The sequence below is a fragment of the Rhinolophus hipposideros genome (genome assembly GCF_964194185.1).
Source record: "Rhinolophus hipposideros genome assembly, chromosome: 24".
In the NCBI taxonomy this organism is placed as follows: domain Eukaryota; kingdom Metazoa; phylum Chordata; class Mammalia; order Chiroptera; family Rhinolophidae; genus Rhinolophus; species Rhinolophus hipposideros.
The window spans coordinates 33,952,194-34,009,612 of NC_138070.1; the positions used below are offsets into that span (position 1 = coordinate 33,952,194).

At 44.2% G+C, this 57,419-nt stretch overlaps 1 protein-coding gene and 1 pseudogene across 2 annotated transcripts; one reads left to right on the top strand and one right to left on the bottom strand.

Annotated features, from left to right (window-relative positions):
* Positions 1–3,606: 3,606 nt before the first annotated feature.
* GLB1L2 (galactosidase beta 1 like 2) lies at positions 3,607–56,041 on the top strand (the record flags this gene model as incomplete). The annotated part of the gene is made up of 19 exons (XM_081037172.1): positions 3,607–3,692; positions 16,679–16,876; positions 18,508–18,576; positions 19,238–19,333; positions 21,240–21,348; positions 30,803–30,895; positions 34,162–34,243; positions 42,345–42,415; positions 47,019–47,103; positions 48,416–48,553; positions 49,140–49,220; positions 49,634–49,740; positions 50,287–50,427; positions 50,731–50,802; positions 51,078–51,156; positions 53,269–53,356; positions 53,671–53,782; positions 54,242–54,358; positions 54,613–56,041. 19 exons carry the CDS (start codon positions 3,607–3,609, stop codon positions 54,697–54,699), a joined length of 1,911 nt encoding a protein of 636 aa, XP_080893298.1. The 3' UTR covers positions 54,700–56,041.
* LOC308492310 (F-box only protein 16-like) lies at positions 26,961–29,254 on the bottom strand (annotated as a pseudogene). Its single transcript has 2 exons — positions 28,101–29,254; positions 26,961–27,995 (listed from the first exon to the last, which is right to left on the bottom strand). The product of its transcript is annotated as an F-box only protein 16-like (transcript).
* Positions 56,042–57,419: the final 1,378 nt, after the last annotated feature.

Consider the following 57,419-nt stretch of genomic DNA (forward strand, 5'->3'; position numbering starts at 1 on the left):
CTACAATAATCAAAACAGCATGGTATTGGCGGAAAAACAGACACGTAGACCAATGGAATAGAATTGAGAACCCAGAAATAAAACCACATAAATATGGACAGATAATTTTTGACAAAGAAGCTAAAAACATACAATGGAGGAATGACAGCCTCTTCAATAAATGGTGCTGGCAAAATTGGATAGCCACGTGCAAAAGAATGAAACTGGACTGCTATCTGTCACCATGTACCAAAATTAATTCAAAATGGATCAAAGACTTAAGCATAAGACCTGACACAATAAACTGCATTCAAGAAAACATAGGTACTAAACTTATGGACCTTGGGTTCAAAGAGCATTTTATGAATTTGACTCCAAAGGCAATGGAAGTAAAAGATAAAATAAACAAATGGGACTATATGAAACTTAAAAGTTTCTGCACAGCAAAAGAAACCATCGACAAAATAAAGAGGCTACCGACTGAATGGGAGAAGATTTTTGCAAATAGTTCCTCCGATAAGGGTCTAATATCCAAAATATACAAGGAACTCATGAAACTCAACAACAAAAAAACGAACAACCCAATTGAAAAATGGGCAGAGGACCTAAAGAGACATTTCTCTAAAGAGGACTTACAAATGGCAAATAAACATATGAAAAAATGCTCAACATCACTAATCATCAGAGAAATGCAAATAAAAACCACAATGAGATATCACCTCACCCCAGTCAGAATGGCTATCATCAACAAGACAAATAGCAACAAGTGTTGGAGAGGCTGTGGAGAAAAAGGAACCCTCATACACTGTTGGTGGGAATGCAGACTGGTGCAGCCGCTATGGAAGGCAGTGTGGAGGTTCCTCAAGAAATTACGAATAGAATTACCATATGACCCAGCAATCGCTCTCCTGGGTATCTACCCCAAAAATATAAAAGCATTTCTCTATAGAGACACGTGTACTCCAATGTTCATTGCAGCTTTGTTTACGGTGGCCAAGACATGGAAACAACCAAAATGTCCTTCGATAGATGAATGGACAAAGAAGTTGTGGTACATATACACAATGGAATACTATTCAGCGTTAAGGAAAGATGATATAGGAACATTTCTGACAACATGGATGGATCTTGAGAATATAATGCTAAGCGAAATAAGTCAGACAGAAAAAGCAGAGAACCCTATGATTTCACTGATATGTGGTATATAAACCAAAAACAAGACAAACAAATGAGAAACAAGAACTCATAGACACAGACATAGTTTAGTGGTTACCAGAGGGTAAGGGGGGTGGGGGGAGGGAGATGAGGGTAAGGGGGATCAAATATATGGTGATGGAAGGAGAACTGACTCTGGGTGGTGAACACACAATGGGATTTATTGATGATGTAATACGGAATTGTACACCTGAAATTATGTAATTTCATTAACAATTGTCACCCCAATAAATAAATTAAAAAAAAAAAAAAAAAAAAAAAAAAAAAAAAAACACTTAAATATGGACAGATAATTTTTGCAAAGAAGCCAAATACAATGTAGAAAAGACAGCCTCTTTAATAAATGGTGCTGGGAGAATTGGAAAGCCATGTGCAAAAGGATGAAAGTAGATTGCTGTCTGTCATCATGTACCAAAATTAATTCAAAATGAATCAAAGACATAAATATAAGACCTGAAACAATTTACTGCATAGAAGAAAACATAGGTACTAAACTTATGGACCTTGGGTTCAAAGAGCATTTTATGAATTTGACTCCAAAGGCAAGGGAAGCAAAAGCTAAAATAAATGAATGGGACTATATCAAACTTAAAAGCTTCTGTACAGCAAAAGAAACCATCGACAAAAGAAAGAGGCAAAGAATGGGAAAAGATTTTTGCAACGAATACCTCCAATAAGGGGCTAATATCCAAAACATACAAGGAAGTTATACAACTGAACAACAAAAAAGAAAACAACCCAATTGAAAAATGGGCAGAGGACCTGAAGAGACATTTCTCCAAAGAGGACTTACAAATGGCCAATAGACATGAAAAATGCTCAACATCACTAATCATCAGAGAAATGCAAGTAAAAACCACAATGAGATATCACCTCACACCAGTTAGAATGGCCATCATCAACAGGACAAATAGTAACAAGTGTTGGAGAGGCTGTGGAGAAAAAGGAACCCTCATACACTGTTGGTGGGAATGCAGACTCTTGCAGCTGTTATGGAAGGCAGTGTGGAGGTTCCTCAAAAAATTAACAATGAATTACCATATGACCCAGCAATCCCTCTCCTGGGTATCTACCCCCAAAATCTGAAAACATTTATACATAAAGACATATGTGCTTCAATGTTCATTGCAGCCTTATTTACAGTGGCCAAGACATGCAAACAACCAAAGTGTCCTTCAATAGATGAATGGATAAAGAAGTTGTCATATATATATATATATATATATATATATATATACACATATACATATACATATATATATATATATATATATATATATATATATATACACACACACAAGGGAATACTATTTGGTCATGAGAAAAGATGAAATAGGACCATTTGTGACACCATGGATGGATCTCGAGATAATAATGCTAAGAGAAATAAGTCAGACAGAAAAAGCAGAGAACCATACGATTTCACTGATATGTGGTATATAAACCAAAATCAACAAAAGAATAAAACAAACAAATGAGAAACAAAAAGTCATAGACGCAGATAATTGTTTAGGGGTTATCAAAGGGTTGGGGGGAAGGCAGTGGTAGATGAAGGTAAAGGGGATCAAATATAAGGTGATGGAAGGAGAACTGACTCTGGGTGTTGAACACACAATGGGATTTATAAATGATGTAATACAGAATTGTACACCTGAAATCTATGTAACTTTACTAACAATGTCACCCCAATAAACTTTAAAAAAAAAAAAAAAACAAGAACAAAAAGAAAACAAAACCAAAAAGAAGGCAATCTTTCTGTCTTATCCTAAAACGTGAGAATTTTATGTGGAGTTTTTCCACAGAAAGTATTTTGGTGCTTCCCCCTGAGCAATCCCTCTCCCTCAACGATATTCAAACGTGAATCACATTAAACCATAATGTATGTCTAAAAGAAATTCTCCAGTGTTCTGTTTTTTCACAGGATAAGTCATTACTTCAGAAGTTTTCTCTTCACAATGGGGTTTTAAAAGATTGTGTTGGCTTTGCAGGGGGCTTTAGAAGATCCCTGATGGAGCACGGTGCACTTTCCACCAGTGTGCCAAGACTGGGCAACACGTGCGCAGTATTTCTGAACCTGTTTGCACGTCACGTCTAAGAAAGTAGCTTCTGAAACCTTCGCGCACCATTCGAGATTGGCAGGAGGAAGGCTGGGGGACCGAGACATCCCCAGCGGGGCTGAGCACACTCGGGAGCCACCAGCCTGGCTCAGGCGAGCGTCCGCCTCTGCTCCCCGAGTCCCCGCAGAGCCGCAGCCAATGAGCACGGGGTGCGGGGCGGGCGGGGCCTGGTTGCCCCGGCGACTAGTCACGGCCCCGCCCCCCGAGCCGAGGCTCCCCGGAGCCGAGGCTCCCCCGGGCGGCTGAGTGCGCGCTGGGCTTGGAGCAGGGTCCCTGCGAGCGGCGCTAACGCGCGATGACCAAGTGGAAGATCCCGCGGAGGCCCTGCCGCGCGTTCGGACTCCTGCTGCTGGTGCTCCTCAGTGTGCTCGTGCTCCGCAGGTGAGAGAGCCCTCCCGGCGCCTGTCTGCCTGCAGACGCCCCGCGCGCCGCGTCCCCAGTTCTCTCCGCAGTCCTCGCAGCAGGGAGGCAGACTCCCGAGTCTGCGCGCCGCGACCCGCGAATCCCGACTTCCCCTGGGGATCAGCCCACCAGCCTCTTCTTTGTGTTGTAGCTCCCCGATACCACGGCGTCCCTCTGCGCCTCCAGGAACTTTGTCCTGCCTGGAGATCCAGGCCTCCGGGTGACACTGGGCGCTGCCCTCCCAGTCCCTGGGCGTCTATGCCCTAAGGCTTCCCCGCTCCGCGCCCAGGACGCCGGGCTCTGCTTTTCTCTTGGATCCTCCCAGCCCTCTGGGAAGGTCAGCAGAACTAGCCTTCAGATGCCTCTCAGATGTCCCTGGTCACTGCTCCGCCTTCGGTCCTCGTCGGAGAACCCCTACTGCTGTTCTCCCAGATCTCCACGTTTCCTACCAAACCTGCTGGGAGGCTTCTCTATTCAGCAGAGGCCAGAGCTCCAGTGCTCACCGCTCTGGTGGATTTCGCCTGCCCAGCACAGTCATGAGAACGCTTCCCATGGGTCCTCCAAGATCTTGGGCCCTGGATTTATTTGCTCCTTTCTAGGATTGATAAGTCTTCTCTCACCCCTTTCCCACCATTCTCCAGTCACCAGCTCCCCTTACAAAATATCTGTGGCAAGTGGTTGCTTTTAGTGATAGAATGCTTTACTGATGGCCTATGTGGGTGCCCTAACCCAGAAGTTTCCTAAACTGTATCTATTTATAGGTTTCTACAGCCCTGACACTATCTTTCAGGTCTATGCGGGCACTTTCCATATTCAAAACTTCCAGTGTTGCTGGGAAAGTAGGCCAGCAGTAACATGCTTTGGCCCTGAAAGTTAGTGTTGAAGAGGCTGGAGGCTGAGACATTGGAATTTGGGGCAGGTACACCAGCCCTCAGCTCCATCTTGTCTTCTTCTCTATCCCTCTTCTTAGTTTCTCTGAACTTCCTCTGGGAGATAGGGAAGTTTTTGGTGGAGGTAAATATCTGAACATATTTTGCTGCCCAAGAACACATTCAGAAACTCTTTCAATTTATAGTCTTGCAAAACTTCACATGTCTTCTATGTTTCCTCTCTTTGTTTCAGTGGTAGTGAGGATGTCATGATACTTTTTGGGGAGAAGGAAATGTTGCTCTTCACACTCTGGGGCCCAGAAAACTGAAGAAGCATTTTGTTTGCCCAGTTGTTCCTGAGACTTTTTTTCTCATCTTTTCTATGATTTCTAACCCTTTTATCTTCGAAGACAGGTCCTGGCTCTTGTAGGATGCTTAGCTTTCCTCCTGGTGCAAGGCTGATGCAAACCCCAGAAGAATTACTCAAAGCAGAGGCAGAAGGAGCCTCTGGCATACAGCAGGGTGTCAAGAAACCCACACCCCAGAGAAAAATGCCAGAGGTGTTCAAGTAGCATGTGGTTTGCCCGTTGTTGGTGGTCAAGGATGCAGTACATGCAGGGGACCCAGGCAGGTCATTATGAGGGCTGGCACTGAGGGGCTAGAAATGTGCCAGGTAAGTACACCCTAACAGTCCACAGGAAAAGGGGCAGGAAGGAGGCTGGGTGTTTGTTGGACAGAAGATGAGATGTCAGACAGCTGTCTGGCTGTGAAGAAGCCTGAGCTTCTCACAGGTGAGTTACCTGTGTTCCCACCTGGGTGGGGTGACTGCAGTAGTAGTCAGTTTTGGGGGCGGGGTGGTGGCTTATTGAGTTGCCTGGGAATGACAATGGAGAATGAATAGCTGTGACAATAGTTTGAAGTGTTTAGGACACTATTGTTTTTCTTGCTATCTCTTCTTTCTCAGCAGGTAAGACTGAGGCCAGAGAAGCTGTGAACCAAGTTCAGAGCTATCTCTGAAGTTGTCTTTTAGAATATGTGCCTTTTGGCCAACTTTTTGATTCATGGGCACTTTCTGCCCAATTCTTTCTGTCCAGCCTGAGCTGGACATGACAGATTATCTCTGGAGGCCAGAGTAGATCATACTAATTGTCGCATCCTCTTCCTGCCTTGCTCTAGCTTTGACTGGGTCATTAGCTGAGTGAGATGTCTTATTTCTCCCAGCTGTTGTTGGCAATGAGAATGAGGCCAGTGGAATATAGTCACATGGGAATTGGTTATTCAGCGGGTAGCTCTGTGGAGCTGAGCTGTCAGGATCAGCTTTTTCCGTACTTCAGAAGGCAGATATTTGAGTGGGAGGAGGGGTCTGCTTGACTTCAGCTTTTGTTTTCCCCCACAAATTTTACCTTGTTCCGGTTGATGGTCAACCATAGCTCTTTGATTATATCATATCCAAGAAATGGGACCAAGATGACTTTTGAGGAAGATTTCAACCTTTGTTTTTTTAGCTTGAACAATGGTCTTTCTTAAAAATTACCTTTCTTGCAATGTAGCTGTCATGTGATAAACTGCACATGTTTACCATGTACATTTTGATAAGTTTTGACATATATATCCACCTGTGAAACTACCACCACAATTAACAGTGAAAGTATCCAGCAGCCCCAGATATTTTCTTGTGCCCCTTTGCAGCCTCCTGTGTCTCTCTGCTCCAAGCACACTCCCATCTCCAAGCACACTGATCTCTTGCTTTCTGCCACCATATATTAGTTTGCATTTTCTAGTGTTTTATAGAAAGGTAATCCTAAAGTACGTGCTCTGTTTTGGGTAAGCTTTTTTTCACTTAGCATATTACTTGGTGGTCTGTGATAAGTGTATAAAAGTGAACCGTGTATTTGAGCCAGTTACCTCTCATTCTCTTTCCTCCTCCCACTCCAGCATAAGAATGCCTGCTTGATAGTATCAAGGCATGGTTCCCACTCATGATTTTTTTCCTTATTATAAATGCATCACTGAACAAAATTCAATTAACTCTGCATATCTCATACTTGACATTTTAACTGGCAAAAGTCAGGAGAGAGGAAAGCTGCCACATAGGCAGCCTGCATAATACCTTCTAAAAAGTAAGTTCCTCTCTTCACTCAGCTGTGTCTTCACTGGCTTCTTGCTAGCATTACCTGGATTCCAGGAGGGGAACCTGTTGCACTTCTCCTGAGTGAAGGGGGATACCTTAGCAACGTGACCAGGTCACTTTCTTTGATCAAGATCATGGCCAGTCCTGTTTTCCGAGGCTGTGTGGACAAATTGTGCCTCGCTTCCTGGGCTTCTGTGAGGTCATTGATTTTATGAGCTTCGCCTGTTCTAGGACTGTACTAGGCTTGAGGCCTGAGTCATATTCCCTGGAATGTTTAAACTCTTTGAACACTGTCGCTTTCATCTTCCAGCAGTGAAGTTTTCATCATCTGGGAAGTGTATCTTTCAGCAGGTAGTCACCTCTCTGACATAAATGGGGAAACACGGCTAGTTAGGCAGCGTCTCAGTCAGGGAGAGGTGCTGGGGACAGAGAGTTGGCTCTGGGAGTCCTACATTGCTAAGCTAGCCAGCAACTGAAGGGGACCAGGGTGTCTTAAAGCAAGGGCATGGATATTATCGCTGTATTTGTGATTAAGGGACTGGGATACCCAGGAGATTGGGGGCAAAGACCTACATTGCCTTGACACAAGAAGTATCAGAAAGTTGGCCAAAGAGTACTCTCCACCTGAGGTCAAGGAAGTAGCAAGTGAAATAAACCCTGAACCTTTGATGAAATGACTCAGAATTCCATTATATTGCTTTGAATGGTCTTCTGATGAGGATTCAGGAGATGCTGGAGCTTAGCGAGATCTTTTTAGAACATTTAGTACCTGAAAAGGACTCGAGTCCAGGCCTTCTCCCCCCCTTTACCCCTCCTTCACCCACAGAGTTCTTTTGGTGGGGGGATATTTGCTGCTTCCTCTCCACTCAGTTTTATCTTTTGCTTAAATCTGTTGCTCTGGATGTTAAAGGCCATATTGAAAAAGTTTCCATTGTGTGGGACTTATTCTAGGATAGAAGTGCAGGGATATTTTTAATGTTAGTTGATACTCATTGCCTCTGTATCCTCTGTACTCAGCAAGATAGAGAGGTTTCTTTCAATAACACATGTGTTTTTCCTACAAAGTTGATTTTATGAGTAGCTAATATATGAAAAAAATGAATTATTTAAATAATACACAGGGGAAAATAATGCCCCTACTCCTGGCCCCCTAGGCACCCTCTCCCCTCACCTGATGTTATTATTGATAATGGTTTCTCTCAGGGGAATTCTGTGCATATACAAGAAGACAGCTATATATGTGACCCCATTTGTCCATTTGGTACATAATTTATTTAAACATTCCCTTATTGATAAGCATCAATTGTTAGCCACCTTTTACTGCTGCAAAGTTGCAATGAATATCTGTTGGATATATTTCTATATGTAGAATTGCTGACCGTATGAGATACTCATTTTAAATCTCAATAGACATTTAAAGTAAGTAAGTAAAATAGCACATTCTATTTCTATTGGATCAGTATGAAGGAGGTTCTGAGCTCCCTGAGTCTGAGGGGAAAATTCTGTCTAATTTGTGTGTGTATAGATTCTTTGTGTCTCATAAGCACTAACCCCTTTCTCATATATCTATGTAGATAAGTTCCATGTGGTAGGTTTAAATTTTTAAAAACATATTTATATTGTCCCCGCTCTCATGACATCATTTCATTCCGATTCTACACGCTTCTCTAAGATCAGTCTTGTTATCAGTACAGCCCTTTGGGTTATCTCTCAGACTTTCACTTCTCTTTAGGTCAAGATACAACACCTTTTCCATTTATGATGCTATCAATGGAAAACGTTTCCCAAACTGAAAATACAGTGTCACAGAACATCAGGACACTTTTCATTGTTGTTAATTGGTCCATTTTAATGAGGATTTTGTATTTTTTTTACAATTGGGTCTCAAGGTTTTGGTCTAGTAAACGCTTATTCACATACAAACTTCCTACAGTATTTAGAAAATTTTGCCCTCTGATCTACCAGCATGTCCCTGGGTCATGTAGGCAGCCACTTGGCCTGACTTGCGAAAGCCTAAGTGCTAGGTGAGTTCCTGGCTTACCTAGAAATCTTTTCAGAGGGAAGGATGGAGCTATTAAGATTGCAGAGTCCTGCACAATGACTTGCATCTCTACAAAATGACTGTATTATACTTGCTTTTAGAACAGAGGGCCCAAACCCTTTGGAAATATTTAATGTCTCTCCCAGCAAAGCAGGAGCCCAAAGCATTGGGCCCAAGCCAAGGAGCACATCCAGGAAGCTGGGCCAGACACAGGGACGGAGTTTTATTTCCCTGGGGCTGAAATTCTTGGGTTCAAGGATTGATCCAAGAGGCACCTTTCTGGAGTAGAGGCATTGAGGGTACCTGCCTGAGGAGTTAGGCCCTCAAACTCCCCTGCTGAGGGAGGAGTATACAGACTGTTAAGACTGAAATATCCCCAAATGGACACTTCAGGGGAATGGATGTCCAAGGAAACTGGGCCTCGTGGGAGCCTATAGTCCCATCAGAGTCCTGAGACTGATGAATAGAAATTTGTATTTCAGACCCGAGTGAGGAAATGTTTTATGTGTAATGATGTCTTTTAGGCAGTTTAACATATCTGCTATCTCATGGTCTCTGGCATAACCACTTGGATACATGAGTGTTTTCTTGATCAGCATCTTTAATGTGATGCTCTGGACCCAGCTTTAGTTGAACGTTTGTTTAGGGTGGCCCTAGTACGGTCACAGTGTACCTGGAAATTGCGTTTGTAAATTATCATCTCAGATTAACAAGTACGTACTCATTATGTATAATGCCAAAATAACTGACCCTCAGCACCAGCAAGGACCTATCTTCTATGTGAGCGTTGTCTGGTCGCTGCTGGAGGCCAACATATTCCAGCAGTGGATGATGCTATCTCTGCCATGTTAGGTTGTGTGGATATTGGCCTTTCTGAATCTGGTCAGACTGTGTGTGGTAGGACAGAAGACTGAAGGAGACAGCTATGACTCCCATGTACGGCTTCCCAGTCCCATCACTACCCCAGTTACTGATCAATATTTGCAGGATTTACAGGTGACATAGGGATGCCCTCTGGCATGCCCTCAGACCTGTCCTGATTAGCACACCTCATTCAAGGAGATCATTTAAATAGGTGACTGGATATGGCTCTTCTCCAACCCCAGCTACCCTGGAAGAGCCTCTCTGAAAGCTGAGAATCAATTCATGGGCCCATTCCACATGATAGAGATTGTAAGCTTGTTACCTGCTTATCTGCCCTTTTCCACTCAAACACATCCATCCAGCACTTTGGACCATGTTTGGTAATCTGCAGCCTGCGCTGCATACTTTGTCCTCGTCATCCAGTACAATGATGAATATAAAGTGTAAGACGACTTCATCCCTCTACCCTTTCTCCCTCACCAGTCACCACTAGATGACAATTCCTCACTGTAGGGAACTCAGGACCCAAGTCCTGTGCTTAATGTTTTCTTTACAACCTATTGTGTCTCTAACTTGCACAACCTGTAATACTTGTCCAAAGGGATGGTAGCGATAGGAATGGTGACGTCTTGCTATATTTTGTGAGGCCCCTTTACAAATCCTGACATGTGTGCCTTCTTCCAGGAACCTCACTGTAGACTGGACAGAGTATGGTTCTGCAGAGCAAACCTGAGGACAGTTCCCATCAGTGACCAGGTCCTGCTGTTCAGTTTATTTTAGGACTGGAAAGTTACTTATCCTACTATGAATCAAAGATACAAAGGCAACAGAAATTCTAGAGGAAAGTGTTAATAATAAGCTCCAGCTAGAAAGAAGGCAGATACCTCTGGTCTCATCAAGAAAATTTTCATCATGAATGAATTGCTCACTAGAAAAGCAACAGTAACAAGAGCTTCCTCTGGATCTGGTTAGCTCCTTGGTAGCAAACTAATTGGCAAGGAAAGTCTCCCAGACTTGATTTAACCACACACTTTATATTTCCTTTAGTTTATTATTACTGAGTTAATTACTCAGGAAACTGTGGAGGCTATTATTAATATTATGAGCGCTAGTACCAATGGTCATTCTCAGTATTACTACCCCTTTGAGTGGTACTTTATTGTTTATGAAGCTCTGACATATATCTTCTCATTTTCTCACAGTGAATTCCTTGGAGCAATCCAGCATTATCAACCTCAGTTGAATTCTCAGTGAATTCATCCCTTTTATTAATGTATTAAAAACTCATCTAGTAACCTATCAGAAAATTTCCAGAAAGGAAACAGTTGAATTCTCCAGAACTTGGACATTGATAACAGCTAGCTTTTGTTTGCAGTGTTAATTTCATGCTGCTTAATAAACACTGCGAGGAAATCGTTTTTAAAAAATCTAGAAAATGATAGGATATAAAGACACTGCAAAGAGAAGCTCTATCCAGAAAGAGACTATATATACATATGTCAAAGGAGGAGATACAGACTGGTGCTTCTCAGATTTGAACCTTGGGGTTAAAAATGCAGATTCTCAGTCAGTAGGTCTCAGGGGAGGCCTGAGTTTCTAACAAGCTCCAGACGAAGACTCTCTGCAGGTACAGATCACATCTGGAGGTGGAAACCTGGATGGAAGTTTCCTGATGATTAGTTATTCACCAGGGGACAGATTAAGGACTGTGTGTTGCTAGCAGGGATTGTGTTTTAATGAGGGAGCCAGAGAGAGTCTTCTTCAACCCTGTTGACACTTTACACTTAGCGGGTGGGGAGGGGGAAGCGCTCCTAGCATTTGTCAACAAAAGTTAGGTTCAGTGATGTGAGCTTGGTGAAGAATTGAAGATTGTGTTTTGAAGTTCTGGCCAGACAAATAAGGATTGCTACCGGGTGGAGTGATTGCTCAACTGTATTCTTACTGTCTTTAAAAACAATGGGGTAGGGAGTGGGGGGTGGGGGAGAGAGAGAGAATGTGTAAGTATGTATTTTCACCACCACCAGACTGTCAGTATGTCCTTGTTTTTAAGAAAAGAATCTGCCATCCAATTCTTCCTCATTCTAGCCTGGGGTAAGCGAGGATAGTAGGGTGCCTGAGAGGAGAGCCTGGGAGCGGGAGGTGGGTGGTCAGGTGAGTCTGAAGCATGAAGGTGGAGTGCATTCTTTGGAGCAGACATGTCCAAAACCAAGGGAGACAAGCTCTCCTGTGTGTGAGGTATGCGACAGCCAGAATAGTCAGGAGACTGTAGCCAAAGGAAAGAGTCAGGTGGGAAGAGCCGGAACAAAGGGGTGGCTAGAAGTAGGCCCAGGTAGTGGCTAAGGTGGGAGAAACGAGGCCTCCTTTTAGTATCTGGGGCCTCATCCTTTATGGCAGGGTTTCCTGTAAAGGGCCAGATACCCGTATTTCCCCGAAAATAAGACCGGATCTTATATTAATTATTGCTCCAAAAGATGCATTAGGGCGTATTTTCAGGGGATGCCTTATTTTTTCATGTACAACAATTTATATTTATTCAAATATAGTTGTAATGCAGGGTCTCAGCTCTCGCTCCCTGCACAAGATCGCAGGATATGGTGAGGCCTAAAAGGAACACCCACAGAGCCATAGATATTAGAGTCACACCACTGTATTCTCGCTTGCGGCTGGGTTGGAGACAGAAAACAGGAGCCACATGATCCGCAATTTGCCCTCTGCTTCTCCGCCGACCAACCAACCAACCCCCTAGCGTAGTCACAGCAGTTATATTAATGGCTAATGGCTAACTGGTAACAGCTGATGGCCACCCAGCCACAGCGGATGGCCATCTAATAACTGAGCCAGCACCTTTCCACGTGAGGTTGACATCCTGGAAACTGCTCTCTGGGACTCTGTCCCCACAATAGTCATGTCATCTTCTTCTGGAACATCGTCATAATGTACTAAATGCGTCCGTCTGGCTGACGATCTTAACTGGGGCTTATTTTGGGGAAACACGGTAGTGTCTGCAGCTTTGTAGACCATATGATGGTAGCCTCTATCACAGCAGCTGCCCTGTGCCCAAAGCAGCCACAGACAACACATAACTGAATGCCAATGAAACTATTTGTGGATATTGAAATGTGAAGTTTATGTAATTTCTTTTGGATACAAAATAAATCAAATTTCTTTTGATTTTTTTCCAACCACTTAAAAATGTGAGAACCATTAGCTTGCATGTGGCAGAAAGACAGGAGGAAGGGTTGATTTAGTCCATAGCCGGAATTTGCAGACCTCTGGCTAGGGGGCTGGGTTGGTCTCACAGAATCGCAGGGGACAGACCTTCTATTGTAAACTTTTAGAAATTGTAATAAGATGGCGTGGCATAAAGCATAGCTTGGAAAATATAATTAGATGCTAAATTAAACGAGAAAGAATGGAAAGATTGGGATTATTCCATATTGGTGCGGGACATAAACTCCCGCACCCCGAGGCTATTCTCTCTGATACGCAAAGCATGCTAAGCTAAAATAAATTTATTTCCAATAGTGACAAGACTCTTTGCAGCACATCACAGACTATTTCATTTATACCAGGCCCTCATGACAGCCTTTGTGAGCAGGCAGGGCAGGCATTAGTCCTGTTTTACAGAGGAAGGAGACTCATGCCCACAAAGCTAGTACCTCTAACCCAAGGTTACAGTGCTCCTAGACGTAGGGCCAGGATTCATGTCCAGATCTTCCTCCTGAGTCATAAAACCTTCTTCTTCCATCCTCCAAAAACGTATTGTTTTTGTTTTCAATTCCCCAAAGGTGGTCCTTCTTCCAAAGGTCGTCCTTTAGAAGAATTATGTTCTGACATACTATTTATAAGTTACTTGGAACATGGAACTTTTCTTTTTACGGAAAGAAAAAAGTGATAATGTTCCCAGGTTATCCACAAATGACTATTTTAGGTACAACATAGCCGAACTGTAGTCCTGCAGTAGCAGCATGAGTTTTGAGTCCTGGGTGCTGCGAGGAGTAAGGAATAAGTAAAAATAATACTCTTTGCCCATGAGTGGCCCTCGATAAGACTCCCAAGTGGTCAGTGATGTCTGTGGCACCTTCTCCCCTGTTGGCATCCTCCGCTCCTGTTTCTGGCATCCAGAGCCCCCAAATTTGCCCCAGTCCCTCCTGCAATACTCTTCCTAGGCCAGTGGCTCTCATCCTTCCTTGTTAGGAACTTTGGAGGAACTTTTGAAAAGCAACAATACCTCTGCCCCACCTGCAGAGATTCGTCAGGGGGTGGAGTCTGGGCATTGATTAGTTTTAAGTTTCTCAGGTGATTCAAATATGCTGCCAGCTTTGAGAATTATTGTGGCTAAACCCAAACCTCTAGTATAGCTGACTTCAGTTAAGTGTTAGGAAGGCTGTTGATGAAGTGCTTTTCACATGGTTCTGGTCTCTCCCACATCTGCCTCCATTCGGTTTCTAAGCCTGATAAATTGAACTGGTCAATATGTTTGCCTTTCCATCTCTATGATCACAACTGCCCAACGCCGGACCATTCTTTCTTGTCCAGAGAAGGACTTCTTATTCTGTCTGTAGTGACGAATCACTTTTCTTCTTTTCTAAAAAAATTTTCCCATCTGTTACTCTATAAAATACAATAAAAACAAATTCCTAGAAAAAAAGGAAATGAAAAGATATACAAAATACGTGCCCCAGCTTTTTATGATTAGCTTCAACAGACATAAACTTGGTCTCATTGCTATAAAAGTATCTCAATTTCTGTATCGATCTCAGTGCAGACTAACAGCAGGCAGTTGGTGTGAGGGAGCACAGACCCAGGCTGCTGGGGCGGGGGTGGGGGTGAGGGGGGGGCTGGAGTAGACCATGGGCTTGCTATTACAGAAATAGTCTTTCACTTTTTATGGTTTTGCCACAAATTTCCTCGGCTTTTTTATATTCCCTACCTTCAAGAGCCAGTGAGAACGTCATCTTCAGTATGATGTCTTCTCTGACTGCACCTGGGTGATTTAGGTAATTTCTTCATTCAACAGTTACCGATGTATTTCGACCACTGTAGTCTGCCGTTGTTGGCCTGGCTGCCTAATTTGTGGGGCCCAGTGCACAATGAGAATGTGGGTCCCTTGTTGAAAAAATTATGAAGAATTTTAGAATGGAGACAGGAGAGTGTCTGAAATCATGTGTAGGATGATTTTAAAATGTGTTCCTTTGTATATTGTGTATTGCAATATGATTGCCATTGTAGTGATTTTTATTACATTACATAATTGTAGTACAATGTTGTTGCCTGTACTCCTTATATTGTGCATGAGATCTGGATGGCGTATTTACTACTCCTTGCAAGGGGGCCTTCTGGGTGTGGGGCCCTGTGTGACTGACTGCATGGGTCACTCGCCCATGAAGCCAGCCCTGGCCATATTTCTGTGCATGCCTTACAGCAGCACTCATGACACTGGATTGTAATTATTTGAGTGTGCAGGGAGGTGGAGAAGACTCTGTGTCGGAATCCTTATAGGGACCATAACGTGTGGTTTGGAGGAATTTGGGTAGGATGAAAGTGAGCTTCCTGAGGAGCAAGAGCAAGCTGCCACAGACTTGCACTAAATACCATTAAAAATGGTCCCTTTAATAGCAGGGCTCTGGCTGCTTTACAGTGTAGGGTGTGCAAATTCATGTTCTGCACTGAAGAACTTCGCATTGTAGGTAGAGGTGAAGCTGGCTGGTATGTAGGAAAAGGACCCAGCAGGGGGACAGTGCTGGTGGCAGAGATGGAGAGGGAGCAAGAGGGATGGGATACCCCGTGAGCACACTGGGAGAGTCAGCTATGGGGTGTGTGAGGTGCATGGGTCCTGTGCCCCCATGACATCTGCCATTGGTTCACATGGCTGGCGAAGCTTTGTGAGGAGCTGCCCCTTTTAAGGGCACGGAAAATTGTTGAGTCCAGAATCAAGATTGCTGCTGTTATCCCACTTTTGGTTCCCACATGTCTTCGAAGAGACATCAATCCCCAATCAGTGTGTATCAACACTGATTGAATGGATCAAGCTGGGTCTTAACCAGGACACATGTCCCAGTGGTACCATTTTAGCCAGTGTTACAAAATGAGTGGAAAGACCAGAAGCAGTTTAGAGAGCTTTTTTATGCAGAAGAGCCCTGCTGGGCAAAATGCCCTCTAGTGTCAGGCACTGTAATGAGAAGTGGGTGCAGAAAATGCACCAACTAAAATTTGCTTTTGCACCAGACTGACAACCACTGTTGTTTTCTGTCTTCAAGTTTCCTCAATTTCCTGGCTGGAAACTCTGGCTCTTCCAGCTTCTCTTGTCCACTTTTTCTCACAACTTTCAGGAGACTGGAACACTGAATTACTGGGATCAATTTGAGTGGGCTACCTACCCTTGGCCAATCCAAGAGATGTCAAGCGGTGCTTTTTCAAGGACTGAAACTTTCGCCAAGCCTCCCCAGATGGGGCTGTCTACCATGCAGGGTGATCTCTTGGCCAACATAACACTTGATCTTTAGATATTAATAACAATTAAGACCTGAAAATTTGAGCCATGAACAGCTGCTGTTTCTAACCCAGATACCTCTTTGCAGGTATTTACACCTCGAGCCAGGCAGTTGTGACTGAGGTGGCTCGGAGGTACTATTTGAAGTAGTTGATACTTTGAAATTTGGTCACATGGCCTAGGCGGCTGGCTGTTGTAGGAAGCTGTGTGCCGCACCGAAGGCAGCTTTCAGCCTCTGAGCCCATCCTTCCCATGCAGTATGCGCCCACCTCTGCCTCTCTCCTGTTAGCACAGTCTCTATGTTTAATGTTTTCTTTGTCTCGTTCCTGACTGCAGCCTTACTCAGCTTGCTCTTCCCTTGCAGCTGGACCACATAAGTCAGTGGTGCCAAAGAAAGGCTGCTTCCAAGGTGTGGCTACGTCGGAGGGTGGGAGCAGGGTGGAACACCCTGGAAACAGGCCCTCCTTAGATAGACTGAGGGCCTGTGACGGAGAAGAGGAAGCCTGTCTCTTCCAGTTCCCCTGCTCACTGCTGACACGGCTTCCCCACTGCCTCTCCTTTTTGTAGATTGGACTGGCGCAGTCTGATCTCTCCCTGGTTCAGGCACCGGCGGGCCGGGCTGCACACCGACGGCCAGAACTTTATGCTGGAGGACTCCACCTTCTGGGTCTTCGGAGGCTCCGTGCACTATTTCCGTGTGCCCAAGGCTTACTGGAGGGACCGCTTGCTGAAGATGAAAGCCTGCGGCTTGAACACCCTCACCACGTGAGTGTTGCCCTACCTTTGCCACTAAGCCTATTTCCCTGTGGGCTTTTTGACTTTCGCATCTAGGCTTCTGTGTGGGAGCCCAGCTTGGGGGTCTCCAGCGTGCCAGGATGGATGAGGCCTGGCAAATCCTAAATCTGAGCAGCCGTTGATGGGAAGACAGTCTCTCTGCTTCATAATGCCCGCAGCGCTCTCCATTAGTGGGGATGACAGATGGGCAATGGATATAAGTTCTGGGCATCGGAAAGAGCAACAGTGTACAAAGGAAAAGAGTGGAGGAGGGGAGTATAGATATAGGAGATGATCGAATTATCATAAGTAATTTTCTTTAACAAGCGCTCTACCCCCAATTTATACAGCAAATGAATGTATTCTTTAAAGTGGCTATTTTGGGAAGCCGTCTGTGCGCAGTTTGCAGCATTCCTTTTTAGAATTATCTTCAGAATGCTTTCATTCTAGCACCTTGCACAGTGATGGCACGTGGTAAACACTCAATAAAATGTTCAATGTGCGAGTCAGTTAAAAAATAGGCTCAGTGGTGGAAAAGTCTTGACCTTTTCATGGATTTAGTTTTCAAAATTGCCAATAGACTCTTGACTGCAAGTCTGGAACAAAAGTGGGTTATCAGGCTGTGTTATTCTATTTGTGAGGAAAAATGGGGTTGCAAATGAAGGACGTGCATTTTCTCGGGTGGTTTGTGAACTGGCTTTGAAGATAATTTCTAAAAAAGAGTTCCAGGAATATTCTGAGCTATGATAGCATAGTTGAAACAAATGTGTGCAATTTTTCAGAAAGATTCCTTAAAAGGTTCCATTTATTTGCATATGAAAGTTCTGACCCTGAGGGTATATTCACCTGTTCTAGGACTCCTGAAGTTTGTAGGAATACTGCAGGACAATCTACAATATTTTTTTGTCTTATAAAAGCAGGATAATCTGCATTTGCTTAAACATGGAACTCTTGAGTCTGAACTGGAAGCAAGCAAGCCTCCCCTCTCACTTCACGCCCGTGCACATTCTTGGCAGCTGGAGAGGGCCTCACTAGAAGCCAGGGGCGGGTGGGAGTCCAGTACAGGAGCATCTGTCATAACTATTGTCATATGTCACTACATACCTCTGCCTCTTGAGTCGGGCCCCTTAAAGAACATACTTCATTTCCTTATCTTCTTTTTCGAGTTAGAACCTCCCTTCTGTTACAAGGTTTGGAATTCGATGCTTCCGTTAAAAAACAGGACTGATAATTAAGGTTTTCTTTTACTCTACTTATAACTGTTTTTTTTTCTATGAAGTTACTTCTTTTTCTCTGATTAAGAGAGAGAGAAAGGGACAGCAGGAGGAGGGGGAGCACAGCCCAAGCTGCCCTGTGCTTGTGTCTTATGCTTCACCCATATCTTGTTGGCCTTCTCTCCCTTCTCCTAAGGATGTGAGCTCTTAGTCCTCTCGGAATGGCCCAAGTTCTCTTCTACGTCTCTTCACTTAGTTCTTGGTTTCAGTCCTGATGTTGCCAGGACAATGTACCTAGGAAATACATCTTCAACCAACATAAGGGGTTTTAGGGAAGAAGAAGGTAATATGGAAGATGAAGCGAAATAAATGGAAAGGTCAGGCCTATAATTATCTTTTGTATTACAGCTATGTTCCGTGGAACCTCCATGAGCCACAAAGAGGCAAATTTGACTTCTCTGGGAACCTGGATCTGGAGTAGGTGCTGTTGCGGCTTCTGTGACGTGGCCCAGGCCAGGGAAGGAGGAAGGGGGCTGGCTGGGGATGATTGGGGACCATAGTGGCATCTTGGCTCTGCTTGGAGAACCAGAGGCAGACTGGGGTCCAGAGCCTTGTTCTCAGCACACTGACAATTTCTGCACTCAGGACCCAGATGCTCTCCAGCAGTAAACCCATTACTCCTAGGCATCAGGGCCTGCCTCCTCTGAGCCCAGCCTTCCTCACTGCAGCTCAGAGATGCCTCATCCCCAGTGTTGGCCCTGCTCTGCAGGGCCAACACTGGGACAGGGGTTACCCCTCAGGGTAGCAAGGTCATTGGAGTCAGGTTTACTGTTAGGGACCCTGTCCCCTTTCTGATGCCCTTCTTCCTCATGACCCAGTGGGGCTGTGCCGACAGTCCTAGGTTGGGAACCAGTGATAACCCAGTTCCCAGAGCCTCTGGCCTATGACCTGGTATAGGATTCCCTGCTCTGCTGTAGGTAAGGGCTCGGCCTTCCCTTCACTCACCCCAGTCTTTGGTTGCGAGAGGAAGGCAGGCGAGGAGAGGAGCCAGGGAGCTCTGCCACCCTGCGATGCGTGCTGGGCTCATCCCCACCCTCCGCTCAGATGTCCTGAGAGTTGCTGACATTGACCTTTCTAGGGCCTTTGTCCTGATGGCTGCGGAGATCGGGCTGTGGGTGATTCTGCGTCCAGGCCCCTACATCTGCAGTGAGATTGACCTTGGGGGCTTGCCCAGGTGAGCGGGGCCACAGCTTGAGTTATCCTGTGTGCTTATGCAAAATGCGAATCACAAATGTAGGTTTAATTTTGCTTTTAAAGTATGTTCCTCCATTCTGTACTGAAGTTCCTTTTCAGAATAAGTAGCATCGAAATGGGGTCATTTTAAATAATGCCACAGTCATTGTCCTTGTCAAATTCCATGTGGTTTTTATGTGGCAAGCTGCAACAGGAGGGCTGGCCGGTCATTTTTCTGCTCTAGACCTCACTTTCCTGTCTACAAAATGGGAAAAATCAAACCTGCGTATCTCTTTCTTAAGGATGGTACCAGCATTTTTTTTTCCAAATCTAAGTATTTTGATAGAGTATTAAGAGAAACAAATTACTGTTTGTTTTTTTTTTAATCTTCAAATCCCAGGCCCTAATGAATTATCTTAGAATGTGTAGTCTCCACAAGGTCCTTGGAATACTGTGTGATGGGAGTAGAAATCCAGAGAAGAATCACCTGGTACCACATTCATTCCTCATCCTCACCATTATTGCCATTGATTAAAAAAAAATGATTTTCTTGTTAATAAGCATAATCTCTCCCATCCTCACTGCGTTCCAGGTGGTTAGATCCACTGTCCCTACACCTTGCGCTATCCCAAGTGGGAGGAAAGCTGGTCCTGTTTGCCATGCCGTCTCCTGTGGGAACGGCTTCTTTCTGCAATGCCACCTCCCGCCTTGGCCTTGTTTTCTTTCTTGCTTCCAGCGCAACCCAGCCTTTCCCTATGGGGCACAGGCAGACTGGGTCTTCATCTCCTCCACTGTCTAGGATGACTTCTCTGTCGCTGTGCCATTCAACAAGGCTGTGAACACAGCCAGAGTGGCCTCTCCCCACACCTGGGGATTAGAAACCTGTGTGTCAGCCATGTCCTCAGACTCAGCCAGAGCAGGCACCGGATTTAAGTTTTAGCTCAGAAGTGGCAGGGAGCTCCAATACTCTGATCTCCCTGTGCAGCTCCTGTCCACTCAGGCTCTGGTGGCATCCAGGATGGGCACACCCTGGGGACACCAAGCAGGGACTGCTGGAAAACAGGCAGAACCCCACTGGGGATGAGAAGCTAGACCTGTTCTATGTAAGATGGAATGAGGGGGTGTCAGTATAGAGAAGACATGTCTCACATCATCCATTTTTACCTAACATAAATTAATAATTTCTGACCCTGTTTAAGGCTTCTATGTCAGGACGAGAATGCTTCAGAGCCTTTTGTAAGAAAATATAAGTGTTTCCTCAGAATTTCAAGTGAGATGGAAAAATACCTTGACTCCAGCTCTGGAACTAATGCTCTGTGTTCATCTAGGGAATGTGATCACAGCAGACAGGTTGTAGGAAGAATTAATCTTTTTGCTCACCTGCTCCATCAGAGCTGAGCTCTGAATAGCTGATGCAAATGAGTTGGCCAGGTCAGCACGGGAGAGCAGCTGGGCACAGCAGGAAGTGGGATTAGCCTCTCACAGCCTCCATTTAAGGCTTGTTTTGCTGTGTGACACTGGAAGGTTGCCTCTGTGTCCTTCTCCAGTCCTAGCAAAGCCTAGAGCCTTTGGCTTCACCCTTTGTAATGAGATTGTGGAATAAATGCTTGAAAACTGGGCCTTGTATCCAGTGAAAAGCTTTTCTTACTTTGGCAGCCCGATCTACAGCTGCAAAGCTGGACATAAATTCCCACCAGGGCTGGTGTGCTCTGGCAGGGAGGCAGTGATGAGTGCAGGGCTGAGGCTGGGTCGTGTGTGTGCCTGAATCAGTTGGGATCATCTCCTGTTTACCTGGCTGAGTAGAGGGAGTGGGGTGGGAATGGTCTCCAGACTCATCACCCTGGCGAGAGCAAACCCACAAACAGTGGAACTAACCCCACATCCTCCGCCTTTTTCTTTTATTTAAGCTGGTTACTCCAAGACTCTGACATGAAGCTGAGAACAACTTACAAGGGCTTCACCGAAGCAGTGGACCTTTATTTTGATCACCTGATGTCCAGGGTGGTGCCGCTCCAGGTAAAAGCAAGCAGACTCTGCTTTGATCTTCACCTGTCTTCCTACAGGTAGTAGTAAATAGTCCTAGGTCAGTTCTCAGACCAAGGGGCTCACAGTTCCTTTCAACACAGAAGCATATTCTTTGCCACTGCCTGAGACCTGTAACTGGAGGGGCTGGCAGTGGTTGTCCTTTTAAAGATCTGCCTGTTTGAGTGTTGTCTTTGGTGGCACAGTGCTGAAAGGATAGACAAGTGTAAGGGCTTACATTGCTCCATGCAGTGCCAGAGCTGCAACACTTGATGCCTTGATAACTGAAAACACCTATTAGGGTCCCTAAAGCAAAGCGATTACATAAAGAGGAGCCTATCTGGAGAGGCCCTGGCCTGTAAGACAGCAGGACTTTTTGTAATTACAAAGTTACAGTTGATGACTTTTCAAGGTACATCCTTCTGCTTCCCAAAAAGTGCTGCATGGTCCATATTTATTATTCAAAACGTATTAAAATGATTTTGGGGGTCAAAGTATCTTAACATTACACGTAATAATTAGAAGCAATAAAAAAGCAGGAACGGGAATAATTAACCCAATTGCTTATGTAAAAACAAGAAGAATGATGCTGATTAGTATATCAACAAATTAGTATGTCAATAAAAAATTAGTACATCAAAAAAATTGTTATTGAATCAATGGTGTTGAATTAACAGCACATACAGATCAAAGGAACTGTTCGATCATTTGTGGAGTAGGCAAATAGAACTCAGGAACCCCGTTAAATTTGAATTTTAGATAAACAAGAAATAATTTTTTTTTAGTATGAATATATCCCCAATATTGCATGGGACATACTTACATTAAAAAACGTTCATTATTTATTTAAAAAAATATTAATTGTAAATTCAAGTGTAACTGGGTGCCTTATATTTTTATTTACTAAATCTGATAGTCCAATCATAAAAGAATCTAGGAAATGATTTGTCTAGATTTTTGCAAGGAAGATAGGATTACCGAGATGATTGAGCAGGTTGGGTGGTGCAGGTAGGGTAGGGGGCTATAGGGAAAGTTATGCCAGGAATATGGTTCAGAAGCACCATTAAATATGGAAATGACATTTCAAACCTATTAAAATTCTTTTTCTGGGTATAACAATTATTTTACTTTTTTATTGTGGTAAAATATACATAATATAAAATTTACCATTTAAACCATTTTTAAGTGTAAAGTTTAGTGGCATTAAATACATTTACATCATTGTGCAAACATCACCACTATTTTTTAGATAAAGTCTTTAGAACTTTCTCATCTTCCCAAACTGAAACTGTCCCCATTAAACACTAACTCCCTGTGTCCCCTCTCTGTAGCCACTGGGAACCACCATTCTACTTTCTGTCTCTATGAATTGGACCTCATATTAGTAGAATCATACAATGTTTGTCCTTTTATGCCTTGCTTCTTTTACATAGCATAATGTCTTCAACGTTTATCTATTTGTAGCATATGTCAAAATTTCTTTTTTTTAAAGGCTGAATAATTTTCCATTTTATGTACATACCACATGTTGTTTATCCAGTCATTCATCAATGGACATTTTGGTTGCTTTTGCCTATTACGAATAATGCTTCTGTGAACATTGGTGTACAAATATTTGTTTGAGTCCCTGTTTTCACTTCTTTTGGATATATACTCAGAAGTGATATTCCTGGATTATATAGTTAGTTAGCTTTGTTTGATTTTTTGAAGAACGACCATACATTTTCCACAGCTGCACCATTTTACATTTTCATAGGCAATGCACAAAGTTCCAATTTCTTGAAATCCTGACCCACTCTTGTTGTTTTCTGTTTATTTAATAAAAATTGTCCTAATGGTTATAAGGTGGTATCTCATTGTGGTTTAGATTTGAATTCCCAAATTATTAGTGATATGGAATATTTTTTCATGTGCTTACTGACCATTTATATATCTTTAGAGAAATATCCAAATTCTTTGCCCATTTTTTAAATTGAGATTTTTGTTGTTGTTGTTGAGTTACAGGAGTTCTTTATATATCTGGATATCAATCTCTTATCAGATGATTTGCAAATATTTTCTCTCATTCTGAGGGTTGCCTTTTATACTCTTGTTGATTGTGTTCTTTAATGCATAAAAGTTTTAAATTTTGATAAGTCTAACATAATCTAGTTTTACTTTTGTTGCCTTTGTGTTTGGTTCTGTGCCCAAGAAATCATTGCTAAATCCAATGTCCCGAAGCTCCTCCCCTGTTTTTTTCTAAGAGTTTTATAGTGTTAGCTTTTATGTTTAGGTTTATGATCTATTTTGAGTTAATTTTTGTATATGGTATAAGATAAGGGTCCAACTTCATTTTTCTGCATGTGGCTATGTAGTTTTCCCCATAAATAACTATTTATTGAAAAGATGACTGATGCTGGCACCCTTGTTGAAAATCATTTGACTATACATGTGAGAGTTTATTTTTGGCCTCTATTCTTTCCATTGGTCTATATATCTGTCTTTATGCCAGTACCACACTTTTGATTACCATGGCTTTTGTAAGTTTAATAAGTTTTGAAATCAGAAAGTATGAGACCTCTCACTCTGTTCGTTTTTTTTCTTCAGCGTGGTTTTGGCTATTTAGAGTCCCTTGAAATTTCATATGGATTTTTCTATTTCAGCAAAACGTCATTGGGATTTTGATAAGGATTGCATTGAATGTGTAGATTACTCTGGGTTATATTGACATCTTAACAATATTAAGTCTTTCAATCGATGAACACGGGATACAGGATGTCTTTTCATTTATTGGTATCTTCCTTCATTTCTTTCAGCAATGTTTTGTTGTTTTCAGTGTACAAGTATTTTACCTCCTTGATTAAATTTATTCCTGAGTGTTTTAATCTTTTTGATTCTATTGTAAATAGAATTGTTCATTGGTAGTGCATAGAAACAGAATTTACTTTTGTGTGTGTTGATTTTGCATCCTGCAAGGTTGCTGAAATTTGTTTATTAGTGCTAATAGTTTTCTTTTTGCATGTGTGTGTGGAATCTATGGTTTTCTACATATATTATCATACTGTCTTCAAACAGAGATAATTTTACTTTTTCCTTTCCAATTTGGATGCTGTTTGTTTGTTTGTTTGTTTATTTATTTATGTATTTATTTATTTATTGCCTAATAGCTCTGGATAAAACTTTCAATGGTATGTTGAATAGAAGTGGTGAAAGCAGGAATCCTTGCCTCATTCTTAATCACAGAGAAAAAGCTTACAGTCGTTCACCATTGAGCATGAGATTGGCTGTGGGCTTTTCATATATAGCCTATTTTATATTGAGATGGTTTTCCTGTATTCCTAATTTGTTCAGTGTTTTTATTATGAAAGCATCTTGAATTTTGTCATATGTTTTTTCTGCACAATTGAGATGATCGTGTGTTTTTCCCCCCTTCATTTTGTTAATGTTGATTTTTGTTGAATCATCCTTGCATTCGGAATAAATCCCACTTGTTCTTGGTGTATAATCTTTTTAATATGCTGTTGAATTTGTTTTGCTAGTATTTTCTTGAAGATTTTTACATCAGTATTCATCAAGTGTATTGACCTGTAGTTTTCTTTTCTTATAGAGTCTTTTTCTGGCTATGGTAATACTACCTTCATAAAGTTTGTAAGTGTTACCTATTTTTCAGTTGTTTTTGGAAGAGTTTGAGAAAGATTGGTGTAAATCTCTTTACTAGATATAGCTCTATTCATATTTTTTATTTCTTCATGATTCAGTCTTGGCATATTGTGTGTTTCTAGAATTTGTCTGTTTCATCTAAGTTATCCAATATGTTGGTGTATAGTTCGTATTCCTCTCCTATAATCCTTTTTATTCCTGTAAAATTGGTAGCAATGTCTGATTGTTACTTATTTGCATCTTTTCTTTTCTTAGTTAATCTAAATAAAGTTTTGTCAATTTTGTTGATCTTTTCTAAGAACCAACTCTTGGTTTTGTTAGTGTTTCTCTATTTTTCTATTCTCTATTTTAATCTCTTCTTTAATCCTTCTTATTATTCTTTCTTCTGCTACCTTTGATTTTAGTTTATCTTTTTTTTTCTAGTTCCTTAAGGTGAAAAGTTAGGTTGTTGACTTGAGACTTTTCTTCTTTTTTAATGTGTCTGCAGTTATAAATTTCCCTCATAGCACTGCTTTCTCTACATCCCATAAGTTTGTTATATTGTGTTTTCATTTTCATTTGTCTCAAGATATTTTTTAATTTTCTTGTGATTTTTTTTTCTTAGAGTCACTTGTTGTTTAAGAAGGTGTTAAGGTCCACATATTTGTGAATCTTCCAGTTTTCTTTCTGCTGTTGGCTTCTAGTTTTATTCTATTGTAATTGGAAAAGATACTTTGTATGATTTTTCTTTTAAAATTTATTAAAACTTGTTCTGTGGCCTAACACATGGTCTATCCTGGGGAATATCCATGTGCACTTGAGAAAAATGTGGGTTGTGCTATTGTTGGGTGGAGTGCTCTCTCTATATTTATTAGATCTAATTGATCTATAATGTTTCAAGTCCTGTATTTCCTTATTGATTTTTTGTCTGGTTGTTCTATCTATTATTGAAAATGGTATGTTGAAATCTTTTACTATTATTATAAAGCTGTCCTGTATGTATGTAAGATAAACACACACGCACACACAGACACACACACCATAGTACCTTTTGTTGTCTCTTCTAACGAGAGTTTTTGACTTAAAGTTTCCCTGCTCTCTTTTGGTTACTATTTGCACATTTTTAAGTCAGCTTCAGCTCTGGAGCCTGGATGGTAATGACTGAAGCCCAGAGTGTCTCTAAAGCAGGAATATAAATATTTACATTAATATAATTTTATATATTATATAATTTAATGCACACACACTCTTTTGTTACTATTTGCACAGAATATCTTTTTCCATTCTTTCATTTTTTAAAAAAATTATTTATTGGGTGACAATTGTTAATGAAATTACATAATTTCGGGTGTACAATTCTGTATTACATCGTCTATAAATCCCATTGTGTGTTCACCACCCAGAGTCAGTTCTCCTTCCATCACCATATATTTGATCCCCCTTACCCTCATCTCCCTCCCCCCACCCCCCTTACCCTCTGGTAACCACTAAACTATTGTCTGTGTCTATGAGTTTTTGTTTCTCATTTGTTTGTCTTGTTTTTGGTTTATATACCACATATCAGGGAAATCATAGGGTTCTCTGCTTTTTCTGTCCCTTAGATCTAAAGTGAGTATCTTATAGACTGCATACAGTTGGATACTGTTTTTTCATTCTGCAAATATATGCCTTTTGATTAGGTAATTTAATCCATTTACATTCATTTAAAGTAATTACTGGTATGGAAACACTTTTGCTATTTTGTTATTTGTTTTCTGTATATCCTATAGTTTTTTTCTCCCTCATCGCCTCCATGACTCCCTTCTTTTGTATTTAGTTATTTTTTTTATAGTGACAACTTTTGATTCCCCTTTTATTTCCTTTTGTGTACATTGTATAGATATTTTAATTGTGATTAAAAAGTGGCTATTGCATTACTGTCCTAAAGTTATGACATTCTGTCTTATATTGATACTAGTTAATTTTAATCATGTACAAAAACTATTCCTTTACAGCTCTGTCCCTCTTCACATTATTGAAGTCACAAATTACATCTTTATATACTGTGTACCCATTAATATAGATTCATAAGTATTTTTTATTCATTTATCTTTAAATCCTATAAAAAATAAGAAGTGGAGTTGTAAACTAAAATTACAATAATATTGGCTTTTACATTTTAAAAATGTATTTACCTTCACCAGAGAACTTTATGTTTTCATATCGTTTCAAGTTACTGCCTAGCATCCTTTCATTTCAACTTGAGGGACTTCATGTAACAGTTATTTATTTATTTATTAAGTTTGTAAATATGTCAACATTTATGCCATGAATGCCTTCGGCTGAAATACTGTCGAACACACTTTCACAATAAGGTACCCAAAGCAACAGTTTCCAATACAAGAGCCAAGTAACATCCAACTCTCCAATGTGTAGAGCATCTTGTCATTTCTAGAGAACTCTTTCCACATTTTTAAGTCAGCTTCAGCTCTGGAGCCTGGATGGTAATGACTGAAGCCCAGAGTGTCTCTAAAGATGCTGCATGAGAAGTTTCGCTGTTCCGTCAGTGGTTGGGAGCTCCATTAACTGACGAGGAGGCAAGGTGAGATGAATTGGAACTTGTAGAGGGGAACTGGGTTCTGTACTTAGGGATATCAGTGACTGTGCTTTTCTTAGCTTACATCTGTCCTGCGATTTATTTTCCTTATCATGTGATTGTCGGCTGGAACCTGGGATCATTTCATGTCTTTTCCTTCTTCTGTGCCAGATTGGCTCGATGGGGTCACAGGTAATTGAATCGGATGATATCAGTTGGATGCTTATCAGAGGATCGCCAGGGTGGGAGCTCTTTCTCCCCTGGCTGATTCTTCTTTCTTAAAGAGGAAGAGGATTGGAAAAGTTGATGAAGAAGACTGATTTCCCTCTCGAGAACTGCCTGTAACTGGTTGAACATCAACAATCACAAACCCATCTTTGGGAGGTGTCTTAGACTTGGTAACATGAAGTTCTTTCACCATTTGAATATAGTCCTTCTTCCATATACCCTGCTCAAAGGGAGTTGGAGAAAAACTGATGTACCAATTAAACCATAAACATTTGAGTATCCAGAGCTGATCCAGCTCAGTTAAGTTTTTCAAAAGCCAGCTCACCTGTGCACAATGACAAAGGCTTTGGGGGTCCAGGAAAGAAAAGAAGTAGAAAGATAACACCCTTGGAAGCTTGGTAGTAAATTCCAGAGTTTCTGCCGGAATTTTTTCCTGAAGCTTTCGACAGCAGAACTTTTGCTGTGACAGGGAGCAGCGTTTGAACAGTCCTGTCAGGATTCTTCTTTGAGAGTCTGCCCTTTTGTCAAACCATTTTCCAAGCAGATCTCTTCTTTCTTCAAATACTTGGTCATTCAAAAGCTGATGGTTTAGGGGTGTCCAGGTACTCATTTTTGTCTGCATTTTGGGACCATCTGTGATTTTTGGAGGTGCAAATGCCATCATGAAATAACTGTATATTCTTCCATAAGAAAAACTATACCTCTTTTAGCTCGTCTCCCTCTTCAAGCCTCAAGTGCTGGTGTTGCCATAGTTGCTTTTTCTTTTCCATGTAGCATTTATTTTAAGACAATTGTAATGGTAATTGAATCTCTCAGCTTTTACTTATCTGAGAATGTCCTGATTTCTCCCTCATTTTTGAAGGAGATTTCTCCCTCATTTTTACTTTTGCTGCATATTCTCGGTTTATTGTTTTTTGTTTTTTGTTCGCTTTGTCCACTTTGAATATATCATTTCACTATTTTGTCCTGTAAGATTTCTGATGAGATATCCACTGATAGCTTTAATTGGGGATCCTTTGTACATGTCACGTTGCTTTTCTCTTGCCCGTTTCAAGAATCTCTCTTTGTCTTTGGCTTTGACAGTTTGATTGTAATATGTCTTGGTGTGGGTCTCCTGGTTAATGCTGCTTGGATCTCATTGAAGCTTCTTGGCTTTGTGTATCCATGTATCCTCAAATTTGAGGGGTTTTCAGCCATTGTTTCTTCAAGTAATATATCTGCCCTTTTCTTTCTTCTCCTTTTGGGGAGAAGATAATGAGTATAGTTATATGCTTACTGATGTTGCATAAGTCCCTTAGGCTCTGTTCACTTTTCTTCATTATTTTTACTTTTTGCTCCTCAGACTCAATAATTTAAAATGACCTGCATTCAAGTTTGCCCATTCCTTTTTCTGCCTGTTTGAATCTGATGTTGAACTCCCATGGTGAATTTTTCTGTTTAGATATTGTATTTTTCAGCTCCAGAATTTGTTTAGTTCTTTTTTTATAGCTTCTATCTCATTATTAATATTCTCATTTTGTTCATATATCCTTTCCTTGGTTTCTTTGTCCATGATTTTCTTTAGCTCTTTGAGCATATTTATGACAGTTGTTTTATATTCATTGTCTAGTAAGTCCATTGCATGTAATTCTTTGAAACAGTGGTGGGTCACAGCATATGAAACCTTCAGGGGGACTCCAGACCCATGGATGCCTGGGGGCAAGGTATTACAGGCAGAGGAATACAATAGAACATCTAAGGCCACGAGAAAAAGCTGGTATGAGACTCTGAGAAAGTAAAACATGTAAAAGCAGCCAGCGGGGGAAAAAATGCACACACAGGACCCAGGTCCAGAAAATATTTAACACGGTCTTAAGCCTTCACCCTGGGCTGATTTCAAAGCTCAGGAGCCCACTAAATAGTGATGGCATTCCCCTCAAATCTGCAAAGACTGGGAGAGGTGACTGTTTTTATTTTCCCCCCTTCTTGGGCCTCCCTGCCCCATTCCAGTTCAAGCTGTTGTTTCTCAGTCTAGTTGTGTAGGACACAGCTCCCTGGCCTATGTTGGTATTAGGAGACTTACGTGCCCCCTCCCTCACCCCCCCCTCCCCCCCCGCTGAGGCAGTTGGTCCTCAGTCGTCAGTCGGCCACTCAGTCAGTCGGCCACTCACAATAGCTCATGGTAGCTCATGGTAGCTCTTGCCTGCTGCCCGTCACTCACGCCAACCTCCAGCTGCTCATGGCAGCCCAGCTCCAGGGAGAGCTGTTGTTCACAATCTTAGCGGTAGAGGGTGCAGCTCACTGGCCATGTGGGAATCAAACCAGCGATCTCCGCGTTAGGAGCATCGCGTTCCAACCACCTGAGCCACTGGGCTGGCCCTGACTGTTTTTTTTAAATGCCCAATTTTCTACAAAAAAAACACAAGGCATACAAGAAACGGGAACATGGCTCATTTAGAGGAACAAAGTAAATCTCTAGAAATAGTTTCTAAAGAAACATATGAACCTGAGGAAGTCCAAACTTTGCCAACATTTACTGTCGGAGCTCGAAGTCAGATGAGAAAAAACTAGTCTGCTGGGAAGCCTACAGATAGCCCAGAACATTGCAAACAAATTCCATTTTGCTCCTTCTATCTTGAGGGAGGGAACTGAGATTTGGGATGCTTTTCCTTGACTGTGCCGTGCTATGCTGGGATGGAGTTGGGCAAGGGCAAGCAAAACACCATGAAATTTCCTACTATTTTGAATGTGCCTTTTTATTGATTGAGCACTTATTTGTTTGCTTAAACATTTCACTGGCTTCCAGAGCTCCTATAAAGTTATTTTGGTCAGTTATGTAGTTATTTATTTGATGTTTCCCTAGGGAAACACAGGCCTGAAACTTCCCACTCTGTGTCTTATTGACATCACTCTCAATTATATACCAATTTTCTTGAGACTTTTGCTTTCAAATGGGATGTTTTGCTAGTAATTGGTGATCAGTGTGGTGAAATTAGACAATACAATTCCCACTACAAACCCAGCTCTGATTGGTTCTCTTTTCCCCAGTACAAGCACGGAGGACCCATCATTGCTGTGCAGGTGGAGAATGAATACGGTTCCTATAACAAAGACCCTGCCTATATGCCTTACATCAAGAAAGTAAGTGTCAGTCGATTCATTTCTTCACATTCCTTCCTCTGGAATGTATTATGGGCTATGGTGTCACATGTGGGTCTAGTATTTTTCTCATATTGATACCACATTTCTCAGTACCATTCATTAATTTGTGAGTTCTTTCTTTTATTTCAACAGGGTTGTCACTTATTTACCTGTTATTGATTGAGTTTAATTGGGAATGGCATTACATACATAGTGTTGCAGGGGCTGAGAAAAACAAATTGACTTAACTGAGTGGTGATGATTAGAGAAGTCTTTTTGGAGAAGCTGCTCTCATTTCAGCATCTAAAGCAGTGGTTCCCAGCTTCCGCTGCACATTGGCTTCATCTGGGGGAATTTTTAAAAATCTGTATGCCCAGGTCATATGCCGTACCAATTTAAGAATCTCGGGTGGCGCTCAGACTTCTGATTCCAATGTGTGGGAGAGGTGGAGAGCCATGGATTTAATACATGGCAAAACAGAGAAGGGCAGGGCTAGAGGAACACTTTAAAAGAACAGGCTAATACTCAGACCTGGTTTCTGTGCCTTAGTAGCTGAGTCAAATGAACAAATGCATTTCTTAAAACCTCCATTTTCTCTTCTATGGAGTGGGACTAATAGGAGTATTTGCCTCTTTGAATTGTGCCCATATGTGTGGTCACATGGCTCAGGACTGTTCTAGACATACAGTAAGTAGTAAGTGAATAAGACTTTGATAGAATCACTGGTATTGGTTTTGGAGTACTTTGAATGGTCAGCCATGATGTGAGTTGAGGAAATGTTAAGTGGCCTCTATGAAATCACCTAATTAAAGCTGCTCTGGCTTTGGCTTTTGATGTCCTTGGCAGCCTCTCTTCTTCTGTCAAAGGCAGATTCATTTTCCATCTGGAAATTACTTTAGTCCCTGCAGAGAGGTAGACTAAGGCCTGAGCACTTCAGCTTGTAGTTTCATGTATATATATGTGTATATATATATACATACATACACACATATTTTGCAACTTTTTTCCTCATCTTTCCTTCCTGTATCTCAGAATTTGGGATTACTTTCCTTCATCCTGAAGAACATTCTTCAGATTTCTTTACTGAGAGTGTTTAGGGCCAAACTCTCTACACTTTTGCTTTTCTGGGTTTGTGTTTATATACCTCTCAATTTTGAAAGATATTTTCCCTGGGCTACAATTCTATGTTGAAAATTTTCTCTCAGCACATTGAAGACATTATTCTAGTCTTTCTAGCATTGATTTTGATGCTGAAAAGTCAGCTGTTACTCTAATTTTTATTTCTCTATGGGTAATCTGTTTTCTATCATTGCTTTTTCTTTTTCTTTTCTTTTTTTGTTTTTAGTTTCAGCTTGTAGCTTCTTATCCCCTCTTCCCCACCCTTCTCCCATGCAGAAAGCCCTTGGCGTAGGGAGCAAGACTGTCTCTAGGAAGAGTGACATTCCCAAAGTTGGAAAGGAGAGAGTTCAGTCCTGATGGTCAAGTGCAGCCAGAGCCATCTCCACCTTTGTCTTTGAATTGGCGAGGAAGATCCCAGCGGGGGTGCAGGACAGGAGTGCTCTTTCTGTTACACCTCACTCCCTCCACCTACTTCTAGGATCTGGGGCTTCTCTAGCTTGTGTTTACCGAACTACTGAGATGCAGAGGAGCAGAGCTCCACTGAGGGGAGGGGAGGAGGTCCTTCAGGGACCTCTCCTGCTCAGTGCCACATCCCTGGTATCTGGGAAAGGCATCCGCCTGTGAGACAGATAGGCAGAGAGACGCAGCACGGCACAGCCTCTGTCATCCTAGAGCTCTTGGGAGGGTCCTTTCCTGAGCTGCCATGTAACGTTTTCTGGGGTGTTACGGACATGCGGACACCAACAGCATAGATGATGACCTTTTCACCGTGTGCACAGTGGAGACAAGAATGCCATACTCTAAGGCTGCTGTGGGAACACAGTGGAATAATAAGCATAAAGCCCCCAACTGCGCTTGGCAGATGGCTGGTGCTCAGGAAGCAGTAATCATCCCTTAGAGTGTGTAGCCAGTAATTCAGTGCCTGTGAAAGGTCATGTGTGAATGGTACAGCTATAAAAGATGGTTATTGTCCATGTTTCCAGCCTCCCAGCCCCCACAAGGCTGGATGCACATGGTGGGAACCTAAGGAAAGCTTGTTAAATATCAGTGAATGACTGGTTGGAGAGCTGGTGAGTACAGGGCTTGATAAAAATCTCACCTCGCCTAATGGGTTAAATTCCTGCAACTTCTTCTGTTTCAGGAATTAGAGCCCCTCTGTTCCTTCCTTACCAGCATCTGGGATCAGACATGAGCTTTACTCGTCTACTGGATTATCCCTCTGACTCCTCTCATTTCCAAAAGAATTGGGTTGCAATAAGCAGTCTTGTCATAATACCTGCAGGGAAAAATACCTGCAGGGAAATGATGGGCAAATCCTCCTTGCTGGTGTTTCTGACCCCAGATTGCCCACAGCCTTTGAAGGTAGACGGACTCTGAGTTCAAGTTCATGCTCGTCAGCTCTGTACCCATTGACGCTTTACCCAGCCTCTCTGAGTCTGTACTGTTCAGATGCTAACTGTGAAGACTGAATAGGACAGTCTATGTAAAGTGCTTGGCAGAAGGCCTGAATGATTGTAAATGCACCACAGTGTTAGCAGTTGTTCTGAGTGGGAAAATTGTTATTGCCCCTCAGCACAGCGTGTGTTTCCTCCACTTCATCATTTGATTTACAACCTTGAGGGAGCACTTCCTGTTCTGGGCATGTGCAGTGTATTGTGGACACGTGACCGTGACATGGCTGATAACCACAGCCCACCCTTCTGGGTGTGGGGAAGGGATGGACTGCTTGCTTCTGGTGAGGGTGAAAAGGAGGGGTGGGCTGTCCCGGAGGCCCTGACCCACTCTTGGATCCCTGCGGTCTTTTTCTGAGTGACAGTGTGACAGCTGGCTTTGCCGAGTTGGCTTCTGAGTAGTCCTGTCTAGGAATAGCACAGCAGCCAGACCGGGCACTTTGCCAGGTCAGGAGCAGCCAAAGGCTGCCAGAGCCTGACAGCCCTGCTGCCGCCATGGCTGGACTTCCAGCTGACGGGAGCTTTGTTGAACATGCCACGTATAGACAGGGTGGGTTTCTCTGTTTCCTGTAGAGAAATAAATGCTTTATATGAATCTCTCCCTCTTTCTCTTCTGGCAGCCTCATTTCCAGCTGTGTGACACAGCAGGAGCTCTGAGGAATGACAGACTTTGATTACTCTCATTTCCCCCCACAGGCCTTGGAGGACCGAGGAATTGTGGAGCTGCTCCTGACTTCAGACAACAAGGATGGCCTGAGCAAGGGGGTCATCCATGGAGGTACCTGCACTGGGTGTGGGAAGAAGGGTTATGGATAGAGGTACCTGGATGGAGGTCTCAAAGGCTTGGCGGGGCGGGTAGGACTGTTGCTGGAGGTAGCTGTATCGAAGGTGTGAGGGACTGGGTGGGGGGTGATGCTGGAGGTACTTGCATGGAGAACATGTGTGTGTTGTGGGGGAGGTCGTTGATGGAGGTATCTGGACGGAGGCTGTGTGGAGTGGGGGGCGTCAATGGAGGTACATGCATGGAGGCTGTGTGGGTGGAGTGAGGGGTCAGTGTCCTGGCCTGGAAATGCATGCTTTCCCCTATGTCCTAAGCCACAAGTGGAGGTGCCTGTCCTTCTCCCTTTTGCATGGTACTGGGCCCAAAGCTCTGGGCCTCAGAAAGTTGGAGCCTCCATGTCAGAGACAGGCTTGCCGTAGCCAGCTCTGTAGCTGGTTTCACATTTCTGCTGCGCATTCACGCTAGCAGTGCTCTGCAGACTACAAGACATAGGGAATGTGAGTTGGGCATCTGAGGTCTCTGAATGTCTCCAAAGGGTGCCCAAAAGATGAAACATGGGATGTACTGTAAGGATGGCTTACTCCAGTTCTGCCAAAGTTGTAGAGGTGACTGACCCTTCCCGGGGTCTGTCTACAGAGGTCTAGCTCCTACAGTGACGGAGAGTAAGTGTACAGTAGATAACCACAGCAGCTCTCTGTCCACCAGCATTGTACCCCACCTCTGCCTCTCCCTGTTACTGTAGGTGCACTGGCCCAGCTCCACATGTATGCACTGAGCCCTCTGTCACCTACTGAAGGGCTGGCTCAGCAGCTCCCTCTTCAGCCCTGTATCATCAAATTTTCTCTCTTGGGTCATTCCCACCAGCATACAAACATGTTATTATTTCTCTCTTCTGAAAGTAAAACCCTTGACTCATTTCCCTGCCCTGAGGCTGTTCAGTTTCTCTGCTCCCCTTTCAACAAATCTCCCCATGTCTGTACTCACTGCTGCCCTGACCCTTTCCTCTTGAGCTCTCTTAAACTGTGGTGATCACATTACCACCCTCACCATTCCACTGACATTGCTCTTTTCAAGGTTCCAGTGAGCTCCACGTTATAAAGTTAAACAGTCCTTGTCATCTCTGACCTGCCCTGATTTTATTTGTCAGCAACCATAAACCTCTTCCTTGAAACTTTTTCCTCACTTGACATCTGGGATACCATTTCCCTGTTTTAATCTGATGGGAAGCTCCTTGTTGGTGTTTCGTGCTGGTCACTTCTCTGTTCCTGAGCTCTAATGTTCAAATTCTTTATGGCTCATTCCTTGGAATGAATTCTCCATCTGATCTGGTGATGTCATCCAGACAGCTTTAAATAGGATCTATGTGTTCATAAGTCCGAGATGTCTGTCTCCATTAGGAACCTTTCCTGAACTCCTCTTGTCTTACCTCTGCCTTCTGGGCACGCCCCTGGGGAGGCTACCAGTCTCAGTGGAACTACCAGGGAACTGAACTAGTCTGTTTCCCTCCTAGAACCTGCCCCACATTCGGCCTTTTCTCAGTAAATTGCAACTTCATCTGCCCCCAATTGCACAGGCCCTACGAGGTATGATCGAAAAATACGGTGAGTGTTTACATAAAAACGTATTACAATAAAAGGCACATTGCCATCAATCCCTCTCAAAATACCCCCCTCGCTTTGAAAACAGTTATCTCATCATTCTTGCCACTTTCTTAAGCAGTTCTGGAAGTTCTCTTTTTTGAGTGTCTTTACTTCATTCTCCATCATGACAATACTTAGTGTCACACATTGCTTCTGATACGGCAATTTCTGTCAAATAAAACCATTATGGTGTGTCCTCATCTACCTTATTCACCAGATCTGGCACCATGTGACTTCTGGCTCTTCCCCAAAGTCAAAAGAACCACGAAAGGTAAATGTTTTGAATTGATTCAGGACATCGAGGCAGCCACAGCAACACCACTAAAGACACTCACAAAAGAGGACTTCCAGAACTGCTTCAGAAAGTGTCAAGAACAATGGGATAAATGTATTCAACGCAAGGGAGAGTATGCTTTTTTTTTTTTTTGAAAGGCCACTCTTTCTTTTTTTTTTTTCAGGTGTACAATTCTGTATTACATCATCTATAAATCCCACTGTGTGTTCACCACCCAGAGTCAGTTCTCCTTCCATCACCATATATTTGATCCCCCTTACCCTCATCTCCCTCCCCCCACCCCCCTTCCTTCTGGTAACCACTAAACTATTGTCTGTGTGTCTGTGAGTTTTTGTTTCTCATTTGTTTGTCTTGTTCTTTTGTTGTTTTTGGTTTACGTACCACATATCAGTGAAATCAAAGGGTTCTCTGCTTTTTCTGTCTGACTTATTTTGCTTAGAATTATACTCTCAAGATCCATCCATGTTGTCACAAATGTTCCTATATCATCTTTTCTTACTGCCGAATAGTATTCCATTGTGTATATATACCACAACTTCTTTCTCCATTCATCTATCGAAGGACATTTTGGTTGTTTCCATGTCTTGGCCACCGTAAACAAAGCTGCAATGAACATTGGAGCACACGTGTCTTTATGTATAAATGTTTTCAAAGTTTTGGGGTAGATATCTAGGAGAGGGATTGCTGGGTCATATAGTAATTCTATTCGTAATTTTTTGAGGAACCTCCACACTGCCTTCCATAACGGCTGCACCAGTCTGCATTCCCACCAACAGTGTATGAAAGTTCCTTTTTCTCCACAGCCTCTCCAACACTTGTTGCTATTTGTTTTGTTGATGATAGCCATTCTGACTGGGGTGAGGTGATATCTCATTGTGGTTTTTATTTGCATTTCTCTGATGATTAGCGATGTTGAGCATTTTTTCATGTGTCTATTTGCCATTTGTATGTCCTCTTTGGAGAAATGTCTCTTCAGGTGGTCTGCCCATTTTTCAATTGGGTTGTTTGTTTTTTTGTTGTTGAGTTACATGAGTTCCTTGTATATTTTGGGTATTAGCCCCTTATCGGAGGCACTGTTTGCAAAAATTTTCTCCCATTCAGTTGGTTGCCTCTTTATTTTGTCAATAGTTTCTTTTGCTGTGCAGAAGCTTTTAAGTTTCATATAGTCCCATTCGTTTATTTTAGCTTTTACTTCCATTGCCTTTGGAGTCAAATTCATAAAATGCTCTTTGAACCCAAGGTCCATAAGTTTAGTACCTATGTTTTCTTCTATGCACTTTATTGTGTCAGGTCTTATGCTTAAGTCTTTGATCCATTTTGAATTAATTTTGGTACATGGTGACAGATAGCAGTCCAGTTTCATTCTTTTGCACGTGGCTATCCAATAAGGGAGAGTATTTTTAGGGGGATTAATGGCAATGTATCTTTTACTGTAAATTTTTTTTTTTTAATTTCAGCATTCACTGTATTTTTTGATCACTCTTTGTAAACCTTATAGTCAATTTTGACTCCTCTCCTTCCATATGCCTGCCACTCAGCCATCAGCACATCCTTTTTATCTTTAGTTTTATCCTCAGAATTTATCCAGAATCCAAGTAAGTTCCACCACCCCAAGTATTACCACAATTTTGTGCATTATTGCAGCAGCATTGGGACTAATCTCCCTTTATTTTTTGTCACTGTTGACTCATAACTTTTTCTCAGCACAGCAGCCATTGAAAATGTCATTCGGATTATGTCACCCTCCAAATGAACTCCAGGTGCACATTGTCTCCAGCAGAGTGAAGTGCAAGTTTGCGAATGACCTCAGAGGGCCTCCCGCATGACCTCTGTGACCTGGCCAGTGTTTCTCACTTTCCCCTGGCCCACCCTGATCCACCCTCCTGGCCCCTTTGCTGTTCCTCTAATGTGCTAGACACCCCCAGGCTTCTGCCAGTTCTGCGGGTCACAGATATTCCTATTCCTCCCCGCTTTTCTCTGAGGTCACCTCAAAGTGAGGCTTCCTTCGAGCACCCATTTGAAATTGTAACTTCTCCCAGAGCTCTGCCCTGCTTTGTTATTGCCTTCTAACATTCTGGGTAGTTTGTGTGTTTTGTTTATCTGTCTCACCGCAGCAGTAAGCTCTGCTGGGCCTGGGTTCTGTCTTGTTTAGCCATGCTCCTGTGCCTGGGCACTGTTTGTGCACTGAAAGGATGCCAATGGATGTAGGGCCATCCTGTCCACTACCCGCTGTTCCGGGGGCCTCCTACAATCACTGGCCTCTGCTGCAACACACCTAGCACTTTATTGTTCCTTCTGCATTGCCCTCCATTGGCTCGAACATTTGAAGAAAGGGATTTGCGTTTCTGTAGCCCAAGGCCAGCGCCTGGTGTGGAGCTAGCAATCAGGGAATGACTGTGGCTGAATGGGTGGGGGAAGGCACTGGTCCCCAGGCAGGATAAGTGAGTTCTTCAAGCACCTGGACTGTCTCCTGATGAAGACCAGCAGCCATTCCTGTCATTTCCACGAGGTGGCGCTGTCTTCCCGTGGCTTCTTTCAAGTCCTCCAGCTCTCAGCGGTCTGGGTAGGGGCTTGGAGTGGGCGGTGGGGGTAAGCTGTGGCCAGTGCTGGTAGGGAGGCAAGACCCTTTGAAGTTGGTGCAGATTTTCAGCACTCCAGCATTCTGCAGGGGAAAGCCTCGTGTGGATGCTCCCTCCACCCCCCGGGAATGACTTATTTTCAATTAATTAAAAATGTAATTAAAGTAACTCGTTCACAAAGTCTGAAAGTCAAGTCATAGAAATGCTTACTAAGAAATACTGTGTAGGGGCTGGCCGGGTGGCTCAGGCAGTTGGAGCTCCCGTGCTCCTAACGCGGAAGGCTGCCAGTTCGATTCCCACATGGGCCAGTGCCAGATGGCTCAGCTGGTTGGAGCGTGGCCTCTCAACCAGGAGGTTACCGGTTCAACAGCTTGAGTCCTGCAAGGGATGGTGGGCCACGCCCCCTGCAACTAAGATTGAACACAGCACCTTGAGCTGAGTTGCCGCTGAGCTCCCAGATGGCTCTGTTGGTTGGAGCGGGTCCTCTCAAACTCAAGGTTGCCTGTTTGACTCCCACAAGATATGGTGGGCTGCGCTCCCTACAACTAAAAACGGCAACTGGACCTGGAGCTGAATCTGTGCCCTCCACAACTAAGATTGAAAGGACAACAAGTTGACTTGGAAAAAGTCCTGGAAGTACACACTGTTCCCTAATAAAGTCCTGGTAAAAAAAAAAAAAATATATATATATATGTATGTGTATATATATATATATATATATATATATATATATATATATATATAGTGTATATATAGTGTAGCCTCCCTCCTCCCACTATTCAGAAATGACATTTTGAACTCTTTAATTTTTCGTCTGACATTTTCCTTCATAATTTCAAATAAGATACATATAATACTCTGTATTTACACGTATTGATTTAAAAGTCTACCTACTGATTCCTCGTTCTGGTTGAGGATCTGGTTCTCTTTTCCATCTCACCTACCCAGGGCTTTCCTGGTGGTGTAGACACGGCCCCTTCCCCATCTGATTGACATCGATAGTCGGTGTTTGCGCATGACTGACAGGTGATGTCCTCAGGCAGGCTTCACAGTGGGACCAATAGTTTGCACAATTTTTGTGCATTGACTCACTTCCAGTGTGCTTGTCACTTTCAATGCAATTATGGTGTTTGCTTTTCTTTTCAATTCTCTTTTCTCTTCACTCTTCCCCTTTCTCTTTTAAACACTTTACCAACGATATTCCACACTCCTATCACGGGTGTTTTTTCAAATGCCTGTACGTATCACACTGTATCAAGTCTGATAGGGCTGTTGGCAGCCTCTGCATCGGTAACCTGAGACAGGCCTCTGTGTCTGCTGTTAAACCTGTTTCCTGGAACTCGGAAGAAAGCATTGATTTGTTACTTTCTAACAACCACTATTGCTGCTGAAGTGCAAAGACATTCTTGTTCCTGATCCTTTTATATGTTCTATTCTTTTTCTCTCCTATTGTTAGAACATTTTAGAATTTTCCTTTTATCCTTGATATTCTGGCATTTCACAGTGGTATTCTTTGGCATGAAACTTTCTCCTTTCTGTGGCACTTCTGGGGGTCATTTGAATTGGAACAGTTATGGTCATAATGGTGAGACGTTCATTTATTGCATTTCTTTGATATGCTTTTCCCTCTTTTTTCTGAACTTTGGTCATTCCTGTTTTTTATAGATTGGACTCTCGTAGCGACTTTAAGTCACTTTTCAATTTCTTTTCTTTTCCCGTTAGTTCTACCTTCTGGGTGATTCCTCAACTTTTGTCTTCTAGTCCTTCTGTTATTTCCTGGATCCTGTTTTTCTTGAGTGTGTTTCTTTGTGCATAACGTGCTTTTTAAATGGATACTATCTTCTCTCTCTATATATACTATATCCTAAAAAAAAAGGATATTTTACTTTTTTTTTTTTTAAACATTTACCTATTCTGCTCAGTCTTCCATGTGATTTACTCAATTGCCTGGCTCTTGACTGAGCAGTTTAAGGAAGAGGCACTAACCGGCCACTTGGGAACTGAGTGCTAGGAGAGGCTGGTGACAGGGGTGCTGCTCTGTGGGGGACTGAGTTGTGGTGGGCTCTTTCAATGAGAGCCCCAAACATCAGTGTTTGGAGATACTGTTTTTAGATATATTAAATGTTTCCAGAGAAGAATACTTTGGTCTATTGCTACAGATATTCTGGGAGCAGGTGGGGGGAATGGGCAGGGTTCCCCTTGTTCAGATTGACCGTATTCCCCCTTCTAGGCTCTTACCCACACTCCTACTGTGCTGAAACCCTCCAAACCTGGAGGCGTCAGCTTTCCCAGAGCGTGTAGCCCCTGAGGGGATGGCCACCAGGGGGGAAAGAGGCTTAAGGAATGCATGAGACAGGGGACGGGTGTCCTCCCTTGCACAGTTCCTTGGACGTGAGCTGGGGAGCCAGCCATAACTTCTTCCACTTTCCTAGGCCATTTACCAACCCACCAACCATTTTCAATCTCCCAAGATTTTCTTGAAACCATCTCTGCTATGTCTCCTCTCCAGTTCTTGTTCCTTGCAGCCTTCCACCTTTTCATTCCTTTAATTTTATTTCAGTGGAGTGTCAAAAAAGGATAGAAATAGATGCTATTGTTTAGTTAGTCATACTAATCCTGTTGATGTCTGAGTTTTCTGCCTGGTCAGTTTCAGACAGGCTTCCTGCCTTCAAGGAGTTTCCACTGAAGGTGAGGAAACTTAAGGCATGAAACTTTCTTCTTTCTGGGGTCTGGATACAGTGTCTTACCCCCGAGGGTTTCTGGAGGACAGTGACATCACAGAACAATGGGTCAGATGGGCCTGGGGTTGCCGAGTAACTCTGCTGCTCACCTATTGTGTGACCTTGAGGGGTGTTAGTTAACCTCAGGAGCCTCAGTTCTTGTTTGTTTTGAATCACTGCTAACCAGGGGCTCATGTTCAACAGGAGAGACTGAGGGTGGCCAGCTGGCCAGGCTGGTTCCGGCTCTGTCATGCCTTTCCAGGCCTGTTGGACCTCAGGCCACAGCTGGTGCACGTGAGGCCCACTGCCCTGTAGACAGCAGCAGTGAGAGAACCTCAGAGCCACGTTCTGCAGCTGGGGTGGGCCAGGCATCCATGGCCGTAGGCCAAGCGTAGCACCTCTGTGTTGGGCATACCTTTCAGTGATGGACAGCCATTTACAATACAATCATAAATGAAAAAATGAACACATCCTGGGGTATAATAGAAAATTAGCAGCCATCTAAGAAATAAAAGGGGAATCTACATTTAGTCCATTGCCTTGTACTAGATGCTTGAGGTATAAAGATCAGACTGGAGTTTCCTACAAAAGAATAATTAACAGAAATGCACGTAAAAATTACATTAATCTGAACAGATGCTTAGTGAGTGACTGCTCTGTAAGGTCTGTGCTGAGTGGGAGACTTGCCAAGACGAACAAGATAAACCTGAAGTCAGAGGAACTAAACTCTAATTGGAGGTGGGAAATAATGTCAAGATTAGTTACTTTATTTTGCCGGTGAATTAAGAAAGGTCTGGGGTAATTGGAAAAGTCTTCCAGTTTCCTGACAATACTTTGTTTCTCTTTACTGCTTTCCATTCACAGTGCTGGCCACCATCAACTTAAAGTCGCAACATGAGCTGCAGTTATTAACCACCTTTCTCTTCAGTGTCCAGGTGAGTCTGATCCAGGGAAAGCTGCGTGCCCTGCTCAGCATGCGTGTAGAAATTCCTAAAGTTAAGCTGAGCCTCTTTGTCAGCAAGTCTTTTCTTCTTTGGAGTGCCTGCAACTGTGCTCAGGACTCCCCACATGGGGAGAGGGATTCTGGGTTCTGTCAGACTTTCTGCTCACAGCCGTCCTTTTGTGCTGCAAATCCCAACCCTGTGCTCCATGTTGCCGGCCCCTGGCAAGGGAAATTGAACATTGCTCTGAGGTGTTGCTGCGTGGGCCGATGCATGAATGTGGTTTTCACCTCTTGAGAAGGGGGATCCTTTTTGAGGCGTTAGGCTTGGTGCACTCACAGAGACTCTTCACTAGAATTTTGTGGATTCAGTTAGCCCCGGACTGCTCCATTTGGGCCGGGCCCTAGGGATTGAGGGGAGAAACACTTCCATGTCCTGCACTGTGCACATCTGACTTTAACCTGTAAGGCCCCTCTGGGTCTAGAAATATTATTGTCACCAGCAAGACAGGAAGCCTGGTCCATTCCAGATTAGAAGGAATGATGAGTTTCTGGATACATCTCAACACCCATCAGATGGATGGGAATTTAAAGTTAAATCCAGTGCTAATTGATTTCTATTGAGTTTGTGCGTCTCTCCTGAGAGGATGGATATAATCTAGCCAAGGCAGCTGTGGCCCATTCACTGAACTGAGAGGCCTCATCTCTTACCCCGCATTACTGAAGGGTCTGGCCCCAGCCACCACTGTTGGACATACATGTGATTCCCTAGGCCCAGACCACTTTGGGCCCAGACCACTGCTGGGGTGTCTGTGTCTGCCCATGAATAGATGCATATGGAGATACTGGGATTGTTCTGTGTCCCTACTGTCCCCCACCTCCCCTGCCCCGAGCAGAGGTAGTAACCGAAGGCACAGCCATATGAAGTTACTACTGCAGGGTAGAAAGGACCACCCATGTGTATGCTGAGGCTACTACTGGAATTTAGAGGGTGAAGCAGAATGGGTAGGGAAGGTGCCCAGGAAGAGATGGGACAGTTGGGACCCCACCCCTGGCAGACCTAGTTAGGCAGATCAGGGGAGAGACAACGGATACAGGTGGCCCCAGGGCCTGCCCCTTTCTCCTTTCCTTCCTTCCTCCACTATTTACTGAGTGCCTGCCCTTTTCCTGGAGTGGCCTGGGCCCCATTACCCTGTAGGGACTAAGACGATGGAGCCTCTGCCTTTATGGAGCTGTAACCTGCTAGAGGAGAGACGTGTTAAATCAACAGTTGCCTAGTAACTCAATAGGATTGTACCTGAGTGCTGTCCAGGAGCAGTACAGAAAGCTGTGAGCTGCCTCTTCACCCACTCATTGTGTGCCCTCTCTGTGCTTCTCTTTCCTCTTTCGGAAAGTGGGGATAATCATAGTACCTACTCATAGGGCTGTTTGAGGGTCACATGAGGTACTGTGTGGACAGCACGCAGGACAGCTGTGCTTCATGGTGGCTCCTGCATAGTCATCCTTGGAGAAGTGGCCACAGCTGTGTGCCCAGGCTGGCCATCCCATTGACACAGCGGTGCTGCTCAGGCCTTTCTGTCCGCAGTTCAGTGATGTCCGTTTTCCTCAAGGAAGGGGGCATGGGTGCTTGCTTGTTCAGATCCGTCTCCTTTGAATGGTCAAACAGTACAGGCCCCAGCTCTGCTTCCCTTTGGGGTGTCGCGTAGCACATCACTGATTCTTCATGTCCAGTGATGAAGACAATGAAGGTGGACGTTTCTAGAGCACTTCCTAAGGGCCAGGTACTGTATGCTAAGGGCTTTACATGCATGATATCATTTAATTTTCCAAGTACCCATGTATGCGGGCTATTGTCATTACTATTTTACAGTTAAGGACACAGATTCATAGAACGGATAAAGTACCCCGTAGTAAGTGGCAGGCTAGGGAGCACAGCACAGTCTGAGAGAGTGCACAGCTCTGGCTTGAAAGTCGTTGTACAGTGTCATGACCTGGGCCATTGTGAAGCCATACCCCCCTTCCTTCACCCCAGCATGCTCAGGTCAGGGAGCATCCTCCGGGCACTGGAGATTACTGACATGTGGGACTTACAATGTACTTCTCCCTTTCTAGTGACTTAAATGTAGTACAGTATATCTCCTTGGGAGGGAGACAGCTGTAAAGAAAAGCAAGCCACCAGTTTGCCAAAAATATTATTGTACTATTTTGGCCTTTTTTCTGGTGTTGTTGGTACCTTCTACTCAATAGCTCATAAATCTGACCCATCACCTTGGATCAGATTTTGTTGCTCTGTATTCAGTTGCCCCTAAATGTAAGGCTGTCACTAACAGAGAAGGTACTTGATGAAAGAGGAAGGCTGTTGTGTGAAACCTGAAATACCAGCATATCAGTCCTCACCCACCTCCACACCCCTGCCGCTAAGGTGCTCTGGTACTTCTGCTGCAAACATAGCAGAGTAGAGCATGGTTCTGAGGACAATGCCTGCATCTCTGAGACAATCCTGTGCCAAAGTCAGTATTCTGAAGTAATATTTCAGACCTATTGAATGTCCCAGCCAAGCTTTGAAGCCAGACATCATGGCTGCAGAGCTTGCTCTGTGAATAGCTGCACTACAATGCCCTGTTCTTCTGGTCCAATTTTGTGAACATCTGTTGAAACTAACCTGGACCTTGAAGAGGGATTCGCTCTGCAGCCCTCTGACTGTTGCAGCTAAAAGGAAGCAGCAGTGGAGGGCTCTGTGTCCACAATACAGTTATCCTAACAGACCATTCTCCTCCCCGGGAGAGGACAGACAAAGCTTGGCGTGATCCAGAAAGCAAAGCACGTAAAGACTCCCAAAGCAGATACTGAACTCTAATGAAGACTTACTTTGAACAGAGCCCCATGTTTCCTCGCCAGCACTGTATGCAACATAGACTTAAATGTCAGATCTGAAACCATAAAATACCTAGAAGAAAATATAGGAAGAAACTTCATGGACATTACCCGGAGTAAGATTTTTACTGATATATCCCCTCGCGTGAGGGAAGTAAGAGAAAAAATAAACATGTGGGATTACATCAAACTAAAAAGTTTTTTCACAGCAAAGGAAACCATCAATAAAACAAAAAGGGATCCTACTGAATGGGAAAAGATATTTGCCAATGATATATCTGATAAGGGATTAATTCACAAATCTATAAAAAACTTACTCAACTCAACTCCAAAAAAACAAACAACCCAATTAAAAAATGGGCAGAGGACTTGAGGAGACATTTTTCTAAAAAGAACATACAGAAGGCAAGAAGACTTATGAAGAAATGCTCAACCTCACTATCCATCAGAGAAATGCAAATAAAAACCACAATGAGATACCACCTCACTCCAGTCAAAATGGCTATCATCAATAAATCAACAAACAACAAATGCTGGCGTGGATGTGGAGAAAAGGGAACGCTAGTGCACTGTTGGTGGGATTGCAGATTAGTGCAGCCACTATGGAAAACAGTATGGAGGTATCTCAGAAATCTGAAAATGGAACTACCCTATGATCCAGTAATTCCACTCCTAGGCATCTACCTGGAGAAATCCAAAACTTCAATTGAAAAATCAGTATGCACTCCTATGTTTATTGCAGCACTTTACACAATAGCCAAGATATGGAAACAACCAAAATGCCCATCGGTAGATGACTGGATTAAGAAACTGTGGTACATTTATACAATGGAGTATTACCCAGCCATAAAGAAGAAAGAAATCTTATCATTTGCAACAACATGGATGGATCTAGAGAACATTATGTTAAGTGAAATAAGTCAGAAAGAGAAAGACAAGTACCATATGATCTCACTTACATGCGGAATCTAAAGAAAAGAATATGTGAATGAACTAATCAGAGACAGTTTTGAGGACACAAAGAAAAAACCGAGAGTTGTTAGATGGGTGGGGGCTGGCGGGGTTGGGGATAAGGGGAAAGGTGAATGGATTAGGAAGCAGCTGGTAACCACAAGATGGCCTCAGGGTTTTCTGAAAATTAATTTGGGGAACTTATTCAATAATGTTGTAAATATTTTGTTGAGTATCCGATGGACATGCGTCCTATTTGGGAGACCACCTCAGGGATACTGTGGATACCTGACCATGGCATTGTACACCAGAAGCTAAACATTAATGAATGCCAACTATAATTTTATATATATAATGTGATGGCTCGGTGCGAGGTTGGAGGGATAATGGATGGGGGGAGGGGGGTTCACAGTGTGAGGGATATAAATGATGAATGTCTAAGTATTACCTTATCTTGTACACCTGAAACTAATAGAAAAACAACAAAAAACAAACAAACAAACAAACAAAAAACCACATTAGGCAGCAGGGTCTGCTGCATCACCTTCGGGAATGCCTTCTACTTTCCAGCTGCAGTGTGGAGACCACACGTGGAGGCTGAGCTGGTGCAGACGCATTTGTTCTCATCTGCGCTCTGCTTTCAGTGGCCTCTGAGACCAGGGGTGTAGCCAGGAGGGAGTTGGCGGGACAGAGGGGTTGACACTTGCTTCCAGGAGGGGTTCCCTGCTGTCTTTCTCTTTTGACCAGCTGACGTCTCATTTTGTGGCACCCAGAGGGCTCAGCCCAAGATGGTGATGGAGTACTGGACAGGGTGGTTTGACTCCTGGGGAGGTCCCCACAACATCCTGGATTCTTCTGGTGAGTGCTTTGCAGTGCCTACACCCACATGGGTGTGGATCTAACAAGGAGGAATAAGTTCCAGATAATCTACTACTTGAGGTAAAGGAGCTGTTGCAGGGCAAGGCTTCTGGGGCAATTTGCGTGTAATAGTCAGGTCTTGATGTTCCAGAATCACTTGCCTTGGTATTGGAAGTGAACGGTGGGGCTTTCAGCATTGCTTCTGTGATTACATAAGTAATGTATGCCTATTGCAAACACCTAGCAAATACAGAAAATGTATAAAGAAGAAATAAAAATCCTAGAGCCCAAAGAAAACGTTGTGATGTCCACTGTCCAGGCAGTTCTCTGTATTGTATCTCTGTCTGCAGCCCTCTGTGCACCTACAGATAGAGATGTGGACAAATGCTGTCATATCTGCTCTTTGTCACCTGCTTGTGTCAGCGAATGACACAACCGGACAGCTTTGTCTGCTATTAGACATAGATTCCATCACTGTTGTAAAGAATGCAAAGAAACCCACTGTACTGGTGAATAAATCACAGTTTATTTACCCAATCTCTTATTAATGAACACTTAGGTTGTTTTCAGTGATTTTTGTTAATTGAACACCATTTTAGTGAGCATCCTTGAACATCCAATTTTGCAGACTTGGCATATTTTTTCCCTATGATAATTTCCTAGCAACAGAATTGTATATGAATGCAATTTTTGATATATATATTTACTAAACTGCTTTCCAGGAAGATTGTAGCAATTCTTAGCTCTCCATTATTAAACGAGAATACCTATTTCCCACAGATTCATCAACACTGAGTATTAAAATAATTTTTAATATTTACCAATCTGCTACACACACTTGTGTGTGTGTGTGTATATATGTTAATATGTATATTAATATATAAATCCTTAGAAACTGTCTTTTCATGTCATTGGTTCATTAATAAAGGTGGGAGGGGGAGGTGGTCAGCACTATATCAGTATCTCTAATTATGAATCCTATCACTTTGTGTCCTTCTAAGTTGGGGTAACAGTTGAGAAGCATGCCTGGTAGAGACAGAAGGCTGCACTGGGCTGCAGGTGGTGCAAATAGTAGTCAATGGAGGCTTGCCTGTGATTTATGAAACAACCGGAGGCCCCAAGCCCTGGGGCTGTGATTCTGGCCATTTCTCTTTGTCCTCCTGTGACTGGGGTTTTAGCAAAAGCTGAAGGAAAGAGCCACAGTGTTGAACTGGAGGAGGGATTGGGAAAGGTGAGAGTACCAAAGGGACTTATGGCTCGTCTCAAACTCTAACTCACTCTGCACATTCACCTTCCTCCCCAACCGCTGTAGAGGTTTTAAAAGCAGTGTCTGCCATCATTGATGCTGGCTCTTCCATCAACCTCTACATGTTCCATGGAGGCACCAACTTTGGCTTCATAAATGGAGCCATGCATTTTCATGAATATAAGTCTGAGGTCACCAGCTATGGTAAGTATTCCCCAATACTTCCACCTCCCTGGAACACCCCAACATTTCTGTGTCTAGACTTTCTATGGAGAGTCCTTTAGGGATAGCCCTGGCATCTTTAATGTACTTGGCTCTGAAGTGCCTGCGAAAGGTGGAGGTTAGGTCTGGATTGTCACTTTTAAACTTCTAGAGCAGTCAGAGGCTGAAGTCAGCTGACATGTCTGCGAGCCTCTGGAAGTCAGCTGGAGGGAGTGAGAGAGGCACTCGCAGGCGAGGGAGGTCCTTAGATGAGGGCAGCCTCCTCTCCCTGCTCAGGCCCTTGAAATGATATGGCCCCTACCCCTCTTTAGATTGAGAGTCCCCAGAAGGCAGGAAAGACGCCGGGAAATTTAGGGTCATGTGGGGTCATGGGCAGTTTTGGTGGCACTTTCAAGCATTTAGTATTTATATTATTCTGACTGACAGCCCATACCCAAAGTGTTTTGCTGCCAAAATTGCTGGAATGAAAACCGTGCTGCCCGAGTCCAGCTTCCCCCTTTTCTCTTTGCTGCCACAGATATTGTCCTGGCACATGAGTGACCAGTGACTATGCGCTGGTGTCTTGCAGACTATGACGCGGTGCTGACAGAGGCCGGCGATTACACAGACAAATACAACAAGCTCCGAGAATTCTTTGGCTCCATCTCAGGTACCTGGCCAACAGCAGACTCAAGTACCAACTTGGGCCCTTGCTTTTGCTCTGAGACCCTCTAAAGAGTTATTTTCTCAGTATTGCACATTACTTCCAGTTGGTTTGTGTACAAGAACACCCTAAGAGAAAGATAGGCAATTCTGAGAGACTGTTTTCCTCATGGTTTGTGTCTTGCCACGTTTGCCCTTCTGTAGGTGTTAATACTCCTGAGGATATGGGAAGGCCCCGTCCTCCCCACTGGCATCACCTTTCCAGTGGGATCTAGGCATGTGTGAGGATGGGCCTGTTTCCCTGTTGGCTCTAGGATTAAGGAGCACATTGGGTCATGGATAGTAGCCAGTGGTTGGGAAGGCTGGAGGAGGCAGTGACTGTTTGGTCCTTTCGGGACGGCCCTGTTGTCTGTTTTTCAGGTGGCCCTCTTCCTCCCCCACCTGACCTTCTTCCCAAGACTGCATACGAGTCAGTGAGGCCAACTTTATACCTGTCACTGTGGGATGCCCTCCAGTACATGGAGGAGGTGAGCACTGCCATCAGGAGAGCAAGGCCAGCAAGCCCTCGCAACAGATGTTGTGGAGGATGAGAACATTAGCGCTTGACAACCTTGAGGTCCACTCTCCAACTTTAGAACTCAGAGTAAAGAGAACAGACTCATGCTGGAGTAGGAAGTGGGAAGGAACAAAACGAACTGGAAGAAAAACTGGGTAACACAGTGGGGATTCCCTTTCTGCAGCCTCGGTGGGCAGAGAGGAGGGTGCACTACCTGTAGCTGATGCAGAGGGATGTTGTGATCCAAAACGATGATGGCTTAAAAGGCTAAAAAGCCACTAAATTGTAGGGTTCATTCCCCTCTTTCACATCCCCCATCCCTGTGACCCTGGAGAGCCATGAGAAGTCAAGACAGAAAAAAAATGTTAGTGGCCCCTGCCCTGCCGCTGCCCCCAGTATGCTAGCCCCCAGGTGGGTTCTAAATAGTACCCCGCACTCCCCCAGAAGGCTCAACACGAGGTTTCTGCCTTCTTTCTCCTCTGCCTAAGCCTGTGCACCCTGTCTTCTCTCTGTACAGCCAATCAATTCTGAAAAGCCTATCAATATGGAGAACCTGTCAGTAAATGATGGAAACGGCCAGTCCTTTGGGTACACTCTGTATGAGACCTCTATTGACTCATCTGGCACCCTCAGTGGCCTTGTGCGTGACCGGGGACAGGTAGGAATAGCTCCTCATAATTCCTATGACTTGTAGTGTTCAAGCCCTACAATATACCCCTGACTCTACTGCCTCTGTATGCTCCTATATCTGGCTGTTACCAGTGTATAGAGATGGCCCTTCACTGTCAGCTGTGCAGTCCTTTGCGCCTATAATCATGGGCACTCATTTTTCCTCTATACCCGCCTAACTCCCTCCTCAGCACACACACACAGTGTGACCTCTTTCTTTGCTTTAGCAGAGATCCCTCTTAGGCTTCCTTCCTGTCGACCCATGGATGCTCTCTGTCTGTTTATCTGGCAGGTCTTTGTGAACACAGTATCTATAGGATTCTTGGACTATAAAAGGAGGAAGATCTCTATCCCCTTGATCCAGGTTTGTTTCTTGGGGAACTGGGTGGTGGCTAGAGCTAGCCATTTCCTGAACAGGTTTGGTGAGAGTCAAGGTTAGGAAGACCTGGAAGACAGGAGGCTCCTTAACCAGAGCTGTATGTGGAGAGTGAAGCAGAACATTGCTTTCTGATCAGCAGGGATGCTTTCCCTCACAGAGCTTAGAGAAGAACTGGGGTTCTACAGAGAAACCCTGAGGTATACTTGTGACCTATGGCTGGGGGACCAGGCGGTCATCATCGACCACTGTGTTCCTGGCAGGGTTACACCACACTGAGGATCTTGGTGGAGAATTGTGGGCGAGTCAACTACGGGGATAATATCGATGACCAGCGCAAAGGTGGGTCGCAGCACACGCTGAAAGAAAAGCTACTGATACTCAGCATATGTCTGACTATCCTTTCTCCATTCCAGCTCCTCAGCAGGCCATGAGGCTGATTGCAGTGAGATGGGTCATGGAAACCATTGGAGGGAGGTGGAGTCACCAAAGCCCATTGGAGGGAGGTGGGACTTGGAGAACCATTGTAGTTAGCTGGGGTCTTGGAGGCCCCTTACAGTGAGGAGGGTCATAGAGGGTTATTGGAGGGAGGTGGGTCATGGAGCCCCATTGTAGTGATGTGGGTCATGGAGGCTCATTGCAATCAGGTGGGTATTGGAGGCTCATTGGAGGGAGGCGGGTCATGGAGGCCTATCTCAGTGAGGTAGGTCATGGAGGCCCACAGAGGGAGGTGGGTCATGGAGGCCCATTGGAGGGAGGTGGTGTGGGTGTGAGATGCCCACCTGGGTTCAGACCTCTTACTTATTAGCACTCCCTGTATGTGTTCTCCACATGCCCTTGGTGAATACACAGCAGACACTGAGCCTGCCTGCTTTAGCAGGGCACTGCCTGTGTGTTGTGTGTTGTGTGTTGTGTGGGGGGTGGAGTGGGTGGGTGGGGCGGGGAGGCACCTGAGAGGCAAGCAAGAGAATTCCGAGAAATCCAAACAAGGAATAGGACTCCTGCCTTCTTGGGTTTCCACCTTGAATTTCTTTTCTTGATTCACCTTGGAAATTCACTGATGATTTTATTTGTGGTGGACAGTAGGCAGGACACACAGGTAAACAAAATCCTCTTTATGGCATACCTCTCTAGGAATATTCCACCAATTAATTTTATTTTCCCTGGCTTTCTAAACCGTCTCTGCTTAAATTGGCCTCTTCCTTCCTATCTGTCTATTAAAATGCGGGTGGTTTCATGTTAGTTATAAAATAAGAACTCAGAAAAAGTAAGTCCTACTGTGGTAAGACTGGTGACCTCCCAACTCTCTCACTGGTTTTTGCCTCTGTAATGAGGAAACATGTACATCCCTTCCTGCCTGCCAAGGAAGCCATGTGGTCCAGCCATTGGGAGCTTTCCAGATCCTGGGGATCAGCCCTCTCCAGAAGGGTCTCAAAGTAGCTTCTGTCACTATCCAGGCTTACCTTCCCTTTTCCCTAAACAGTCCTCTAGCATTCTTCCTTGGGTCTCAGTTTCTTCCTCCAAGGAACTCCTACTCCAGGCTGCTTTTCATTTCCTTTGTGGGATGAGACTGCCAGTTTGACCCTTTCCTAGTCTTTGCCTTCCCAGACCCCTGGTCCAGGTGTGCCCTGGATTCTCATTGTGGAGTTCCCATCCTCTGGAACAGTTCACTGTTTATAACTCACAGACCTCCTTTCCAGAAATGTGTATGTTCCCTCACACACCAAGACCTGCAATTTCAGAGAGGCCCCCATGAAGAATAGGCCCCATGAAGCCTGTTCTCATTCCCTGGCCTATCCAGATTCTACTCTAGCAACTCAGCAGCTCCATGGTTGAGAGGACCTTGAGGCTGCTCTGGGACAGAGTTGACCCCTTCCCTACGGCACTAATCACTATTCGAGTGTGTGCAGTTCCCCAGAGTTGTACATCCAAGTGATATTGCCATCTGTTCACAATTTATAAATACTGAAAAAATATCTATCTTTAATTTTAGGTCATGTAGATTTCTGGCTGAGTTATTAGGTCTGTTTAGTCTGGGAGCCCACTAAAACTGGCCTTGAAGCTAGGCTAGAACCACTGTGAACTCTTGGTCTTCTGCCCTTTGGGCCTCATTTTATTGTTTTGGGATTGTCAGCCCCCAAATGGGAGCTTCTCCCTCAGAGACAGGCCAGAGACTGTTCATGCCCCTGACATTCTGAGCTCTGTCATTGCCCTCAATGTATTTTTTTCATGCAAATCCTAGGTCCTGACAAATACTAGTATTACTCATTTTCATCCCCTTTGGGGTTTATAGGGAAGGTTTTCAGGCATGTGATGAGCCCATTAGGGAGTATAAACTTCAAGAGAAATCCTCACTTAAACTTTCCAGAAACTTTCCATGGATGTGCCTGGCCACAGCCAGGTCAGTTGTCCCGTCTTTGGCCTTGCTCATGTTTCCTTGTCTCCTTCCCACAGGTTTAATTGGAAATATCTATCTGAATAATTCTCCCCTGAAAAACTTCAGAATCTATAGCCTGGATATGAAAGAGAGCTTCTTTCAGAGGTGGGTCCCTACCAGGGCAGTGTGTGAACTCCTAGTTAACATGCAGGAAGAGCCAGGAAGGCCCTGAGAGCTGCTCTGGCCTCACCCCTCCTTCCCAGTCACATGTGAACAGAACAGAACCCAGAGCAACTGGCCCGGGTAGGGACAGTGCCAGCATTGGAGACTAGGGAATTTCCACAATATCACCCTGCTGCCAGTCCTGTGCCCTGGTTGACAGGTAGGGAACTTTGAATGCCTTTGCAATTAGCTGCAGGATGGGACCCAGATCTGAGAAAGTACCCTCCTTCCTTTCTTGTCTTCCATTCTGTCCATAGGTTCAGTGCCAGCATTTGGAATCCTGTCCCCGATTCACCCATATTCCCTGCTTTCTTCCTGGGTGCCTTATCCATTGACCTTTTCCCTCTGGACACCTTTATGGAGCTGAAGGTTTGTAGCCCTTTCCTGCTCAGGTTCTCATCCTCTCTCAGAGTGCTCTGAGCCTGAGCCATGAGGAGGGGCTTGCTCCCCTCAAGGTACGCCTGAGCCTTGCTGGAGCCCTCTCTACCACCTTTGCCTAGAGGATCTCCATCTTTGTGTTGCCCTCTCTGAAAGGGCCCCATGAGGCCTCCTTTGGGTGAAGGGAGTGGGCTCAAAGCAAAAGAATCACCTGAGGGTTCCTACATCCAATCTGAGCTTGGATGCCCTGCCTGGGAAGTCAGAGCTATTAGGATGGAAGACAGAACACCCGACCCAGTAACCTCATGGCTATCGAGATACCCATTTACATTGGTCTCTTGGAAGCTGAGAGAATGCATGGCAGGTGTCTAACCATGGCTCTGCCTTCCTGTGGTACTTGACATTTGCTGGCTCTTGTGGTTGACTAACACCTTCCCTGCTCTGTTGAAGGGCTGGGAGAAAGGGGTTGTATTCATCAATAGCCAAAACCTTGGACGCTACTGGAACATCGGACCCCAGGAGACCCTCTATCTTCCAGGTACCTGGTTGGACCAAGGCATCAACCAGGTGGGAACACTTGCAGTCCCTTCCATTTTCCCTGGGACTCCCTTCTCTTTCCTGCTCTCCCTTATATCACAGTGTTTCTCTTGGGGAGGGGGGCAGGGAAGGCCCTTGTCACAGTCTATTAAGGCTGGTTAGGGCAGGAGAGGGGCAGAAGTCCCTTCTGTCCTCTTCCTTGGTGCTTATGAGTTGTGGGTCCCTGTTCTTTCTAGCCCAGTTCCCAACCACTTCCCTCATCTGGCTCCCCCTTCTTTCCGCAGGTCATTGTTTTCGAGGAGGAGATGGCAGGCCCTGTGATACGGTTCACTGAAACACCCTACCTAGGCAGGAACCAGTACCTTAACTGAGCAGCGCTTCCCAGCGCCTCCTGCTGGAGAGCAGCAGGAGTGCCCCCTTCCTCACAGCTAGGGGTTCGGGGTGGGAGTTCCTACCCATTCTCAGGAAGTTTCTTCGCTTTCCCATTCCCGAATCCTGAGATAGAAACTGTTTTCTGTTCTCCACAATGAATTGTTTCCACAAACTGACGGCCGATACTACCAACCACTTGGGTTCAAGAAGCCGATTTTCCCGATTTCCTGACCAACTTTTCTTGGGATTCGGGAATGGAAAAGCGGGAAAAAAAAAAAAAATCCTGAGAATAGGCGGGAATTCCTGCCCGGAAACCCTACTCACAGCTGACTGGAGCCTGGGTGTGCTAACCCCCTCACACCCTCCCATCAGGAGAGTGTCCTTAAGTAGCAACCTCAGGGAGCCAAGGGCTACCTCTCTGCCCACTGCTTTAGTTCAAGACCCTAAATCTGAGAGAATTGAAGAAGAGAGGTGGGATGGGGAGGGAGGGTCTCCCTTCTTACCTGAATGGCTTCTTGACTGGGCTGTGTTGATGGCACCTTTCCTACTCCCTGCTTTTCTGAGGGAGGACAGAAGGATGTCTGGGGTTGGAATAGTCAGATCTCCATGTGGTGACACATGGACCTCAAGAGAGGTCCTGACTAACTGGGCATGGCTGCTGCATATGTGTGCTCCTATGAGCTTTCTCACCTGACCTTGCCACATCTCTCAGGGCCCCTTTTTGTTTCTGAAATAGTGGGTTTGTCACCACTTGTAGAGGACAGAGAAGGGGGCGGGGGTGTCTCAGCTCATTCAACTCTGTTCTTTTTTTTTTTTTTTTCAACTCTGTTCTTTCTTTACAATTCTCAAACCTTTTCTGGGATTCTGGAAGATACTTCATTTGAGAGACACACATTTTTCCTTTTCATTCCCACTCTAATTGCATCCGACAGCATGACAAGCCGAGCTTAAGAGAAACAGAAATACTCAGCCACTTGTTTTCCTGAATTAGAGAGTATTTCCAGTTGTCCTCAGTGAGAAGAGGAGGCAATGTAGATCCTAGCAGAAGCCACACCCCTATTAGAGGGTGCAGGAGAAAAAGTGCAGAGGACCCAGCTGCAGTGGTGTTGGTAGATTGCCTCCTGGAAATGTTGAGTCGCCACGGGGCCTGCAGGCCTAGCGCACACCTTGCCTCCAGCTCAGTCTCCCTCCCTGAACCTCCTGTGAACAAGTAGCAGGGAGGAGAGGCAGCCTTCCTTGGCAGTTGTCTGGCCAAATGTGAGGCTCTTGTTCTGGGCATTGAGTCCAGTGGTTTGGCTCAGGTTCTCTGTCCTGAATTGCAATAAAACAATAGAGTTGAGCAAACCCTCTTTGGTGGTATTTCTCTGATCCCATCTGTTAGCCAGAGGCAAAAGGCAGTATGCAGTCAGGCACAACAGCTAGCGCAGCTGGTACTCGATAGCCAGATGCTGACTCCTTACCACTTCCCTCCTGACCCCCCCCCCCACCCCTTGAAATGTCACTGTGGATTGGAAGTGCCCTTGGAGAGGAGAAGTCCAATACAAATCCATTCTAGTGCCGGTGAGAGTCTGCTGGACAGCCAAGTTCTCTACATATGAGTCAGCTCCAGTGGTGAGTTTTCTTCACAAACAACATCTGGATTCTACTGCCACAAACTACCTTTAATAATAGGCAAAGTCAAATAGCAGACACCTCCCCAGGACAGTGCCTACACCAGGCGCCCATAAAGACAGGTGGGGAGTAGCCTGCCATGAGGCCCCCAGCAGCCCCACAGGCTTGCATCCCGTGCTTCGCTAAGGAAAGGGTTCCGTACTGGGGACAGTTGTGTTGTGCAGCCCCTTGGCCCGACAGCTGAGCTGGGTCAAGGACAGAGAGTCATAGGGGGCTGGGCAGAGAAGTGAAGCTTATTAAAGTGAACTCCATGGACGATGGCTGGGTGGCCAAATGAGGCAAAGTCCCCAGTCTTGGCCAAACTCACCAGCTATTCTTGAACTGCTTTGGAACAGAAAGCACGGAGCTAAGGCGTGGAGGAGACCAGGACTACTTGGGTGCATGAGTAGCGCTGGGGAGCAGTATTGCTGCTCCTCCCTTTACACCAAAGTGTGCTTCTACAAAGTTGTATGTAAGTTGGCTTCTGTTGGAAAATGTGACCAGGAACTGGTATTTAAAGGAATCTTACAGTGAATCCTTTTGTAAAGTGAAGAATCCCCTCAAATTACTCTCTTAAGCAAATCTGCACTGGGATGCATTGGCCCTTTCTCAGGGGGGAAGAGCCTCCTGTACCAACTTACTGTTCTTGACTTTACCTGCCAAATAGCCCTGCAGTTTCTCTCTGTCAAAGCCCCTTGGCAGAGATCATCTTCCAGAGCTTATTCACGGTTAGTCCAGATCTTCCCAACTGGATGGCCTCATCTCAGAGTCTCTTGAAGACTCCTTTTCATAACCCCAACCTCTAAATGCTGCTGGATCCAGACCCACTCCCTGGGCTTCTTCCCTCTGTCCACTCACTGCGGTAGACTCATCCACCTGGGGCTTGTAGACAGTCTGACACTTGTACTCTCCAATGTTCATCTTCACCTGAGCTCCAGGTATACTAGCCGCCATCTACTCACCTTCTCTCCTGCACGTGTCTAATGGGCATGTGACACGTGACACCAAACTCCAGTTATCCCACATCATCCCTCCTGCACTCTGCCCTGTATCAGGAACTGGCCATTCT